The sequence below is a fragment of the Triturus cristatus genome, chromosome 2_2 (genome assembly GCF_964204655.1).
Source record: "Triturus cristatus chromosome 2_2, aTriCri1.1, whole genome shotgun sequence".
NCBI lineage: Eukaryota > Metazoa > Chordata > Amphibia > Caudata > Salamandridae > Triturus > Triturus cristatus.
Genome location: NC_140582.1, coordinates 829,546,483 through 829,618,571, shown reverse-complemented (window position 1 = coordinate 829,618,571; position 72,089 = coordinate 829,546,483).

Below are 72,089 nucleotides of genomic sequence, written 5' to 3'. Positions count from 1 at the left end.
TATTTGAAAGCGACTTGTCTGCATTATCTTATGCAGTAAATCACATTTTAAAAAGTGGAGTACATTTACAAAATGTGTCTGCTAAGGATTTTATGGAGAAAGTGCAGCACCGAGATGATCATTTGGAAACACAACTGATCAATCTGATGGCTTGTCAGCGTGGGACAAATGAATATTGGTACCGACGCCATGGTGAATTAAAATGCATGTTACGGAATTTAGGAACTCCTACATGGTTTCTAACCCTAAGCTGTGCCGAGTACGCTTGGGATAATTTACTGGATTTTCTACGAGAGGCAAATTCAAACATTAAAAACATTGAATACAAGAGAGCTGGAGAACTGTGCTGATTGGATCCAGTTAATGTTTGCAGATATTTCAATCATAGATTTGAGGCTATGATGTCCTTCATCTGCAGTAAAAAAAATCCACCTCTTGGAGAAGTAGTGGATTTCTTTCGGAGAAAAGAGTACCAGGCAAGAGGTGCTCCTCATATTCATATGCTGTTGTGGATCAAGGATGCCCCAAAGTTTGGAACGGATACTGATGAAGCAGTGTTATCTTTCTTTGAAGAATATGCAACATGTGCTATACCTAAAAGCACAGAAGAGAAAAAGTTAAAAGAACAAGTTTTACGTTTCCAAAGTCATCGGTGTGGAAAATACTGTCGACGGAAGTACAAGACCAAAGATAAATTCTACACAAAGTGTCGATTTGGATTTCCTAGACCTGTTCTTTCAAAAGGAAGAGTCAACAGTTTTATGTCAGCTGTGCGACATACTATAACCAGAAAATCTCCCAAAAATACCTATAACCTAAAAAGAAATGAAGAGTCAAAATTTATAAATGACTTCAACCAAGTCATTTTATCCATGTGGAATGCTAACATGGATATTCAGTATGTGGCAGACAATTCTATTGCTGTTGCTCGGTATGTGACATCTTACATCACTAAATCTGAGAAAACAGAATTGAAGGAAATGTGGGAAGAGATTTCTCACGAGAAGACTGTCAGTAAGAAACTGTACAGTTTCAGTTTAAAGATGTTATCGCATCGAGAAATTGGATCCTACGAATGCTCAGATAGGTTATCATCTGCAAGTCTTTACTCGAAATCCAGAAGAATAATTTGGGTAAGCTTAGGCCTTGCAGGAATGAGAAATCGGGTACTGAAATCTGTTGGAGAAATTGAATATTTGGCCGAGAATGACCCAGAAAGTACAGATATTTTGAAATCAAACATGTTGGACACATATTACCCAAAGAGAAGTCATCATCTTGAGAACATGTGTCTCTATGAAGTGCTGCAGAACTACATTTTTTCACGGAAAGCCACAGAAGACATCAACAATGGAAAATATAAAGTCATTGGTGAGGAAGGATGTTTGGTGAAGCAAACAAAAGGAAGTTTGATAAATCACAGGAAGCTCAGTTGCGAAACTTCTGACAAAAAGGAATTTTACTACTTGGCTCTTTTACAGCTGTTTAAACCATGGCGTTCAGAGGACGAACTACTGGGAGAATTTCAAAGCTATGAAGATTCTTTTAATGCTAGCAATGACAGTATAGAATGCAGTACTTTCACAACTTATGTCCAAATGTTAAATGAAGAAAATGAACAGGAAGCAAAAATTGCAGCTGAAGTAGCTAGAGACAGTTCTCAAGACAGCCAAAGTTCAGGAACACTTAGTCAAGATCCCCTAGGACAACCAATCATAGAAAATGAAGCTGCAGTAGCCATGACTGAAGTAGAAACGGCTATGAATCAAGCACAAGAAGATTCAATCGACTTACTAAATCTGGAAAAACAACTGAATGAAGAACAAAAAGAAATTCATGAAGAAGTCATCAAAAAAATTGATCATGGATTACTACATGAAAAGAAAGAGTGCTCATGCACATCATTTGAACCAATCAGGATGTATGTGAGTGGACAAGCTGGAACTGGTAAAAGTTTCTTAATAAAAGTCATCAGAAGCTACCTACAGCAAAAAACAGCTTCAAATTTGTCTTGTGTGGTAACTGCTCCAACTGGGCTAGCAGCCTATAACATAAAAGGAATTACCTTACATCGCTTGCTAATGTTACCAGTGGAGCATGAGAACAAAATAGAATACCACAAGCTAACTGGAGAAGCATGCCTCGAAGTTTCAAGAGTGTTGAAGAAGATGCAAGTTCTCATTATTGATGAGGTGAGCATGGTTTCAAATTTAATGCTTGCCTTTGTGCATTTAACCCCTTCGCTGCTAGGCCTTTTCCCCTCCTGTGCTAAGCCTTTTTTGGGCTATATGGGGTAGTGCGCGCTTAGGCCCCTGTAACTTTTTGACCACATTAGGTATCCATGCCAAATTTGCGTCCTTTTCTTCCAACATCTTGGGGATTCTAAAGGTACCCAGGGTTTGTGGATTCTCCTACAGGGTTCCCAGAAATTAGTAAAAATACAGCAAAATTTTGTTTTTTAGTGAAAAATTGGAAAAACGGGCTGCAAATGAAAGCTTCTGGGTTTTTCTCTGCAAATGGTATCAAAAAAGGGTTTGTGGGGCTGAAATCACCATTTCTCCAGCTTTTAGGGAATGACAGAATTTTGTTAGAAAACCAACATTTTTTACACAGTTTTGGCATTTTTCTGGGACATACCCTATTTTTGCTATTTTTTGTGCTTTCAACCTCCTTCCAGTTAACGGTAGAAATGGGTACAAAAACAATAATGGATCCTGGAAAGCTATACATTTTTGAAAAGTAGACAAAATTCGGAATTCAGCAAGGGGTCATTTGTGTAGATCCATCAAGGTTTCTTTATAGAAACTTACAGGTAAATATAGGAAAAATTTAAAATTTGTTGAAAAAAGCAGCATTTTGAGTCAACGTTTTCACCTGTAACTTCTTCGAATTATGACATCTCTTTGAAAGCAATGTACTGTTACATCCGGTGGACCTTCCTGGTTGTGGGGACATATAGGACTTGTAGGTTCACCAAGAGCCCTACGAACCCAGAGTAGAAAACTGAGCAGCATTTTGTAATGTTTTTTTTTTTTGTTCCGGGTATATAGCAATTATTGTGGGAAAATGTATACATGGAAAAATCGGCATGAAAGACACCTATGTATTTCTGAAATGGGAACAAATTACAGAGTTTAGAAACAGTGCATATTTGCACATTTTCGAAATTGGGAATACTCATATTTGCATGACAATTATTGGTCATTTTTCAAAATGACTTTTTTTTTACACAATGTCTTTTATTTGGAAGGGAAAAATGCATCAAAAATCAATAGGTAATAACAGTTGCTTTACAAATCTGAACTACCCTAAGTCTCCCGATAAAAATGGTACCTCACTTGTGTGGGTAGGCATAGTGCCCACGACAGGAAGTGGCTCAAAACCTAAGGTGAACGCACCACATTTTCACACTGAAAATTTACACTTTATTTGCGAAGAGTCTAGCTGTAGTTTTTGAACCCTAGCCCTACCGGCACCTAGGGAAACCTAGCAAACCTATACATTTTTGAAAACTAGACACCCAGGGGAATCTAGGATGGGGTGACTTGACTGCCTCCCACCATGGTCTGTTACCCAAAATCCCTTGCAAACATAAAAAATTGACAAAAAAAACACATTTTCCCCACATTTCTGTGATGGAAAGTTCTGGAATCTGCGTGGATCCACAAATTTCCACCCACCCCGTGTTCCCCAAAGACCTACGAGAAAAATGGTACCTCACTTGTGCGGGTCGGCCTAGTGCCCGCAACAGGAAACGGCGCAAAACGCAACGTGGTTTTGCAGTGAAAAATGACCCTTTTTTTGGCAAAGTGACTAGCTGTAGATTTTGAACCCTAGCCCTGCCGGCACCTAGGGAAACCTAGCAAACCTATACATTTTTGAAAACTAGACACCCAGGGAAATCCAGGATGGGGTGACTTGACTGCCTCCCACCATGGTCTGTTACCCAGAATCCCTTGCAAACGTAAAAAATTGACAAAAAAACACATTTTCCCCACATTTCTGTGATGGAAAGTTCTGGAATCTGCGTGGATCCACAAATTTCTACCCACCCCGCGTTCCCCAAAGTCCTACGAGAAAAATGGTACCTCACTTGTGCGGGTCGGCCTAGTGCCCGCGACAGGAATCGGCGCAAAACGCAACGTGGTTTTGCAGTGAAAAATGACCCTTTTTTTGGCAAAGTGACTAGCTGTAGATTTTGAACCCTAGCCCTGCCGGCACCTAGGGAAACCTAGCAAACCTATACATTTTTGAAAACTAGACACCCAGGGGAATCCAGGATGGGGTGACTTGACTGCCTCCCACCATGGTCTGGTACCCAGAATCCCTTGCAAACGTAAAAAATTGACAAAAAAAACACATTTTCCCCATATTTCTGTGATGGAAAGTTCTGGAATCTGCGTGGATCCACAAATTTCCACCCACCCCGCGTTCCCCAAAGTCCTACGAGAAAAATGGTACCTCACTTGTGCGGGTCGGCCTAGTGCCCGCGACAGGAAACGGCACAAAACGCAACGTGGTTTTGCAGTGAAAAATGACCCTTTTTTTGGCAAAGTGACTAGCTGTAGATTTTGAACCCTATCCCTGCTGGCACCTAGGGAAACCTAGCAAACCTATACATTTTTGAAAACTAGACACCCAGGGGAATCCAGGATGGGGTGACTTGACTGCCTCCCACCATGGTCTGTTACCCAGAATCCCTTGCAAACGTAAAAAATTGACAAAAAAAACACATTTTCCCCACATTTCTGTGATGGAAAGTTCTGGAATCTGCGTGGATCCACAAATTTCCACCCACCCCGCGTTCCCCAAAGTCCTACGAGAAAAATGGTACCTCACTTGTGCGGGTCGGCCTAGTGCCCGCGACAGGAAACGGCGCAAAACGCAACGTGGTTTTGCAGTGAAAAATGACCCTTTTTTTGGCAAAGTGACTAGCTGTAGATTTTGAACCCTAGCCCTGCCGGCACCTAGGGAAACCTAGCAAACCTATACATTTTTGAAAACTAGACACCCCGGGGAATCTAGGATGGGGTGACTTGACTGCCTCCCACCATGGTCTGTTACCCAGAATCCCTTGCAAACATAAAAAATTGACAAAAAAACACATTTTCCCCACTTTTCTGTGATGGAAAGTTCTGGAATCTGCGTGGATCCACAAATTTCCACCCACCCCGCGTTCCCCAAAGTCCTACGAGAAAAATGGTACCTCACTTGTGCGGGTCGGCCTAGTGCCCGCGACAGAAAACGGCGCAAAACGCAACGTGGTTTTGCAGTGAAAAATGACCCTTTTTTTGGCAAAGTGACTAGCTGTAGATTTTGAACCCTATCCCTGCTGGCACCTAGGGAAACCTAGCAAACCTATACATTTTTGAAAACTAGACACCCAGGGGAATCCAGGATGGGGTGACTTGACTGCCTCCCACCATGGTCTGTTACCCAGAATCCCTTGCAAACGTAAAAAATTGACAAAAAAAACACATTTTCCCCACATTTCTGTGATGGAAAGTTCTGGAATCTGCGTGGATCCACAAATTTCCACCCACCCCGCGTTCCCCAAAGTCCTATGAGAAAAATGGTACCTCACTTGTGCGGGTCGGCCTAGTGCCCGCGACAGGAAACGGCGCAAAACGCAACGTGGTTTTGCAGTGAAAAATGACCCTTTTTTTGGCAAAGTGACTAGCTGTAGATTTTGAACCCTAGCCCTGCCGGCACCTAGGGAAACCTAGCAAACCTATACATTTTTGAAAACTAGACACCCAGGGGAATCTAGGATGGGGTGACTTGACTGCCTTCCACCATGGTCTGTTACCCAGAATCCCTTGCAAACATAAAAAATTGACAAAAAAACACATTTTCCCCACTTTTCTGTGATGGAAAGTTCTGGAATCTGCGTGGATCCACAAATTTCCACCCACCCCGCGTTCCCCAAAGTCCTACGAGAAAAATGGTACCTCACTTGTGCGGGTCGGCCTAGTGCCCGCGACAGGAAACGGCGCAAAACGCAACGTGGTTTTGCAGTGAAAAATGACCCTTTTTTTGGCAAAGTGACTAGCTGTAGATTTTGAACCCTAGCCCTGCCGGCACCTAGGGAAACCTAGCAAACCTATACATTTTTGAAAACTAGACACCCAGAGGAATCCAGGATGGGGTGACATGACTGCCTCCCACCATGGTCTGTTACCCAGAATCCCTTGCAAACATAAAAAATTGACAAAAAAAACACATTTTCCCCATATTTCTGTGATGGAAAGTTCTGGAATCTGCGTGGATCCACAAATTTCCACCCGCCCCGCCTTCCCCAAAGTCCTACGAGAAAAATGGTACCTCACTTGTGCGGGTCGGCCTAGTGCCCGCGACAGGAAACGGCGCAAAACGCAACGTGGTTTTGCAGTGAAAAATGACCCTTTTTTGGCAAAATGACTAGCTGTAGATTTTGAACCTTAGCCCTGCCGGCACCTAGGGAAACCTAGCAAACCTATACATTTTTGAAAACTAGACACCCAGGGGAATCCAGGATGGGGTGACTTGACTGCCTCCCACCATGGTCTGTTACCCAGAATCCCCTGCAAACGTAAAAAATTGACAAAAAAAACACATTTTCCCCACATTTCTGTGATGGAAAGTTCTGGAATCTGCGTGGATCCACAAATTTCCACCCACCCCGCGTTCCCCGAAGTCCTACGAGAAAAATGGTACCTCACTTGTGCGGGTCGGCCTAGTGCCCGCGACAGGAAACGGCGCAAATTGCAACGTGGTTTTGCAGTGAAAAATGACCCTTTTTTTGGCAAAGTGACTAGCTGTAGATTTTGAACCCTAGCCCTGCCGGCACCTAGGGAAACCTAGCAAACCTATACATTTTTGAAAACTAGACACCCAGGGGAATCCAGGATGGGGTGACTTGACTGCCTCCCACCTTGGTCTGTTACCCAGAATCCCTTGCAAACGTAAAAAATTGACAAAAAAAACACATTTTCCCCATATTTCTGTGATGGAAAGTTCTGGAATCTGCGTGGATCCACAAATTTCCACCCGCCCCGCCTTCCCCAAAGTCCTACTGGAAAAATGGTACCTCACTTGTGCGGGTCGGCCTAGTGCCCGCGACAGGAAACGGCGCAAAACGCAACGTGGTTTTGCAGTGAAAAATGACCCTTTTTTTGGCAAAGTGACTAGCTGTAGATTTTGAACCTTAGCCCTGCCGGCACCTAGGGAAACCTAGCAAACCTATACATTTTTGAAAACTAGACACCCAGGGGAATCCAGGATGGGGTGACTTGACTGCCTCCCACCATGGTCTGTTACCCAGAATCCCCTGCAAACGTAAAAAATTGACAAAACAAAACACATTTTCCCCACATTTCTGTGATGGAAAGTTCTGGAATCTGCGTGGATCCACAAATTTCTACCCACCCCGCGTTCCCCAAAGTCCTACGAGAAAAATGGTACCTCACTTGTGCGGGTCGGCCTAGTGCCCGCGACAGGAATCGGCGCAAAACACAACGTGGTTTTGCAGTGAAAAATGACCCTTTTTTTGGCAAAGTGACTAGCTGTAGATTTTGAACCCTAGCCCTGCCGGCACCTAGGGAAACCTAACAAACCTATACATTTTTGAAAACTAGACACCCAGGGGAATCCAGGATGGGGTGACTTGACTGCCTCCCACCATGGTCTGTTACCCAGAATCCCTTGCAAACGTAAAAAATTGACAAAAAAAACACATTTTCCCCACATTTCTGTGATGGAAAGTTCTGGAATCTGCGTGGATCCACAAATTTCCACCCACCCCGCGTTCCCCAAAGTCCTACGAGAAAAATGGTACCTTACTTGTGCGGGTCGGCCTAGTGCCCGCGACAGGAATCGGCGCAAAACGCAACGTGGTTTTGCAGTGAAAAATGACCCTTTTTTTGGCAAAGTGACTAGCTGTAGATTTTGAACCCTAGCCCTGCCGGCACCTAGGGAAACCTAGCAAACCTATACATTTTTGAAAACTAGACACCCAGGGGAATCCAGGATGGGGTGACTTGACTGCCTCCCACCATGGTCTGTTACCCAGAATCCCTTGCAAACGTAAAAAATTGACAAAAAAAACACATTTTCCCCACATTTCTGTGATGGAAAGTTCCGGAATCTGCGTGGATCCACAAATTTCCACCCACCCCGTGTTCCCCAAAGTCCTACGAGAAAAATGGTACCTCACTTGTGCGGGTCGGCCTAGTGCCCGCGACAGGAAACGGCGCAAAACGCAACGTGGTTTTGCAGTGAAAAATGACCCTTTTTTTGGCAAAGTGACTAGCTGTAGATTTTGAACCCTATCCCTGCTGGCACCTAGGGAAACCTAGCAAACCTATACATTTTTGAAAACTAGACACCCAGGGGAATCCAGGATGGGGTGACTTGACTGCCTCCCACCATGGTCTGTTACCCAGAATCCCTTGCAAACGTAAAAAATTGACAAAAAAAACACATTTTCCCCACATTTCTGTGATGGAAAGTTCTGGAATCTGCGTGGATCCACAAATTTCCACCCACCCCGCGTTCCCCAAAGTCCTATGAGAAAATGGTACCTCACTTGTGCGGGTCGGCCTAGTGCCCGCGACAGGAAACGGCGCAAAACGCAACGTGGTTTTGCAGTGAAAAATGACCCTTTTTTTGGCAAAGTGACTAGCTGTAGATTTTGAACCCTAGCCCTGCCGGCACCTAGGGAAACCTAGCAAACCTATACATTTTTGAAAACTAGACACCCAGGGGAATCCAGGATGGGGTGACTTGACTGCCTCCCACCATGGTCTGTTACCCAGAATCCCTTGCAAACGTAAAAAATTGACAAAAAAAACACATTTTCCCCACATTTCTGTGATGGAAAGTTCTGGAATCTGCGTGGATCCACAAATTTCCACCCACCCCGCATTCCCCAAAGTCCTACGAGAAAAATGGTACCTTACTTGTGCGGGTCGGCCTAGTGCCCGCGACAGGAATCGGCGCAAAACGCAACGTGGTTTTGCAGTGAAAAATGACCCTTTTTTTGGCAAAGTGACTAGCTGTAGATTTTGAACCCTATCCCTGCTGGCACCTAGGGAAACCTAGCAAACCTATACATTTTTGAAAACTAGACACCCAGGGGAATCCAGGATGGGGTGACTTGACTGCCTCCCACCATGGTCTGTTGCCCAGAATCCCTTGCAAACGTAAAAAATTGACAAAAAAAACACATTTTCCCCACATTTCTGTGATGGAAAGTTCTGGAATCTGCGTGGATCCACAAATTTCCACCCACCCCGCGTTCCCCAAAGTCCTATGAGAAAAATGGTACCTCACTTGTGCGGGTCGGCATAGTGCCCGCGACAGGAAACGGCGCAAAACGCAACGTGGTTTTGCAGTGAAAAATGACCCTTTTTTTGGCAAAGTGACTAGCTGTAGATTTTGAACCCTAGCCCTGCCGGCACCTAGGGAAACCTAGCAAACCTATACATTTTTGAAAACTAGACACCCAGGGGAATCTAGGATGGGGTGACTTGACTGCCTTCCACCATGGTCTGTTACCCAGAATCCCTTGCAAACATAAAAAAGTGACAAAAAAACACATTTTCCCCACTTTTCTGTGATGGAAAGTTCTGGAATCTGCGTGGATCCACAAATTTCCACCCACCCCGCGTTCCCCAAAGTCCTACGAGAAAAATGGTACCTCACTTGTGCGGGTCGGCCTAGTGCCCGCGACAGGAAACGGCGCAAAACGCAACGTGGTTTTGCAGTGAAAAATGACCCTTTTTTTGGCAAAGTGACTAGCTGTAGATTTTGAACCCTAGCCCTGCCGGCACCTAGGGAAACCTAGCAAACCTATACATTTTTGAAAACTAGACACCCAGAGGAATCCAGGATGGGGTGACATGACTGCCTCCCACCATGGTCTGTTACCCAGAATCCCTTGCAAACATAAAAAATTGACAAAAAAAACACATTTTCCCCATATTTCTGTGATGGAAAGTTCTGGAATCTGCGTGGATCCACAAATTTCCACCTGCCCCGCCTTCCCCAAAGTCCTACGAGAAAAATGGTACCTCACTTGTGCGGGTCGGCCTAGTGCCCGCGACAGGAAACGGCGCAAAACGCAACGTGGTTTTGCAGTGAAAAATGACCCTTTTTTTGGCAAAGTGACTAGCTGTAGATTTTGAACCTTAGCCCTGCCGGCACCTAGGGAAACCTAGCAAACCTATACATTTTTGAAAACTAGACACCCAGGGGAATCCAGGATGGGGTGACTTGACTGCCTCCCACCATGGTCTGTTACCCAGAATCCCCTGCAAACGTAAAAAATTGACAAAAAAAACACATTTTCCCCACATTTCTGTGATGGAAAGTTCTGGAATCTGCGTGGATCCACAAATTTCCACCCACCCCGCGTTCCCCGAAGTCCTACGAGAAAAATGGTACCTCACTTGTGCGGGTCGGCCTAGTGCCCGCGACAGGAAACGGCGCAAATTGCAACGTGGTTTTGCAGTGAAAAATGACCCTTTTTTTGGCAAAGTGACTAGCTGTAGATTTTGAACCCTAGCCCTGCCGGCACCTAGGGAAACCTAGCAAACCTATACATTTTTGAAAACTAGACACCCAGGGGAATCCAGGATGGGGTGACTTGACTGCCTCCCACCTTGGTCTGTTACCCAGAATCCCTTGCAAACGTAAAAAATTGACAAAAAAAACACATTTTCCCCACATTTCTGTGATGGAAAGTCCTGGAATCTGCGTGGATCAACAAATTTCCACCCACCCCGCATTCCCCAAAGTCCTACGAGAAAAATGGTACCTCACTTGTGCGGGTCGGCCTAGTGCCCGCGACAGGAAACGGCGCAAAACGCAACGTGGTTTTGCAGTGAAAAATGACCCTTTTTTTGGCAAAGTGACTAGCTGTAGATTTTGAACCCTAGCCCTGCCGGCACCTAGGGAAACCTAGCAAACCCACACATTTTTGAAAACTAGACACCCAGGGGAATCAAGGATGGGGTGACTTGACTGCCTCCCACCATGGTCTGTTACCCAGAATCCCTTGCAAACGTAAAAAATTGACAAAAAAAACACATTTTCCCCACATTTCTGTGATGGAAAGTTCTGGAATCTGCGTGGATCCACAAATTTCTACCCACCCCGCGTTCCCCAAAGTCCTACGAGAAAAATGGTACCTCACTTGTGCGGGTCGGCCTAGTGCCCGCGACAGGAATCGGCGCAAAACGCAACGTGGTTTTGCAGTGAAAAATGACCCTTTTTTTGGCAAAGTGACTAGCTGTAGATTTTGAACCCTAGCCCTGCCGGCACCTAGGGAAACCTAGCAAACCTATACATTTTTGAAAACTAGACACCCAGGGGAATCTAGGATGGGGTGACTTGACTGCCTCCCACCATGGTCTGTTACCCAGAATCCCTTGCAAACATAAAAAATTGACAAAAAAACACATTTTCCCCATATTTCTGTGATGGAAAGTTCTGGAATCTGCGTGGATCCACAAATTTCCACCCGCCCCGCCTTCCCCAAAGTCCTACGAGAAAAATGGTACCTCACTTGTGCGGGTCGGCCTAGTGCCCGCGACAGGAAACGGCGCAAAACGCAACGTGCTTTTGCAGTGAAAAATGACCCTTTTTTTGGCAAAGTGACTAGCTGTAGATTTTGAACCTTAGCCCTGCCGGCACCTAGGGAAACCTAGCAAACCTATACATTTTTGAAATCTAGACACCCAGGGGAATCCAGGATGGGGTGACTTGACTGCCTCCCACCTTGGTCTGTTACCCAGAATCCCTTGCAAATGTAAAAAATTGACAAAAAAAACACATTTTCCCCACATTTCTGTGATGGAAAGTTCTGGAATCTGCGTGGATCCACAAATTTCCACCCACCCCGCATTCCCCAAAGTCCTACGAGAAAAATGGTACCTCACTTGTGCGGGTCGGCCTAGTGCCCGTGACAGGAAACGGCGCAAAACGCAACGTGGTTTTGCAGTGAAAAATGACCCTTTTTTTGGCAAAGTGACTAGCTGTAGATTTTGAACCCTAGCCCTGCCGGCACCTAGGGAAACCTAGCAAACCCACACATTTTTTAAAACTAGACACCCAGGGGAATCAAGGATGGGGTGACTTGACTGCCTCCCACCATGGTCTGTTACCCAGAATCCCTTGCAAACGTAAAAAATTGACATTCCCCACATTTCTGTGATGGAAAGTTCTGGAATCTGCGTGGATCCACAAATTTCCACCCACCCCGCGTTCCCCAAAGTCCTACGAGAAAAATGGTACCTCACTTGTGTGGGTCGGCCTAGTGCCCGCGACAGGAAACGGCGCAAAACGCAACGTGGTTTTGCAGTGAAAAATGACCCTTTTTTTGGCAAAGTGACTAGCTGTAGATTTTGAACCCTAGCCCTGCCGGCACCTAGGGAAACCTAGCAAACCTACACATTTTTGAAAACTAGACACCCAGGGGAATCAAGGATGGGGTGACTTGACTGCCTCCCACCATGGTCTGTTACCCAGAATCCCTTGCAAACGTAAAAAATTGACAAAAAAAACACATTTTCCCCACATTTCTGTGATGGAAAGTTCTGGAATCTGCGTGGATCCACAAATTTCCACCCACCCCGCGTTCCCCAAAGTCCTACGAGAAAAATGGTACCTCACTTGTGCGGGTCGGCCTAGTGCCCGCGACAGGAATCGGCGCAAAACGCAAGGTGTTTTTGCAGTGAAAAATGACCCTTTTTTTGGCAAAGTGACTAGCTGTAGATTTTGAACCCTAGCCCTGCCGGCACCTAGGGAAACCTAGCAAACCTTTACATTTTTGAAAACTAGACACCCAGAGGAATCCAGGATGGGGTGACTTGACTGCCTCCCACCATGGTCTGTTACCCAGAATCCCTTGCAAACGTAAAAAATTGAAAAAAAAAACACATTTTCCCCACATTTCTGTGATGGAAAGTTCTGGAATCTGCGTGGATCCACAAATTTCCACCCACCCCGCGTTCCCCAAAGTCCTACGAGAAAAATGGTACCTCACTTGTGCGGGTCGGCCTAGTGCCCGCGACAGGAAACGGCGCAAAACGCAACGTGGTTTTGCAGTGAAAAATGACCCTTTTTTTGGCAAAGTGACTAGCTGTAGATTTTGAACCCTAGCCCTGCCGGCACCTAGGGAAACCTAGCAAACCTATACATTTTTAAAAACTAGACACCCAGGGGAATCCAGAATGGGGTGACTTGACTGCCTCCCACCATGGTCTAGTACCCAGAATCCCTTGCAAACGTAAAAAATTGACAAAAAAACACATTTTCCCCACATTTCTGTGATGGAAAGTTCTGGAATCTGCGTGGATCCACAAATTTCCACCCACCCCGCGTTCCCCAAAGTCCTACGAGAAAAATGGTACCTCACTTGTGCGGGTCGGCCTAGTGCCCGCGACAGGAAACGGCGCAAAACGCAACGTGGTTTTGCAGTGAAAAATGACCCTTTTTTTGGCAAAGTGACTAGCTGTAGATTTTGAACCCTAGCCCTGCCGGCACCTAGGGAAACCTAGCAAACCTATACATTTTTGAAAACTAGACACCCAGGGGAATCCAGGATGGGGTGACATGACTGCCTCCCACCATGGTCTGTTACCCAGAATCCCTTGCAAACGTAAAAAGTTGACAAAAAAAACACATTTTCCCCACATTTCTGTGATGGAAAGTTCTGGAATCTGCGTGGATCCACAAATTTCCACCCACCCCGCGTTCCCCAAAGTCCTACGAGAAAAATGGTACCTCACTTGTGCGGGTCGGCCTAGTGCCCGCGACAGGAAACGGCGCAAAATGCAACGTGGTTTTGCAGTGAAAAATGACCCTTTTTTTGGCAAAGTGACTAGCTGTAGATTTTGAACCCTAGCCCTGCCGGCACCTAGGGAAACCTAGCAAACCTATACATTTTTGAAAACTAGACACCCAGGGGAATCCAGGATGGGGTGACTTGACTGCCTCCCACCATGGTCTGTTACCCAGAATCCCTTGCAAACGTAAAAAATTGACAAAAAAAACACATTTTCCCCACATTTCTGTGATGGAAAGTTCTGGAATCTGTGTGGATCCACAAATTTCCACCCACCCCGCGTTCCCCGAAGTCCTACGAGAAAAATGGTACCTCACTTGTGCAGGTCGGCCTAGTGCCCGCGACAGGAAACGGCGCAAAACGCAACGTGGTTTTGCAGTGAAAAATGACCCTTTTTTTGGCAAAGTGACTAGCTGTAGATTTTGAACCCTAGCCCTGCCGGCACCTAGGGAAACCTAGCAAACCTATACATTTTTGAAAACTAGACACCCAGGGGAATCCAGGATGGGGTGACTTGACTGCCTCCCACCTTGGTCTGTTACCCAGAATCCCTTGCAAATGTAAAAAATTGACAAAAAAAACACATTTTCCCCACATTTCTGTGATGGAAAGTTCTGGAATCTGCGTGGATCCACAAATTTCCACCCACCCCGCATTCCCCAAAGTCCTACGAGAAAAATGGTACCTCACTTGTGCGGGTCGGCCTAGTGCCCGCGACAGGAAACGGCGCAAAACGCAACGTGGTTTTGCAGTGAAAAATGACCCTTTTTTTGGCAAAGTGACTAGCTGTAGATTTTGAACCCTAGCCCTGCCGGCACCTAGGGAAACCTAGCAAACCCACACATTTTTTAAAACTAGACACCCAGGGGAATCAAGGATGGGGTGACTTGACTGCCTCCCACCATGGTCTGTTACCCAGAATCCCTTGCAAACATAAAAAATTGACAAAAAAAACACATTTTCCCCACATTTCTGTGATGGAAAGTTCTGGAATCTGCGTGGATCCACAAATTTCCACCCACCCCGCGTTCCCCAAAGTCCTACGAGAAAAATGGTACCTCACTTGTGTGGGTCGGCCTAGTGCCCGCGACAGGAAACGGCGCAAAACGCAACGTGGTTTTGCAGTGAAAAATGACCCTTTTTTTGGCAAAGTGACTAGCTGTAGATTTTGAACCCTAGCCCTGCCGGCACCTAGGGAAACCTAGCAAACCTACACATTTTTGAAAACTAGACACCCAGGGGAATCAAGGATGGGGTGACTTGACTGCCTCCCACCATGGTCTGTTACCCAGAATCCCTTGCAAACGTAAAAAATTGACAAAAAAAACACATTTTCCCCACATTTCTGTGATGGAAAGTTCTGGAATCTGCGTGGATCCACAAATTTCCACCCACCCCGCGTTCCCCAAAGTCCTACAAGAAAAATGGTACCTCACTTGTGCGGGTCGGCCTAGTGCCCGCGACAGGAATCGGCGCAAAACGCAAGGTGTTTTTGCAGTGAAAAATGACCCTTTTTTTGGCAAAGTGACTAGCTGTAGATTTTGAACCCTAGCCCTGCCGGCACCTAGGGAAACCTAGCAAACCTTTACATTTTTAAAAACTAGACACCCAGAGGAATCCAGGATGGGGTGACTTGACTGCCTCCCACCATGGTCTGTTACCCAGAATCCCTTGCAAACATAAAAAATTGACAAAAAAACACATTTTCCCCATATTTCTGTGATGGAAAGTTCTGGAATCTGCGTGGATCCACAAATTTCCACCCGCCCCGCCTTCCCCAAAGTCCTACGAGAAAAATGGTACCTCACTTGTGCGGGTCGGCCTAGTGCCCGCGACAGGAAACGGCGCAAAACGCAACGTGCTTTTGCAGTGAAAAATGACCCTTTTTTTGGCAAAGTGACTAGCTGTAGATTTTGAACCTTAGCCCTGCCGGCACCTAGGGAAACCTAGCAAACCTATACATTTTTGAAAACTAGACACCCAGGGGAATCCAGGATGGGGTGACTTGACTGCCTCCCACCTTGGTCTGTTACCCAGAATCCCTTGCAAATGTAAAAAATTGACAAAAAAAACACATTTTCCCCACATTTCTGTGATGGAAAGTTCTGGAATCTGCGTGGATCCACAAATTTCCACCCACCCCGCATTCCCCAAAGTCCTACGAGAAAAATGGTACCTCACTTGTGCGGGTCGGCCTAGTGCCCGTGACAGGAAACGGCGCAAAACGCAACGTGGTTTTGCAGTGAAAAATGACCCTTTTTTTGGCAAAGTGACTAGCTGTAGATTTTGAACCCTAGCCCTGCCGGCACCTAGGGAAACCTAGCAAACCCACACATTTTTTAAAACTAGACACCCAGGGGAATCAAGGATGGGGTGACTTGACTGCCTCCCACCATGGTCTGTTACCCAGAATCCCTTGCAAACGTAAAAAATTGACATTCCCCACATTTCTGTGATGGAAAGTTCTGGAATCTGCGTGGATCCACAAATTTCCACCCACCCCGCGTTCCCCAAAGTCCTACGAGAAAAATGGTACCTCACTTGTGTGGGTCGGCCTAGTGCCCGCGACAGGAAACGGCGCAAAACGCAACGTGGTTTTGCAGTGAAAAATGACCCTTTTTTTGGCAAAGTGACTAGCTGTAGATTTTGAACCCTAGCCCTGCCGGCACCTAGGGAAACCTAGCAAACCTACACATTTTTGAAAACTAGACACCCAGGGGAATCAAGGATGGGGTGACTTGACTGCCTCCCACCATGGTCTGTTACCCAGAATCCCTTGCAAACGTAAAAAATTGACAAAAAAAACACATTTTCCCCACATTTCTGTGATGGAAAGTTCTGGAATCTGCGTGGATCCACAAATTTCCACCCACCCCGCGTTCCCCAAAGTCCTACGAGAAAAATGGTACCTCACTTGTGCGGGTCGGCCTAGTGCCCGCGACAGGAATCGGCGCAAAACGCAAGGTGTTTTTGCAGTGAAAAATGACCCTTTTTTTGGCAAAGTGACTAGCTGTAGATTTTGAACCCTAGCCCTGCCGGCACCTAGGGAAACCTAGCAAACCTTTACATTTTTGAAAACTAGACACCCAGAGGAATCCAGGATGGGGTGACTTGACTGCCTCCCACCATGGTCTGTTACCCAGAATCCCTTGCAAACGTAAAAAATTGAAAAAAAAAACACATTTTCCCCACATTTCTGTGATGGAAAGTTCTGGAATCTGCGTGGATCCACAAATTTCCACCCACCCCGCGTTCCCCAAAGTCCTACGAGAAAAATGGTACCTCACTTGTGCGGGTCGGCCTAGTGCCCGCGACAGGAAACGGCGCAAAACGCAACGTGGTTTTGCAGTGAAAAATGACCCTTTTTTTGGCAAAGTGACTAGCTGTAGATTTTGAACCCTAGCCCTGCCGGCACCTAGGGAAACCTAGCAAACCTATACATTTTTAAAAACTAGACACCCAGGGGAATCCAGAATGGGGTGACTTGACTGCCTCCCACCATGGTCTAGTACCCAGAATCCCTTGCAAACGTAAAAAATTGACAAAAAAACACATTTTCCCCACATTTCTGTGATGGAAAGTTCTGGAATCTGCGTGGATCCACAAATTTCCACCCACCCCGCGTTCCCCAAAGTCCTACGAGAAAAATGGTACCTCACTTGTGCGGGTCGGCCTAGTGCCCGCGACAGGAAACGGCGCAAAACGCAACGTGGTTTTGCAGTGAAAAATGACCCTTTTTTTGGCAAAGTGACTAGCTGTAGATTTTGAACCCTAGCCCTGCCGGCACCTAGGGAAACCTAGCAAACCTATACATTTTTGAAAACTAGACACCCAGGGGAATCCAGGATGGGGTGACATGACTGCCTCCCACCATGGTCTGTTACCCAGAATCCCTTGCAAACGTAAAAAGTTGACAAAAAAAACACATTTTCCCCACATTTCTGTGATGGAAAGTTCTGGAATCTGCGTGGATCCACAAATTTCCACCCACCCCGCGTTCCCCAAAGTCCTACGAGAAAAATGGTACCTCACTTGTGCGGGTCGGCCTAGTGCCCGCGACAGGAAACGGCGCAAAATGCAACGTGGTTTTGCAGTGAAAAATGACCCTTTTTTTGGCAAAGTGACTAGCTGTAGATTTTGAACCCTAGCCCTGCCGGCACCTAGGGAAACCTAGCAAACCTATACATTTTTGAAAACTAGACACCCAGGGGAATCCAGGATGGGGTGACTTGACTGCCTCCCACCATGGTCTGTTACCCAGAATCCCTTGCAAACGTAAAAAATTGACAAAAAAAACACATTTTCCCCACATTTCTGTGATGGAAAGTTCTGGAATCTGTGTGGATCCACAAATTTCCACCCACCCCGCGTTCCCCGAAGTCCTACGAGAAAAATGGTACCTCACTTGTGCAGGTCGGCCTAGTGCCCGCGACAGGAAACGGCGCAAAACGCAACGTGGTTTTGCAGTGAAAAATGACCCTTTTTTTGGCAAAGTGACTAGCTGTAGATTTTGAACCCTAGCCCTGCCGGCACCTAGGGAAACCTAGCAAACCTATACATTTTTGAAAACTAGACACCCAGGGGAATCCAGGATGGGGTGACTTGACTGCCTCCCACCTTGGTCTGTTACCCAGAATCCCTTGCAAATGTAAAAAATTGACAAAAAAAACACATTTTCCCCACATTTCTGTGATGGAAAGTTCTGGAATCTGCGTGGATCCACAAATTTCCACCCACCCCGCATTCCCCAAAGTCCTACGAGAAAAATGGTACCTCACTTGTGCGGGTCGGCCTAGTGCCCGCGACAGGAAACGGCGCAAAACGCAACGTGGTTTTGCAGTGAAAAATGACCCTTTTTTTGGCAAAGTGACTAGCTGTAGATTTTGAACCCTAGCCCTGCCGGCACCTAGGGAAACCTAGCAAACCCACACATTTTTTAAAACTAGACACCCAGGGGAATCAAGGATGGGGTGACTTGACTGCCTCCCACCATGGTCTGTTACCCAGAATCCCTTGCAAACATAAAAAATTGACAAAAAAAACACATTTTCCCCACATTTCTGTGATGGAAAGTTCTGGAATCTGCGTGGATCCACAAATTTCCACCCACCCCGCGTTCCCCAAAGTCCTACGAGAAAAATGGTACCTCACTTGTGTGGGTCGGCCTAGTGCCCGCGACAGGAAACGGCGCAAAACGCAACGTGGTTTTGCAGTGAAAAATGACCCTTTTTTTGGCAAAGTGACTAGCTGTAGATTTTGAACCCTAGCCCTGCCGGCACCTAGGGAAACCTAGCAAACCTACACATTTTTGAAAACTAGACACCCAGGGGAATCAAGGATGGGGTGACTTGACTGCCTCCCACCATGGTCTGTTACCCAGAATCCCTTGCAAACGTAAAAAATTGACAAAAAAAACACATTTTCCCCACATTTCTGTGATGGAAAGTTCTGGAATCTGCGTGGATCCACAAATTTCCACCCACCCCGCGTTCCCCAAAGTCCTACAAGAAAAATGGTACCTCACTTGTGCGGGTCGGCCTAGTGCCCGCGACAGGAATCGGCGCAAAACGCAAGGTGTTTTTGCAGTGAAAAATGACCCTTTTTTTGGCAAAGTGACTAGCTGTAGATTTTGAACCCTAGCCCTGCCGGCACCTAGGGAAACCTAGCAAACCTTTACATTTTTAAAAACTAGACACCCAGAGGAATCCAGGATGGGGTGACTTGACTGCCTCCCACCATGGTCTGTTACCCAGAATCCCTTGCAAACGTAAAAAATTGAAAAAAAAAACACATTTTCCCCACATTTCTGTGATGGAAAGTTCTGGAATCTGCGTGGATCCACAAATTTCCACCCACCCCGCGTTCCCCAAAGTCCTACGAGAAAAATGGTACCTCACTTGTGCGGGTCGGCCTAGTGCCCGCGACAGGAAACGGCGCAAAATGCAACGTGGTTTTGCAGTGAAAAATGACCCTTTTTTTGGCAAAGTGACTAGCTGTAGATTTTGAACCCTAGCCCTGCCGGCACCTAGGGAAACCTAGCAAACCTATACATTTTTGAAAACTAGACACCCAGGGGAATCCAGAATGGGGTGACTTGACTGCCTCCCACCATGGTCTAGTACCCAGAATCCCTTGCAAACGTAAAAAATTGACAAAAAAACACATTTTCCCCACATTTCTGTGATGGAAAGTTCTGGAATCTGCGTGGATCCACAAATTTCCACCCACCCCGCGTTCCCCAAAGTCCTACGAGAAAAATGGTACCTCACTTGTGCGGGTCGGCCTAGTGCCCGCGACAGGAAACGGCGCAAAACGCAACGTGGTTTTGCAGTGAAAAATGACCCTTTTTTTGGCAAAGTGACTAGCTGTAGATTTTGAACCCTAGCCCTGCCGGCACCTAGGGAAACCTAGCAAACCTATACATTTTTGAAAACTAGACACTCAGGGGAATCCAGGATGGGGTGACATGACTGCCTCCCACCATGGTCTGTTACCCAGAATCCCTTGCAAACGTAAAAAGTTGACAAAAAAAACACATTTTCCCCACATTTCTGTGATGGAAAGTTCTGGAATCTGCGTGGATCCACAAATTTCCACCCACCCCGCGTTCCCCAAAGTCCTACGAGAAAAATGGTACCTCACTTGTGCGGGTCGGCCTAGTGCCCGCGACAGGAAACGGCGCAACATGCAACGTGGTTTTGCAGTGAAAAATGACCCTTTTTTTGGCAAAGTGACTAGCTGTAGATTTTGAACCCTAGCCCTGCCGGCACCTAGGGAAACCTAGCAAACCTATACATTTTTGAAAACTAGACACCCAGGGGAATCCAGGATGGGGTGACTTGACTGCCTCCCACCATGGTCTGTTACCCAGAATCCCTTGCAAACGTAAAAAATTGACAAAAAAAACACATTTTCCCCACATTTCTGTGATGGAAAGTTCTGGAATCTGTGTGGATCCACAAATTTCCACCCACCCCGCGTTCCCCGAAGTCCTACGAGAAAAATGGTACCTCACTTGTGCGGGTCGGCCTAGTGCCCGCGACAGGAAACGGCGCAAAACGCAACGTGGTTTTGCAGTGAAAAATGACCCTTTTTTTGGCAAAGTGACTAGCTGTAGATTTTGAACCCTAGCCCTGCCGGCACCTAGGGAAACCTAGCAAACCTATACATTTTTTAAAACTAGACACCCAGGGGAATCCAGGATGGGGTGACTTGACTGCCTCCCACCATGGTCTGTTACCCAGAATCCCTTGCAAACGTAAAAAATTGACAAACAAAACACATTTTCCCCACATTTCTGTGATGGAAAGTTCTGGAATCTGCGTGGATCCACAAATTTCCACCCACCCCGCGTTCCCCAAAAGTCCTACGAGAAAAATAGGACCTCACTTGTGCGGGTCGGCCTAGTGCCCGCGACAGGAAACGGCGCAAAACACAACGTGGTTTTGCAGTGAAAAATGACCCTTTTTTTGGCAAAGTGACTAGCTGTAGATTTTGAACCCTAGCCCTGCCGGCACCTAGGGAAACCTAGCAAACCTACACATTTTTGAAAACTAGACACCCAGGGGAATCAAGGATGGGGTGACTTGACTGCCTCCCACCATGGTCTGTTACCCAGAATCCCTTGCAAACGTAAAAAATTGACAAAAAAAACACATTTTCCCCACATTTCTGTGATGGAAAGTTCTGGAATCTGCGTGGATCCACAAATTTCCACCCACCCCGCGTTCCCCAAAGTCCTACGAGAAAAATGGTACCTCACTTGTGCGGGTCGGCCTAGTGCCCGCGACAGGAAACGGCGCAAAACGCAACGTGGTTTTGTAGTGAAAAATGACCCTTTTTTTGGCAAAGTGACTAGCTGTAGAATTTGAACCCTAGCCCTGCCGGCACCTAGGAAAACCTAGCAAACCTATACATTTTTGAAAACTAGACACTCAGAGGAATCCAGGATGGGGTGACATGACTGCCTCCCACCATGGTCTGTTACCCAGAATCCCTTGCAAACGTAAAAAGTTGACAAAAAAAACACATTTTCCCCACATTTCTGTGATGGAAAGTTCTGGAATCTGCGTGGATCCACAAATTTCCACCCACCCTGCGTTCCCCAAAGTCCTACGAGAAAAATGGTACCTCACTTGTGCGGGTCAGCCTAGTGCCCGCGACAGGAAACGGCGCAAAACGCAACGTGGTTTTGCAGTGAAAAATGACCCTTTTTTTGGCAAAGTGACTAGCTGTAGATTTTGAACCCTAGCCCTGCCGGCACCTAGGGAAACCTAGCAAACCTATACATTTTTGAAAGCTAGACACCCAGGGGAATCCAGGATGGGGTGACTTGACTGCCTCCCACCATGGTCTGTTACCCAGAATCCCTTGCAAACGTAAAAAATTGACAAAAAAAACACATTTTCCCCACATTTCTGTGATGGAAAGTTCTGGAATCTGTGTGGATCCACAAATTTCCACCCACCCCGCGTTCCCCGAAGTCCTACGAGAAAAATGGTACCTCACTTGTGCGGGTCGGCCTAGTGCCCGCGACAGGAAACGGCGCAAACGCAACGTGGTTTTGCAGTGAAAAATGACCCTTTTTTTGGCAAAGTGACTAGCTGTAGATTTTGAACCCTAGCCCTGCCGGCACCTAGGGAAACCTAGCAAACCTATACATTTTTGAAAACTAGACACCCAGGGGAATCCAGGATGGGGTGACATGACTGCCTCCCACCATGGTCTGTTACCCAGAATCCCTTGCAAACGTAAAAAGTTGACAAAAAAAACACATTTTCCCCACATTTCTGTGATGGAAAGTTCTGGAATCTGCGTGGATCCACAAATTTCCACCCACCCCGCGTTCCCCAAAGTCCTACGAGAAAAATGGTACCTCACTTGTGCGGGTCGGCCTAGTGCCCGCGACAGGAAACGGCGCAAAATGCAACGTGGTTTTGCAGTGAAAAATGACCCTTTTTTTGGCAAAGTGACTAGCTGTAGATTTTGAACCCTAGCCCTGCCGGCACCTAGGGAAACCTAGCAAACCTATACATTTTTGAAAACTAGACACCCAGGGGAATCCAGGATGGGGTGACTTGACTGCCTCCCACCATGGTCTGTTACCCAGAATCCCTTGCAAACGTAAAAAATTGACAAAAAAAACACATTTTCCCCACATTTCTGTGATGGAAAGTTCTGGAATCTGTGTGGATCCACAAATTTCCACCCACCCCGCGTTCCCCGAAGTCCTACGAGAAAAATGGTACCTCACTTGTGCGGGTCGGCCTAGTGCCCGCGACAGGAAACGGCGCAAAACGCAACGTGGTTTTGCAGTGAAAAATGACCCTTTTTTTGGCAAAGTGACTAGCTGTAGATTTTGAACCCTAGCCCTGCCGGCACCTAGGGAAACCTAGCAAACCTATACATTTTTTAAAACTAGACACCCAGGGGAATCCAGGATGGGGTGACTTGACTGCCTCCCACCATGGTCTGTTACCCAGAATCCCTTGCAAACGTAAAAAATTGACAAAAAAAACACATTTTCCCCACATTTCTGTGATGGAAAGTTCTGGAATCTGCGTGGATCCACAAATTTCCACCCACCCCGCGTTCCCCAAAAGTCCTACGAGAAAAATAGGACCTCACTTGTGCGGGTCGGCCTATTGCCCGCGACAGGAAACGGCGCAAAACACAACGTGGTTTTGCAGTGAAAAATGACCCTTTTTTTGGCAAAGTGACTAGCTGTAGATTTTGAACCCTAGCCCTGCCGGCACCTAGGGAAACCTAGCAAACCTACACATTTTTGAAAACTAGACACCCAGGGGAATCAAGGATGGGGTGACTTGACTGCCTCCCACCATGGTCTGTTACCCAGAATCCCTTGCAAACGTAAAAAATTGACAAAAAAACACATTTTCCCCACATTTCTGTGATGGAAAGTTCTGGAATCTGCGTGGATCCACAAATTTCCACCCACCCCGCGTTCCCCAAAGTCCTACGAGAAAAATGGTACCTCACTTGTGCGGGTCGGCCTAGTGCCCGCGACAGGAAACGGCGCAAAACGCAACGTGGTTTTGCAGTGAAAAATGACCCTTTTTTTGGCAAAGTGACTAGCTGTAGATTTTGAACCCTAGCCCTGCCGGCACCTAGGAAAACCTAGCAAACCTATACATTTTTGAAAACTAGACACTCAGAGGAATCCAGGATGGGGTGACATGACTGCCTCCCACCATGGTCTGTTACCCAGAATCCCTTGCAAACGTAAAAAGTTGACAAAAAAAACACATTTTCCCCACATTTCTGTGATGGAAAGTTCTGGAATCTGCGTGGATCCACAAATTTCCACCCACCCCGCGTTCCCCAAAGTCCTACGAGAAAAATGGTACCTCACTTGTGCGGGTCGGCCTAGTGCCCGCGACAGGAAACGGCGCAAAACGCAACGTGGTTTTGCAGTGAAAAATGACCCTTTTTTTGGCAAAGTGACTAGCTGTAGATTTTGAACCCTAGCCCTGCCGGCACCTAGGGAAACCTAGCAAACCTATACATTTTTGAAAACTAGACACCCAGGGGAATCCAGGATGGGGTGAATTGACTGCCTCCCACCATGGTCTGTTACCCAGAATCCCTTGCAAACGTAAAAAATTGACAAAAAAAACACATTTTCCCCACATTTCTGTGATGAAAAGTTCTGGAATCTGCGTGGATCCACAAATTTCCACCCACCCCGCGTTCCCAAAAGTCCTACGAGAAAAATGGTACCTCACTTGTGCGGGTCGGCCTAGTGCCCGCAACAGGAAACGGCGCAAAACGCAACGTGGTTTTGCAGTGAAAAATGACCCTTTTTTTGGCAAAGTGACTAGCTGTAGATTTTGAACCCTAGCCCTGCCGGCACCTAGGGAAACCTAGCAAACCTACACATTTTTGAAAACTAGACACCCAGGGGAATCAAGGATGGGGTGACTTGACTGCCTCCCACCATGGTCTGTTACCCAGAATCCCTTGCAAACGTAAAAAATTGACAAAAAAAACACATTTTCCCCACATTTCTGTGATGGAAAGTTCTGGAATCTGTGTGGATCTCCACAAATTTCCACCCACCCCGCGTTCCCCGAAGTCCTACGAGAAAAATGGTACCTCACTTGTGTGGGTCGGCCTAGTGCCCGCGGCAGGAAACGGCGCAAAACGCAACGTGGTTTTGCAGTGAAAAATGACCATTTTTTTGGCAAAGGGACTAGCTGTAGATTTTGAACCCTAGCCCTGCCGGCACCTAAGGAAACCTAGCAAACCTATACATTTTTGAAAACTAGACACCCAGGGGAATCCAGGATGAGGTGACTTGACTGCCTCCCACCATGGTCTGTTACCCAGAATCCCTTGCAAACGTAAAAAATTGACAAAAAAACACATTTTCCCCACATTTCTGTGATGGAAAGTTCTGGAATCTGCGTGGATCCACAAATTTCCACCCACCCCGCGTTCCCCAAAGTCCTACGAGAAAAATGGTACCTCACTTGTGCGGGTCGGCCTAGTGCCCGCGACAGGAAACGGCGCAAAATGCAACGTGGTTTTGCAGTGAAAAATGACCCTTTTTTTGGCAAAGTGACTAGCTGTAGATTTTGAACCCTAGCCCTGCCGGCACCTAGGGAAACCTAGCAAACCTATACATTTTTGAAAACTAGACACCCAGGGGAATCCAGGATGGGGTGAATTGACTGCCTCCCACCATGGTCTGTTACCCAGAATCCCTTGCAAACGTAAAAAATTGACAAAAAAAACACATTTTCCCCACATTTCTGTGATGGAAAGTTCTGGAATCTGTGTGGATCCACAAATTTCCACCCACCCCGCGTTCCCCGAAGTCCTACGAGAAAAATGGTACCTCACTTGTGCGGGTCGGCCTAGTGCCCGCGACAGGAAACGGCGCAAAACGCAACGTGGTTTTGCAGTGAAAAATGACCCTTTTTTTGGCAAAGTGACTAGCTGTAGATTTTGAACCCTAGCCCTGCCGGCACCTAGGGAAACCTAGCAAACCTATACATTTTTTAAAACTAGACACCCAGGGGAATCCAGGATGGGGTGACTTGACTGCCTCCCACCTTGGTCTGTTACCCAGAATCCCTTGCAAATGTAAAAAATTGACAAAAAAAACACATTTTCCCCACATTTCTGTGATGGAAAGTTCTGGAATCTGCGTGGATCCACACATTTCCACCCACCCCGCATTCCCCAAAGTCCTACGAGAAAAATGGTACCTCACTTGTGCGGGTCGGCCTAGTGCCCGCGACAGGAAACGGCGCAAAACGCAACGTGGTTTTGCAGTGAAAAATGACCCTTTTTTTGGCAAAGTGACTAGCTGTAGATTTTGAACCCTAGCCCTGCCGGCACCTAGGGAAACCTAGCAAACCCACACATTTTTTAAAACTAGACACCCAGGGGAATCAAGGATGGGGTGACTTGACTGCCTCCCACCATGGTCTGTTACCCAGAATCCCTTGCAAACGTAAAAAATTGACAAAAAAAACACATTTTCCCCACATTTCTGTGATGGAAAGTTCTGGAATCTGCGTGGATCCACAAATTTCCACCCACCCCGCGTTCCCCAAAGTCCTACGAGAAAAATGGTACCTCACTTGTGTGGGTCGGCCTAGTGCCCGCGACAGGAAACGGCGCAAAACGCAACGTGGTTTTGCAGTGAAAAATGACCCTTTTTTTGGCAAAGTGACTAGCTGTAGATTTTGAACCCTAGCCCTGCCGGCACCTAGGGAAACCTAGCAAACCTACACATTTTTGAAAACTAGACACCCAGGGGAATCAAGGATGGGGTGACTTGACTGCCTCCCACCATGGTCTGTTACCCAGAATCCCTTGCAAACGTAAAAAATTGACAAAAAAAACACATTTTCCCCACATTTCTGTGATGGAAAGTTCTGGAATCTGCGTGGATCCACAAATTTCCACCCACCCCGCGTTCCCCAAAGTCCTACGAGAAAAATGGTACCTCACTTGTGCGGGTCGGCCTAGTGCCCGCGACAGGAATCGGCGCAAAACGCAAGGTGTTTTTGCAGTGAAAAATGACCCTTTTTTTGGCAAAGTGACTAGCTGTAGATTTTGAACCCTAGCCCTGCCGGCACCTAGGGAAACCTAGCAAACCTTTACATTTTTGAAAACTAGACACCCAGAGGAATCCAGGATGGGGTGACTTGACTGCCTCCCACCATGGTCTGTTACCCAGAATCCCTTGCAAACGTAAAAAATTGAAAAAAAAAACACATTTTCCCCACATTTCTGTGATGGAAAGTTCTGGAATCTGCGTGGATCCACAAATTTCCACCCACCCCGCGTTCCCCAAAGTCCTACGAGAAAAATGGTACCTCACTTGTGCGGGTCGGCCTAGTGCCCGCGACAGGAAACGGCGCAAAACGCAACGTGGTTTTGCAGTGAAAAATGACCCTTTTTTTGGCAAAGTGACTAGCTGTAGATTTTGAACCCTAGCCCTGCCGGCACCTAGGGAAACCTAGCAAACCTATACATTTTTGAAAACTAGACACCCAGGGGAATCCAGAATGGGGTGACTTGACTGCCTCCCACCATGGTCTAGTACCCAGAATCCCTTGCAAACGTAAAAAATTGACAAAAAAACACATTTTCCCCACATTTCTGTGATGGAAAGTTCTGGAATCTGCGTGGATCCACAAATTTCCACCCACCCCGCGTTCCCCAAAGTCCTACGAGAAAAATGGTACCTCACTTGTGCGGGTCGGCCTAGTGCCCGCGACAGGAAACGGCGCAAAACGCAACGTGGTTTTGCAGTGAAAAATGACCCTTTTTTTGGCAAAGTGACTAGCTGTAGATTTTGAACCCTAGCCCTGCCGGCACCTAGGGAAACCTAGCAAACCTATACATTTTTGAAAACTAGACACCCAGGGGAATCCAGGATGGGGTGACATGACTGCCTCCCACCATGGTCTGTTACCCAGAATCCCTTGCAAACGTAAAAAGTAGACAAAAAAAACACATTTTCCCCACATTTCTGTGATGGAAAGTTCTGGAATCTGCGTGGATCCACAAATTTCCACCCACCCCGCGTTCCCCAAAGTCCTACGAGAAAAATGGTACCTCACTTGTGCGGGTCGGCCTAGTGCCCGCGACAGGAAACGGCGCAAAATGCAACGTGGTTTTGCAGTGAAAAATGACCCTTTTTTTGGCAAAGTGACTAGCTGTAGATTTTGAACCCTAGCCCTGCCGGCACCTAGGGAAACCTAGCAAACCTATACATTTTTGAAAACTAGACACCCAGGGGAATCCAGGATGGGGTGACTTGACTGCCTCCCACCATGGTCTGTTACCCAGAATCCCTTGCAAACGTAAAAAATTGACAAAAAAAACACATTTTCCCCACATTTCTGTGATGGAAAGTTCTGGAATCTGTGTGGATCCACAAATTTCCACCCACCCCGCGTTCCCCGAAGTCCTACGAGAAAAATGGTACCTCACTTGTGCGGGTCGGCCTAGTGCCCGCGACAGGAAACGGCGCAAAACGCAACGTGGTTTTGCAGTGAAAAATGACCCTTTTTTTGGCAAAGTGACTAGCTGTAGATTTTGAACCCTAGCCCTGCCGGCACCTAGGGAAACCTAGCAAACCTATACATTTTTTAAAACTAGACACCCAGGGGAATCCAGGATGGGGTGACTTGACTGCCTCCCACCATGGTCTGTTACCCAGAATCCCTTGCAAACGTAAAAAATTGACAAAAAAAACACATTTTCCCCACATTTCTGTGATGGAAAGTTCTGGAATCTGCGTGGATCCACAAATTTCCACCCACCCCGCGTTCCCCAAAGTCCTACGAGAAAAATGGTACCTCACTTGTGCGGGTCGGCCTAGTGCCCGCGACAGGAAACGGCGCAAAACGCAACGTGGTTTTGCAGTGAAAAATGACCCTTTTTTTGGCAAAGTGACTAGCTGTAGATTTTGAACCCTAGCCCTGCCGGCACCTAGGAAAACCTAGCAAACCTATACATTTTTGAAAACTAGACACTCAGAGGAATCCAGGATGGGGTGACATGACTGCCTCCCACCATGGTCTGTTACCCAGAATCCCTTGCAAACGTAAAAAGTTGACAAAAAAAACACATTTTCCCCACATTTCTGTGATGGAAAGTTCTGGAATCTGCGTGGATCCACAAATTTCCACCCACCCTGCGTTCCCCAAAGTCCTACGAGAAAAATGGTACCTCACTTGTGCGGGTCAGCCTAGTGCCCGCGACAGGAAACGGCGCAAAACGCAACGTGGTTTTGCAGTGAAAAATGACCCTTTTTTTGGCAAAGTGACTAGCTGTAGATTTTGAACCCTAGCCCTGCCGGCACCTAGGGAAACCTAGCAAACCTATACATTTTTGAAAACTAGACACCCAGGGGAATCCAGGATGGGGTGAATTGACTGCCTCCCACCATGGTCTGTTACCCAGAATCCCTTGCAAACGTAAAAAATTGACAAAAAAAACACATTTTCCCCACATTTCTGTGATGAAAAGTTCTGGAATCTGCGTGGATCCACAAATTTCCACCCACCCCGCGTTCCCAAAAGTCCTACGAGAAAAATGGTACCTCACTTGTGCGGGTCGGCCTAGTGCCCGCAACAGGAAACGGCGCAAAACGCAACGTGGTTTTGCAGTGAAAAATGACCCTTTTTTTGGCAAAGTGACTAGCTGTAGATTTTGAACCCTAGCCCTGCCGGCACCTAGGGAAACCTAGCAAACCTACACATTTTTGAAAACTAGACACCCAGGGGAATCAAGGATGGGGTGACTTGACTGCCTCCCACCATGGTCTGTTACCCAGAATCCCTTGCAAACGTAAAAAATTGACAAAAAAAACACATTTTCCCCACATTTCTGTGATGGAAAGTTCTGGAATCTGTGTGGATCTCCACAAATTTCCACCCACCCCGCGTTCCCCGAAGTCCTACGAGAAAAATGGTACCTCACTTGTGTGGGTCGGCCTAGTGCCCGCGGCAGGAAACGGCGCAAAACTCACGTGGTTTTGCAGTGAAAAATGACCATTTTTTTGGCAAAGGGACTAGCTGTAGATTTTGAACCCTAGCCCTGCCGGCACCTAAGGAAACCTAGCAAACCTATACATTTTTGAAAACTAGACACCCAGGGGAATCCAGGATGAGGTGACTTGACTGCCTCCCACCATGGTCTGTTACCCAGAATCCCTTGCAAACGTAAAAAATTGACAAAAAAACACATTTTCCCCACATTTCTGTGATGGAAAGTTCTGGAATCTGCGTGGATCCACAAATTTCTACCCACCCCGCGTTCCCCAAAGTCCTACGAGAAAAATGGTACCTCACTTGTGCGGGTCGGCCTAGTGCCCGCGACAGGAATCGGCGCAAAACGCAACGTGGTTTTGCAGTGAAAAATGACCCTTTTTTTGGCAAAGTGACTAGCTGTAGATTTTAAACCCTAGCCCTGCCGGCACCTAGGGAAACCTAGCAAACCTATACATTTTTGAAAACTAGACACCCAGGGGAATCTAGGATGGGGTGACTTGACTGCCTCCCACCATGGTCTGTTACCCAGAATCCCTTGCAAACATAAAAAATTGACAAAAAACACACATTTTCCCCACATTTCTGTGATGGAAAGTTCTGGAATCTGCGTGGATCCACAAATTTCCACCCACCCCGCATTCCCCAAAGTCCTACGAGAAAAATGGTACCTCACTTGTGCGGGTCGGCCTAGTGCCCGCGACAGGAAACGGCGCAAAACGCAACGTGGTTTTGCAGTGAAAAATGACCCTTTTTTTGGCAAAGTGACTAGCTGTAGATTTTGAACCCTAGCCCTGCCGGCACCTAGGGAAACCTATTAAACCCACACATTTTTGAAAACTAGACACCCAGGGGAATCAAGGATGGGGTGACTTGACTGCCTCCCACCATGGTCTGTTACCCAGAATCCCTTGCAAACATAAAAAATTGACAAAAAAAACACATTTTCCCCACATTTCTGTGATGGAAAGTTCTGGAATCTGCGTGGATCCACAAATTTCCACCCACCCCGCGTTCCCCAAAGTCCTACGAGAAAAATGGTACCTCACTTGTGTGGGTCGGCCTAGTGCCCGCGACAGGAAACGGCGCAAAACGCAACGTGGTTTTGCAGTGAAAAATGACCCTTTTTTTGGCAAAGTGACTAGCTGTAGATTTTGAACCCTAGCCCTGCCGGCACCTAGGGAAACCTAGCAAACCTACACATTTTTGAAAACTAGACACCCAGGGGAATCAAGGATGGGGTGACTTGACTGCCTCCCACCATGGTCTGTTACCCAGAATCCCTTGCAAACATAAAAAATTGACAAAAAAACACATTTTCCCCATATTTCTGTGATGGAAAGTTCTGGAATCTGCGTGGATCCACAAATTTCCACCCGCCCCGCCTTCCCCAAAGTCCTACGAGAAAAATGGTACCTCACTTGTGCGGGTCGGCCTAGTGCCCGCGACAGGAAACGGCGCAAAACGCAACGTGGTTTTGCAGTGAAAAATGACCCTTTTTTTGGCAAAGTGACTAGCTGTAGATTTTGAACCTTAGCCCTGCCGGCACCTAGGGAAACCTAGCAAACCTATACATTTTTAAAAACTAGACACCCAGGGGAATCCAGGATGGGGTGACTTGACTGCCTCCCACCATGGTCTGTTACCCAGAATCCCCTGCAAACGTAAAAAAGTGACAAAAAAAACACATTTTCCCCACATTTCTGTGATGGAAAGTTCTGGAATCTGCGTGGATCCACAAATTTCCACCCACCCCGCGTTCCCCGAAGTCCTACGAGAAAAATGGTACCTCACTTGTGCGGGTCGGCCTAGTGCCCGCGACAGGAAACGGCGCAAATTGCAACGTGGTTTTGCTGTGAAAAATGACCCTTTTCTTGGCAAAGTGACTAGCTGTAGATTTTGAACCCTAGCCCTGCCGGCACCTAGGGAAACCTAGCAAACCTATACATTTTTGAAAACTAGACACCCAGGGGAATCCAGGATGGGGTGACTTGACTGCCTCCCACCTTGGTCTGTTACCCAGAATCCCTTGCAAACGCAAAAAATTGACAAAAAAAACACATTTTCCCCACATTTCTGTGATGGAAAGTTCTGGAATCTGCGTGGATCCACAAATTTCCACCCACCCCGCATTCCCCAAAGTCCTACGAGAAAAATGGTACCTCACTTGTGCGGGTCGGCCTAGTGCCCGCGACAGGAAACGGCGCAAAACGCAACGTGGTTTTGCAGTGAAAAATGACCCTTTTTTTGGCAAAGTGACTAGCTGTAGATTTTGAACCCTAGCCCTGCCGGCACCTAGGGAAACCTAGCAAACCCACACATTTTTTAAAACTAGACACCCAGGGGAATCAAGGATGGGGTGACTTGACTGCCTCCCACCATGGTCTGTTACCCAGAATCCCTTGCAAACGTAAACAATTGACAAAAAAAACACATTTTCCCCACATTTCTGTGATGGAAAGTTCTGGAATCTGCGTGGATCCACAAATTTCCACCCACCCCGCGTTCCCCAAAGTCCTACGAGAAAAATGGTACCTCACTTGTGTGGGTCGGCCTAGTGCCCGCGACAGGAAACGGCGCAAAACGCAACGTGGTTTTGCAGTGAAAAATGACCCTTTTTTTGGCAAAGTGACTAGCTGTAGATTTTGAACCCTAGCCCTGCCGGCACCTAGGGAAACCTAGCAAACCTACACATTTTTGAAAACTAGACACCCAGGGGAATCAAGGATGGGGTGACTTGACTGCCTCCCACCATGGTCTGTTACCCAGAATCCCTTGCAAACGTAAAAAATTGACAAAAAAACCACATTTTCCCCACATTTCTGTGATGGAAAGTTCTGGAATCTGCGTGGATCCACAAATTTCCACCCACCCCGTGTTCCCCAAAGTCCTACGAGAAAAATGGTACCTCACTTGTGCGGGTCGGCCTAGTGCCCGCGACAGGAATCGGCGCAAAACGCAACGTGGTTTTGCAGTGAAAAATGACCCTTTTTTTGGCAAAGTGACTAGCTGTAGATTTTGAACCCTAGCCCTGCCGGCACCTAGGGAAACCTAGCAAACCTTTACATTTTTGAAAACTAGACACCCAGGGGTATCCAGGATGGGGTGACTTGACTGCCTCCCACCATGGTCTGTTACCCAGAATCCCTTGCAAACATAAAAAATTGACAAAAAAAACACATTTTCCCCACATTTCTGTGATGGAAAGTTCTGGAATCTGCGTGGATCCACAAATTTCCACCCACCCCGCGTTCCCCAAAGTCCTACGAGAAAAATGGTACCTCACTTGTGCGGGTCGGCCTAGTGCCCGCGACAGGAAAAGGCGCAAAACGCAACGTGGTTTTGCAGTGAAAAATGACCCTTTTTTTGGCAAAGTGACTAGCTGTAGATTTTGAACCCTAGCCCTGCCGGCACCTAGGAAAACCTAGCAAACCTATACATTTTTGAAAACTAGACACCCAGAGGAATCCAGGATGGGGTGACATGACTGCCTCCCACCATGGTCTGTTACCCAGAATCCCTTGCAAACGTAAAAAGTTGACAAAAAAAACACATTTTCCCCACATTTCTGTGATGGAAAGTTCTGGAATCTGCGTGGATCCACAAATTTCCACCCACCCCGCGTTCCCCAAAGTCCTACGAGAAAAATGGTACCTCACTTGTGCGGGTCGGCCTAGGGCCCGCGACAGGAAACGGCGCAAAACGCAACGTGGTTTTGCAGTGAAAAATGACCCTTTTTTTGGCAAAGTGACTAGCTGTAGATTTTGAACCCTAGCCCTGCCGGCACCTAGGGAAACCTAGCAAACCTATACATTTTTGAAAACTAGACACCCAGGGGAATCCAGAATGGGGTGACTTGACTGCCTCCCACCATGGTCTGTTACCCAGAATCCCTTGCAAACGTAAAAAATTGACAAAAAAACACATTTTCCCCACATTTCTGTGATGGAAAGTTCTGGAATCTGCGTGGATCCACAAATTTCCACCCACCCCGCGTTCCCCAAAGTCCTACGAGAAAAATGGTACCTCACTTGTTCGGGTCGGCCTAGTGCCCGCGACAGGAAACGGCGCAAAACGCAACGTGGTTTTGCAGTGAAAAATGACCCTTTTTTTGGCAAAGTGACTAGCTGTAGATTTTGAACCCTAGCCCTGCCGGCACCTAGGGAAACCTAGCAAACCTATACATTTTTGAAAACTAGACACCCAGAGGAATCCAGGATGGGGTGAATTGACTGCCTCCCACCATGGTCTGTTACCCAGAATCCCTTGCAAACGTAAAAAATTGACAAAAAAAACACATTTTCCCCACATTTCTGTGATGAAAAGTTCTGGAATCTGCGTGGATCCACAAATTTCCACCCACCCCGCGTTCCCAAAAGTCCTACGAGAAAAATGGTACCTCACTTGTGCGGGTCGGCCTAGTGCCCGCAACAGGAAACGGCGCAAAACGCAACGTGGTTTTGCAGTGAAAAATGACCCTTTTTTTGGCAAAGTGACTAGCTGTAGATTTTGAACCCTAGCCCTGCCGGCACCTAGGGAAACCTAGCAAACCTACACATTTTTGAAAACTAGACACCCAGGGGAATCAAGGATGGGGTGACTTGACTGCCTCCCACCATGGTCTGTTACCCAGAATCCCTTGCAAACGTAAAAAATTGACAAAAAAAACACATTTTCCCCACATTTCTGTGATGGAAAGTTCTGGAATCTGTGTGGATCTCCACAAATTTCCACCCACCCCGCGTTCCCCGAAGTCCTACGAGAAAAATGGTACCTCACTTGTGTGGGTCGGCCTAGTGCCCGCGGCAGGAAACGGCGCAAAACTCACGTGGTTTTGCAGTGAAAAATGACCATTTTTTTGGCAAAGGGACTAGCTGTAGATTTTGAACCCTAGCCCTGCCGGCACCTAAGGAAACCTAGCAAACCTATACATTTTTGAAAACTAGACACCCAGGGGAATCCAGGATGAGGTGACTTGACTGCCTCCCACCATGGTCTGTTACCCAGAATCCCTTGCAAACGTAAAAAATTGACAAAAAAACACATTTTCCCCACATTTCTGTGATGGAAAGTTCTGGAATCTGCGTGGATCCACAAATTTCTACCCACCCCGCGTTCCCCAAAGTCCTACGAGAAAAATGGTACCTCACTTGTGCGGGTCGGCCTAGTGCCCGCGACAGGAATCGGCGCAAAACGCAACGTGGTTTTGCAGTGAAAAATGACCCTTTTTTTGGCAAAGTGACTAGCTGTAGATTTTAAACCCTAGCCCTGCCGGCACCTAGGGAAACCTAGCAAACCTATACATTTTTGAAAACTAGACACCCAGGGGAATCTAGGATGGGGTGACTTGACTGCCTCCCACCATGGTCTGTTACCCAGAATCCCTTGCAAACATAAAAAATTGACAAAAAACACACATTTTCCCCACATTTCTGTGATGGAAAGTTCTGGAATCTGCGTGGATCCACAAATTTCCACCCACCCCGCATTCCCCAAAGTCCTACGAGAAAAATGGTACCTCACTTGTGCGGGTCGGCCTAGTGCCCGCGACAGGAAACGGCGCAAAACGCAACGTGGTTTTGCAGTGAAAAATGACCCTTTTTTTGGCAAAGTGACAGGCTGTAGATTTTGAACCCTAGCCCTGCCGGCACCTAGGGAAACCTATTAAACCCACACATTTTTGAAAACTAGACACCCAGGGGAATCAAGGATGGGGTGACTTGACTGCCTCCCACCATGGTCTGTTACCCAGAATCCCTTGCAAACATAAAAAATTGACAAAAAAAACACATTTTCCCCACATTTCTGTGATGGAAAGTTCTGGAATCTGCGTGGATCCACAAATTTCCACCCACCCCGCGTTCCCCAAAGTCCTACGAGAAAAATGGTACCTCACTTGTGTGGGTCGGCCTAGTGCCCGCGACAGGAAACGGCGCAAAACGCAACGTGGTTTTGCAGTGAAAAATGACCCTTTTTTTGGCAAAGTGACTAGCTGTAGATTTTGAACCCTAGCCCTGCCGGCACCTAGGGAAACCTAGCAAACCTACACATTTTTGAAAACTAGACACCCAGGGGAATCAAGGATGGGGTGACTTGACTGCCTCCCACCATGGTCTGTTACCCAGAATCCCTTGCAAACATAAAAAATTGACAAAAAAACACATTTTCCCCATATTTCTGTGATGGAAAGTTCTGGAATCTGCGTGGATCCACAAATTTCCACCCGCCCCGCCTTCCCCAAAGTCCTACGAGAAAAATGGTACCTCACTTGTGCGGGTCGGCCTAGTGCCCGCGACAGGAAACGGCGCAAAACGCAACGTGGTTTTGCAGTGAAAAATGACCCTTTTTTTGGCAAAGTGACTAGCTGTAGATTTTGAACCTTAGCCCTGCCGGCACCTAGGGAAACCTAGCAAACCTATACATTTTTAAAAACTAGACACCCAGGGGAATCCAGGATGGGGTGACTTGACTGCCTCCCACCATGGTCTGTTACCCAGAATCCCCTGCAAACGTAAAAAAGTGACAAAAAAAACACATTTTCCCCACATTTCTGTGATGGAAAGTTCTGGAATCTGCGTGGATCCACAAATTTCCACCCACCCCGCGTTCCCCGAAGTCCTACGAGAAAAATGGTACCTCACTTGTGCGGGTCGGCCTAGTGCCCGCGACAGGAAACGGCGCAAATTGCAACGTGGTTTTGCTGTGAAAAATGACCCTTTTCTTGGCAAAGTGACTAGCTGTAGATTTTGAACCCTAGCCCTGCCGGCACCTAGGGAAACCTAGCAAACCCACACATTTTTTAAAACTAGACACCCAGGGGAATCAAGGATGGGGTGACTTGACTGCCTCCCACCATGGTCTGTTACCCAGAATCCCTTGCAAACGTAAAAAATTGCCAAAAAAAACACATTTTCCCCACATTTCTGTGATGGAAAGTTCTGGAATCTGCGTGGATCCACAAATTTCCACCCACCCCGCGTTCCCCAAAGTCCTACGAGAAAAATGGTACCTCACTTGTGTGGGTCGGCCTAGTGCCCGCGACAGGAAACGGCGCAAAACGCAACGTGGTTTTGCAGTGAAAAATGACCCTTTTTTTGGCAAAGTGACTAGCTGTAGATTTTGAACCCTAGCCCTGCCGGCACCTAGGGAAACCTAGCAAACCTACACATTTTTGAAAACTAGACACCCAGGGGAATCAAGGATGGGGTGACTTGACTGCCTCCCACCATGGTCTGTTACCCAGAATCCCTTGCAAACGTAAAAAATTGACAAAAAAACCACATTTTCCCCACATTTCTGTGATGGAAAGTTCTGGAATCTGCGTGGATCCACAAATTTCCACCCACCCCGTGTTCCCCAAAGTCCTACGAGAAAAATGGTACCTCACTTGTGCGGGTCGGCCTAGTGCCCGCGACAGGAATCGGCGCAAAACGCAACGTGGTTTTGCAGTGAAAAATGACCCTTTTTTTGGCAAAGTGACTAGCTGTAGATTTTGAACCCTAGCCCTGCCGGCACCTAGGGAAACCTAGCAAACCTTTACATTTTTGAAAACTAGACACCCAGGGGTATCCAGGATGGGGTGACTTGACTGCCTCCCACCATGGTCTGTTACCCAGAATCCCTTGCAAACATAAAAAATTGACAAAAAAAACACATTTTCCCCACATTTCTGTGATGGAAAGTTCTGGAATCTGCGTGGATCCACAAATTTCCACCCACCCCGCGTTCCCCAAAGTCCTACGAGAAAAATGGTACCTCACTTGTGCGGGTCGGCCTAGTGCCCGCGACAGGAAACGGCGCAAAACGCAACGTGGTTTTGCAGTGAAAAATGACCCTTTTTTTGGCAAAGTGACTAGCTGTAGATTTTGAACCCTAGCCCTGCCGGCACCTAGGAAAACCTAGCAAACCTATACATTTTTGAAAACTAGACACCCAGAGGAATCCAGGATGGGGTGACATGACTGCCTCCCACCATGGTCTGTTACCCAGAATCCCTTGCAAACGTAAAAAGTTGACAAAAAAAACACATTTTCCCCACATTTCTGTGATGGAAAGTTCTGGAATCTGCGTGGATCCACAAATTTCCACCCACCCCGCGTTCCCCAAAGTCCTACGAGAAAAATGGTACCTCACTTGTGCGGGTCGGCCTAGGGCCCGCGACAGGAAACGGCGCAAAACGCAACGTGGTTTTGCAGTGAAAAATGACCCTTTTTTTGGCAAAGTGACTAGCTGTAGATTTTGAACCCTAGCCCTGCCGGCACCTAGGGAAACCTAGCAAACCTATACATTTTTGAAAACTAGACACCCAGGGGAATCCAGAATGGGGTGACTTGACTGCCTCCCACCATGGTCTGTTACCCAGAATCCCTTGCAAACGTAAAAAATTGACAAAAAAACACATTTTCCCCACATTTCTGTGATGGAAAGTTCTGGAATCTGCGTGGATCCACAAATTTCCACCCACCCCGCGTTCCCCAAAGTCCTACGAGAAAAATGGTACCTCACTTGTTCGGGTCGGCCTAGTGCCCGCGACAGGAAACGGCGCAAAACGCAACGTGGTTTTGCAGTGAAAAATGACCCTTTTTTTGGCAAAGTGACTAGCTGTAGATTTTGAACCCTAGCCCTGCCGGCACCTAGGGAAACCTAGCAAACCTATACATTTTTGAAAACTAGACACCCAGAGGAATCCAGGATGGGGTGACATGACTGCCTCCCACCATGGTCTGTTACCCAGAATCCCTTGCAAACGTAAAAAGTTGACAAAAAAAACACATTTTCCCCACATTTCTGTGATGGAAAGTTCTGGAATCTGCGTGGATCCACAAATTTCCACCCACCCCGCGTTCCCCAAAGTCCTACGAGAAAAATGGTACCTCACTTGTGCGGGTCGGCCTAGTGCCCGCGACAGGAAACGGCGCAAAACGCAACGTGGTTTTGCAGTGAAAAATGACCCTTTTTTTGGCAAAGTGACTAGCTGTAGATTTTGAACCCTAGCCCTGCCGGCACCTAGGGAAACCTAGCAAACCTATACATTTTTGAAAACTAGACACCCAGGGGAATCCAGGATGGGGTGACTTGACTGCCTCCCACCATGGTCTGTTACCCAGAATCCCTTGCAAACGTAAAAAATTGACAAAAAAAACACATTTTCCCCACATTTCTGTGATGGAAAGTTCTGGAATCTGTGTGGATCCACAAATTTCCACCAACCCCGCGTTCCCCGAAGTCCTACGAGAAAAATGGTACCTCACTTGTGCGGGTCGGCCTAGTGCCCGCGACAGGAAACGGCGCAAAACGCAACGTGGTTTTGCAGTGAAAAATGACCCTTTTTTTGGCAAAGTGACTAGCTGTAGATTTTGAACCCTAGCCCTGCCGGCACCTAGGGAAACCTAGCAAACCTATACATTTTTGAAAACTAGACACCCAGGGGAATCCAGGATGGGGTGAATTGACTGCCTCCCACCATGGTCTGTTACCCAGAATCCCTTGCAAACGTAAAAAATTGACAAAAAAAACACATTTTCCCCACATTTCTGTGATGGAAAGTTCTGGAATCTGCGTGGATCCACAAATTTCCACCCACCCCGCGTTCCCCAAAGTCCTACGAGAAAAATAGGACCTCACTTGTGCGGGTCGGCCTAGTGCCCGCGACAGGAAACGGCGCAAAACACAACGTGGTTTTGCAGTGAAAAATGACCCTTTTTTTGGCAAAGTGACTAGCTGTAGATTTTGAACCCTAGCCCTGCCGGCACCTAGGGAAACCTAGCAAACCTACACATTTTTGAAAACTAGACACCCAGGGGAATCAAGGATGGGGTGACTTGACTGCCTCCCACCATGGTCTGTTACCCAGAATCCCTTGCAAACGTAAAAAATTGACAAAAAAACACATTTTCCCCACATTTCTGTGATGGAAAGTTCTGGAATCTGCGTGGATCCACAAATTTCCACCCACCCCGCGTTCCCCAAAGTCCTACGAGAAAAATGGTACCTCACTTGTTCGGGTCGGCCTAGTGCCCGCGACAGGAAACGGCGCAAAACGCAACGTGGTTTTGCAGTGAAAAATGACCCTTTTTTTGGCAAAGTGACTAGCTGTAGATTTTGAACCCTAGCCCTGCCGGCACCTAGGGAAACCTAGCAAACCTATACATTTTTGAAAACTAGACACCCAGAGGAATCCAGGATGGGGTGACATGACTGCCTCCCACCATGGTCTGTTACCCAGAATCCCTTGCAAACGTAAAAAGTTGACAAAAAAAACACATTTTCCCCACATTTCTGTGATGGAAAGTTCTGGAATCTGCGTGGATCCACAAATTTCCACCCACCCCGCGTTCCCCAAAGTCCTACGAGAAAAATGGTACCTCACTTGTGCGGGTCGGCCTAGTGCCCGCGACAGGAAACGGCGCAAAACGCAACGTGGTTTTGCAGTGAAAAATGACCCTTTTTTTGGCAAAGTGACTAGCTGTAGATTTTGAACCCTAGCCCTGCCGGCACCTAGGGAAACCTAGCAAACCTATACATTTTTGAAAACTAGACACCCAGGGGAATCCAGGATGGGGTGACTTGACTGCCTCCCACCATGGTCTGTTACCCAGAATCCCTTGCAAACGTAAAAAATTGACAAAAAAAACACATTTTCCCCACATTTCTGTGATGGAAAGTTCTGGAATCTGTGTGGATCCACAAATTTCCACCAACCCCGCGTTCCCCGAAGTCCTACGAGAAAAATGGTACCTCACTTGTGCGGGTCGGCCTAGTGCCCGCGACAGGAAACGGCGCAAAACGCAACGTGGTTTTGCAGTGAAAAATGACCCTTTTTTTGGCAAAGTGACTAGCTGTAGATTTTGAACCCTAGCCCTGCCGGCACCTAGGGAAACCTAGCAAACCTATACATTTTTGAAAACTAGACACCCAGGGGAATCCAGGATGGGGTGAATTGACTGCCTCCCACCATGGTCTGTTACCCAGAATCCCTTGCAAACGTAAAAAATTGACAAAAAAAACACATTTTCCCCACATTTCTGTGATGGAAAGTTCTGGAATCTGCGTGGATCCACAAATTTCCACCCACCCCGCGTTCCCCAAAGTCCTACGAGAAAAATAGGACCTCACTTGTGCGGGTCGGCCTAGTGCCCGCGACAGGAAACGGCGCAAAACACAACGTGGTTTTGCAGTGAAAAATGACCCTTTTTTTGGCAAAGTGACTAGCTGTAGATTTTGAACCCTAGCCCTGCCGGCACCTAGGGAAACCTAGCAAACCTACACATTTTCGAAAACTAGACACCCAGGGGAATCAAGGATGGGGTGACTTGACTGCCTCCCACCATGGTCTGTTACCCAGAATCCCTTGCAAACGTAAAAAATTGACAAAAAAAACACATTTTCCCCATATTTCTGTGATGGAAAGTTCTGGAATCTGCGTGGATCCACAAATTTCCACCCACCCCGCGTTCCCCAAAGTCCTACGAGAAAAATGGTACCTCACTTGTGCGGGTCGGCCTAGTGCCCGCGACAGGAAACGGCGCAAAACGCAACGTGGTTTTGCAGTGAAAAATGACCCTTTTTTTGGCAAAGTGACTAGCTGTAGATTTTGAACCCTAGCCCTGCCGGCACCTAGGAAAACCTAGCAAACCTATACATTTTTGAAAACTAGACACCCAGAGGAATCCAGGATGGGGTGACATGACTGCCTCCCACCATGGTCTGTTACCCAGAATCCCTTGCAAACGTAAAAAGTTGACAAAAAAAACACATTTTCCCCACATTTCTGTGATGGAAAGTTCTGGAATCTGCGTGGATCCACAAATTTCCACCCACCCCGCGTTCCCCAAAGTCCTACGAGAAAAATGGTACCTCACTTGTGCGGGTCGGCCTAGTGCCCGCGACAGGAATCGGCGCAAAACGCAACGTGGTTTTGCAGTGAAAAATGACCCTTTTTTTGGCAAAGTGACTAGCTGTAGATTTTGAACCCTAGCCCTGCCGGCACCTAGGGAAACCTAGCAAACCCACACATTTTTGAAAACTAGACACCCAGGGGAATCAAGGATGGGGTGACTTGACTGCCTCCCACCATGGTCTGTTACCCAGAATCCCTTGCAAACGTAAAAAATTGACAAAAAAAACACATTTTCCCCACATTTCTGTGATGGAAAGTTCTGGAATCTGCGTGGATCCCCAAATTTCCACCCACCCCGCGTTCCCCAAAGTCCTACGAGAAAAATGGTACCTCACTTGTGTGGGTCGGCCTAGTGCAGGCGACAGGAAACGGCGCAAAACGCAACGTGGTTTTGCAGTGAAAAATGACCCTTTTTTTGGCAAAGTGACTAGCTGTAGATTTTGAACCCTAGCCCTGCCGGCACCTAGGGAAACCTAGCAAACCTATACATTTTTTAAAACTAGACACCCAGGGGAATCCAGGATGGGGTGACTTGACTGCCTCCCACCATGGTCTGTTACCCAGAATCCCTTGCAAACTTAAAAAATTGACAAAAAAAACACATTTTCCCCATATTTCTGTGATGGAAAGTTCTGGAATCTGCGTGGATCCACAAATTTCCATGCACCCCGCGTTCCCCAAAGTCCTACGAGAAAAATGGTACCTCACTTGTGCGGGTCGGCCTAGTGCCCGCGACAGGAATCGGCGCAAAACGCAACGTGGTTTTGCAGTGAAAAATGACCCTTTTTTTGGCAAAGTGACTAGCTGTAGATTTTGAACCCTAGCCCTGCCGGCACCTAGGGAAACCTAGCAAACCCACACATTTTTGAAAACTAGACACCCAGGGGAATCAAGGATGGGGTGACTTGACTGCCTCCCACCATGGTCTGTTACCCAGAATCCCTTGCAAACGTAAAAAATTGACAAAAAAAACACATTTTCCCCACATTTCTGTGATGGAAAGTTCTGGAATCTGCGTGGATCCACAAATTTCCACCCACCCCGCGTTCCCCAAAGTCCTACGAGAAAAATGGTACCTCACTTGTGTGGGTCGGCCTAGTGCAGGCGACAGGAAACGGCGCAAAACGCAACGTGGTTTTGCAGTGAAAAATGACCCTTTTTTTGGCAAAGTGACTAGCTGTAGATTTTGAACCCTAGCCCTGCCGGCACCTAGGGAAACCTAGCAAACCGATACATTTTTTAAAACTAGACACCCAGGGGAATCCAGGATGGGGTGACTTGACTGCCTCCCACCATGGTCTGTTACCCAGAATCCCTTGCAAACTTAAAAAATTGACAAAAAAAACACATTTTCCCCATATTTCTGTGATGGAAAGTTCTGGAATCTGCGTGGATCCACAAATTTCCATGCACCCCGCGTTCCCCAAAGTCCTACGAGAAAAATGGTACCTCACTTGTGCGGGTCGGCCTAGTGCCCGCGACAGGAAACGGCGCAAAACGCAACGTGGTTTTGCAGTGAAAAATGACCCTTTTTTTGGCAAAGTGACTAGCTGTAGATTTTGAACCCTATCCCTGCTGGCACCTAGGGAAACCTAGCAAACCTATACATTTTTGAAAACTAGACACCCAGGGGAATCCAGGATGGGGTGACTTGACTGCCTCCCACCATGGTCTGTTACCCAGAATCCCTTGCAAACGTAAAAAATTGACAAAAAAAACACATTTTCCCCACATTTCTGTGATGGAAAGTTCTGGAATCTGCGTGGATCCACAAATTTCCACCCACCCCGCGTTCCCCAAAGTCCTACGAGAAAAATGGTACCTCACTTGTGCGGGTCGGCCTAGGGCCCGCGACAGGAAACGGCGCAAAACGCAACGTGGTTTTGCAGTGAAAAATGACCCTTTTTTTGGCAAAGTGACTAGCTGTAGATTTTGAACCCTAGCCCTGCCGGCACCTAGGGAAACCTAGCAAACCTATACATTTTTGAAAACTAGACACCCAGGGGAATCCAGGATGGGGTGACTTGACTGCCTCCCACCATGGTCCGTTACCCAGAATCCCTTGCAAACGTAAAAAATTGACAAAAAAACACATTTTCCCCACATTTCTGTGATGGAAAGTTCTGGAATCTGCGTGGATCCACAAATTTCCACCCACCCCGCGTTCCCCAAAGTCCTACGAGAAAAATGGTACCTCACTTGTGCGGGTCGGCCTAGTGCCCGCGACAGGAAACGGCGCAAAACGCAACGTGGTTTTGCAGTGAAAAATGACCCTTTTTTTGGCAAAGTGACTAGCTGTAGATTTTGAACCCTAGCCCTGCCGGCACCTAGGGAAACCTAGCAAACCTATACATTTTTGAAAACTAGACACCCAGAGGAATCCAGGTTGGGGTGACATGACTGCCTCCCACCATGGTCTGTTACCCAGAATCCCTTGCAAACGTAAAAAGTTGACAAAAAAAACACATTTTCCCCACATTTCTGTGATGGAAAGTTCTGGAATCTGCGTGGATCCACAAATTTCCACCCACCCCGCGTTCCCCAAAGTCCTACGAGAAAAATGGTACCTCACTTGTGCGGGTCGGCCTAGTGCCCGCGACAGGAAACGGCACAAAACGCAACGTGGTTTTGCAGTGAAAAATGACCCTTTTTTTGGCAAAGTGACTAGCTGTAGATTTTGAGCCCTAGCCCTGCCGGCACCTAGGGAAACCTAGCAAACCTACACATTTTTGAAAACTAGACACCCAGGGGAATCAAGGATGGGGTGACTTGACTGCCTCCCACCATGGTCTGTTACCCAGAATCCCTTGCAAACGTAAAAAATTGACAAAAAAAACCACATTTTCCCCACATTTCTGTGATGGAAAGTTCTGGAATCTGTGTGGATCAACAAATTTCCACCCACCCCGCGTTCCCCGAAGTCCTACGAGAAAAATGGTACCTCACTTGTGCGGGTCGGCCTAGTGCCCGCGACAGGAAACGGCGCAAAACGCAACGTGGTTTTGCAGTGAAAAATGACCCTTTTTTTGGCAAAGTGACTAGCTGTAGATTTTGAACCCTAGCCCTGCCGGCACCTAGGGAAACCTAGCAAACCTATACATTTTTTAAAACTAGACACCCAGGGGAATCCAGGATGGGGTGACTTGACTGCCTCCCACCATGGTCTGTTACCCAGAATCCCTTGCAAACGTAAAAAATTGACAAAAAAAACACATTTTCCCCACATTTCTGTGATGGAAAGTTCTGGAATCTGCGTGGATCCACAAATTTCCACCCACCCCGCGTTCCCCAAAGTCCTACGAGAAAAATGGTACCTCACTTGTGTGGGTCGGCCTAGTGCCCGCGACAGGAAACGGCGCAAAACGCAACGTGGTTTTGCAGTGAAAAATGACCCTTTTTTTGGCAAAGGGACTAGCTGTAGATTTTGAACCCTAGCCCTGCCGGCACCTAAGGAAACCTAGCAAACCTATACATTTTTGAAAACTAGACACCCAGGGGAATCCAGGATGAGGTGACTTGACTGCCTCCCACCATGGTCTGTTACCCAGAATCCCTTGCAAACGTAAAAAATTGACAAAAAAACACATTTTCCCCACATTTCTGTGATGGAAAGTTCTGGAATCTGCGTGGATCCACAAATTTCTACCCACCCCGCGTTCCCCAAAGTCCTACGAGAAAAATGGTACCTCACTTGTGCGGGTCGGCCTAGTGCCCGCGACAGGAATCGGCGCAAAACGCAACGTGGTTTTGCAGTGAAAAATGACCCTTTTTTTGGCAAAGCGACTAGCTGTAGATTTTGAACCCTAGCCCTGCCGGCACCTAGGGAAACCTAGCAAACCTATACATTTTTGAAAACTAGACACCCAGGGGAATCTAGGATGGGGTGACTTGACTGCCTCCCACCATGGTCTGTTACCCAGAATCCCTTGCAAACATAAAAAATTGACAAAAAACACACATTTTCCCCACATTTCTGTGATGGAAAGTTCTGGAATCTGCGTGGATCCACAAATTTCCACCCACCCCGCATTCCCCAAAGTCCTACGAGAAAAATGGTACCTCACTTGTGCGGGTCGGCCTAGTGCCCGCGACAGGAAACGGCGCAAAACGCAACGTGGTTTTGCAGTGAAAAATGACCCTTTTTTTGGCAAAGTGACTAGCTGTAGATTTTGAACCCTAGCCCTGCCGGCACCTAGGGAAACCTAGCAAACCCACACATTTTTGAAAACTAGACACCCAGGGGAATCAAGGATGGGGTGACTTGACTGCCTCCCACCATGGTCTGTTACCCAGAATCCCTTGCAAACGTAAAAAATTGACAAAAAAAACACATTTTCCCCACATTTCTGTGATGGAAAGTTCTGGAATCTGCGTGGATCCACAAATTTCCACCCACCCCGCGTTCCCCAAAGTCCTACGAGAAAAATGGTACCTCACTTGTGTGGGTCGGCCTAGTGCCCGCGACAGGAAACGGCGCAAAACGCAACGTGGTTTTGCAGTGAAAAATGACCCTTTTTTTGGCAAAGTGACTAGCTGTAGATTTTGAACCCTAGCCCTGCCGGCACCTAGGGAAACCTAGCAAACCTACACATTTTTGAAAACTAGACACCCAGGGGAATCAAGGATGGGGTGACTTGACTGCCTCCCACCATGGTCTGTTACCCAGAATCCCTTGCAAACATAAAAAATTGACAAAAAAACACATTTTCCCCATATTTCTGTGATGGAAAGTTCTGGAATCTGCGTGGATCCACAAATTTCCACCCGCCCCGCCTTCCCCAAAGTCCTACGAGAAAAATGGTACCTCACTTGTGCGGGTCGGCCTAGTGCCCGCGACAGGAAACGGCGCAAAAGGCAACGTGGTTTTGCAGTGAAAAATGACCCTTTTTTTGGCAAAGTGACTAGCTGTAGATTTTGAACCTTAGCCCTGCCGGCACCTAGGGAAACCTAGCAAACCTATACATTTTTGAAAACTAGACACCCAGGGGAATCCAGGATGGGGTGACTTGACTGCCTCCCACCATGGTCTGTTACCCAGAATCCCCTGCAAACGTAAAAAATTGACAAAAAAAACACATTTTCCCCACATTTCTGTGATGGAAAGTTCTGGAATCTGCGTGGATCCACAAATTTCCGCCCACCCCGCGTTCCCCGAAGTCCTACGAGAAAAATGGTACCTCACTTGTGCGGGTCGGCCTAGTGCCCGCGACAGGAAACGGCGCAAATTGCAACGTGGTTTTGCAGTGAAAAATGACCCTTTTTTTGGCAAAGTGACTAGCTGTAGATTTTGAACCCTAGCCCTGCCGGCACCTAGGGAAACCTAGCAAACCTATACATTTTTGAAAACTAGACACCCAGGGGAATCCAGGATGGGGTGACTTGACTGCCTCCCACCTTGGTCTGTTACCCAGAATCCCTTGCAAACGTAAAAAATTGACAAAAAAAACACATTTTCCCCACATTTCTGTGATGGAAAGTTCTGGAATCTGCGTGGATCCACAAATTTCCACCCACCCCGCATTCCCCAAAGTCCTACGAGAAAAATGGTACCTCACTTGTGCGGGTCGGCCTAGTGCCCGCGACAGGAAACGGCGCAAAACGTAACGTGGTTTTGCAGTGAAAAATGACCCTTTTTTTGGCAAAGTGACTAGCTGTAGATTTTGAACCCTAGCCCTGCCGGCACCTAGGGAAACCTAGCAAACCCACACATTTTTTAAAACTAGACACCCAGGGGAATCAAGGATGGGGTGACTTGACTGCCTCCCACCATGGTCTGTTACCCAGAATCCCTTGCAAACGTAAAAAATTGACAAAAAAAACACATTTTCCCCACATTTCTGTGATGGAAAGTTCTGGAATCTGCGTGGATCCACAAATTTCCACCCACCCCGCGTTCCCCAAAGTCCTACGAGAAAAATGGTACCTCACTTGTGTGGGTCGGCCTAGTGCCCGCGACAGGAAACGGCGCAAAACGCAACGTGGTTTTGCAGTGAAAAATGACCCTTTTTTTGGCAAAGTGACTAGCTGTAGATTTTGAACCCTAGCCCTGCCGGCACCTAGGGAAACCTAGCAAACCTACACATTTTTGAAAACTAGACACCCAGGGGAATCAAGGATGGGGTGACTTGACTGCCTCCCACCATGGTCTGTTACCCAGAATCCCTTGCAAACGTAAAAAATTGACAAAAAAAACACATTTTCCCCACATTTCTGTGATGGAAAGTTCTGGAATCTGCGTGGATCCACAAATTTCCACCCACCCCGCGTTCCCCAAAGTCCTACGAGAAAAATGGTACCTCACTTGTGCGGGTCGGCCTAGTGCCCGCGACAGGAATCGGCGCAAAACGCAACGTGGTTTTGCAGTGAAAAATGACCCTTTTTTTGGCAAAGTGACTAGCTGTAGATTTTGAACCCTAGCCCTGCCGGCACCTAGGGAAACCTAGCAAACCTTTACATTTTTGAAAACTAGACACCCAGGGGAATCCAGGATGGGGTGACTTGACTGCCTCCCACCATGGTCTGTTACCCAGAATCCCTTGCAAACGTAAAAAATTGACAAAAAAAACACATTTTCCCCACATTTCTGTGATGGAAAGTTCTGGAATCTGCGTGGATCCACAAATTTCCACCCACCCTGCGTTCCCCAAAGTCCTACGAGAAAAATGGTACCTCACTTGTGCGGGTCGGCCTAGTGCCCGCGACAGGAAACGGCGCAAAACGCAACGTGGTTTTGCAGTGAAAAATGACCCTTTTTTTGGCAAAGTGACTAGCTGTAGATTTTTAACCCTATCCCTGCTGGCACCTAGGGAAACCTAGCAAACCTATACATTTTTGAAAACTAGACACCCAGGGGAATCCAGGATGGGGTGACTTGACTGCCTCCCACCATGGTCTGTTACCCAGAATCCCTTGCAAACGTAAAAAATTGACAAAAAAAACACATTTTCCCCACATTTCTGTGATGGAAAGTTCTGGAATCTGCGTGGATCCACAAATTTCCACCCACCCCGCGTTCCCCAAAGTCCTACGAGAAAAATGGTACCTCACTTGTGCGGGTCGGCCTAGGGCCCGCGACAGGAAACGGCGCAAAACGCAACGTGGTTTTGCAGTGAAAAATGACCCTTTTTTTGGCAAAGTGACTAGCTGTAGATTTTGAACCCTAGCCCTGCCGGCACCTAGGGAAACCTAGCAAACCTATACATTTTTGAAAACTAGACACCCAGGGGAATCCAGAATGGGGTGACTTGACTGCCTCCCACCATGGTCTGTTACCCAGAATCCCTTGCAAACGTAAAAAATTGACAAAAAAACACATTTTCCCCACATTTCTGTGATGGAAAGTTCTGGAATCTGCGTGGATCCACAAATTTCCACCCACCCCGCGTTCCCCAAAGTCCTACGAGAAAAATGGTACCTCACTTGTGCGGGTCGGCCTAGTGCCCGCGACAGGAAACGGCGCAAAACGCAACGTGGTTTTGCAGTGAAAAATGACCCTTTTTTTGGCAAAGTGACTAGCTGTAGATTTTGAACCCTAGCCCTGCCGGCACCTAGGGAAACCTAGCAAACCTATACATTTTTGAAAACTAGACACCCAGAGGAATCCAGGATGGGGTGACATGACTGCCTCCCACCATGGTCTGTTACCCAGAATCCCTTGCAAACGTAAAAAGTTGACAAAAAAAACACATTTTCCCCACATTTCTGTGATGGAAAGTTCTGGAATCTGCGTGGATCCACAAATTTCCACCCACCCCGCGTTCCCCAAAGTCCTACGAGAAAAATGGTACCTCACTTGTGCGGGTCGGCCTAGTGCCCGCGACAGGAAACGGCGCAAAACGCAACGTGGTTTTGCAGTGAAAAATGACCCTTTTTTTGGCAAAGTGACTAGCTGTAGATTTTGAACCCTAGCCCTGCCGGCACCTAGGGAAACCTAGCAAACCTATACATTTTTGAAAACTAGACACCCAGGGGAATCCAGGATGGGGTGACTTGACTGCCTCCCACCATGGTCTGTTACCCAGAATCCCTTGCAAACGTAAAAAATTGACAAAAAAAACACATTTTCCCCACATTTCTGTGATGGAAAGTTCTGGAATCTGTGTGGATCCACAAATTTCCACCCACCCCGCGTTCCCCGAAGTCCTACGAGAAAAATGGTACCTCACTTGTGCGGGTCGGCCTAGTGCCCGCGACAGGAAACGGCGCAAAACGCAACGTGGTTTTGCAGTGAAAAATGACCCTTTTTTTGGCAAAGTGACTAGCTGTAGATTTTGAACCCTAGCCCTGCCGGCACCTAGGGAAACCTAGCAAACCTATACATTTTTTAAAACTAGACACCCAGGGGAATCCAGGATGGGGTGACTTGACTGCCTCCCACCATGGTCTGTTACCCAGAATCCCTTGCAAACGTAAAAAATTGACAAAAAAAACACATTTTCCCCACATTTCTGTGATGGAAAGTTCTGGAATCTGCGTGGATCCACAAATTTCCACCCACCCCGCGTTCCCCAAAGTCCTACGAGAAAAATAGGACCTCACTTGTGCGGGTCGGCCTAGTGCCCGCGACAGGAAACGGCGCAAAACACAACGTGGTTTTGCAGTGAAAAATGACCCTTTTTTTGGCAAAGTGACTAGCTGTAGATTTTGAACCCTAGCCCTGCCGGCACCTAGGGAAACCTAGCAAACCTACACATTTTTGAAAACTAGACACCCAGGGGAATCAAGGATGGGGTGACTTGACTGCCTCCCACCATGGTCTGTTACCCAGAATCCCTTGCAAACGTAAAAAATTGACAAAAAAAACACATTTTCCCCACATTTCTGTGATGGAAAGTTCTGGAATCTGCGTGGATCCACAAATTTCCACCCACCCCGCGTTCCCCAAAGTCCTACGAGAAAAATGGTACCTCACTTGTGCGGGTCGGCCTAGTGCCCGCGACAGGAAACGGCGCAAAACGCAACGTGGTTTTGCAGTGAAAAATGACCCTTTTTTTGGCAAAGTGACTAGCTGTAGATTTTGAACCCTAGCCCTGCCGGCACCTAGGAAAACCTAGCAAACCTATACATTTTTGAAAACTAGACACCCAGAGGAATCCAGGATGGGGTGACATGACTGCCTCCCACCATGGTCTGTTACCCAGAATCCCTTGCAAACGTAAAAAGTTGACAAAAAAAACACATTTTTCCCACATTTCTGTGATGGAAAGTTCTGGAATCTGCGTGGATCCACAAATTTCCACCCACCCCGCGTTCCCCAAAGTCCTACGAGAAAAATGGTACCTCACTTGTGCGGGTCGGCCTAGTGCCCGCGACAGGAATCGGCGCAAAACGCAACGTGGTTTTGCAGTGAAAAATGACCCTTTTTTTGGCAAAGTGACTAGCTGTAGATTTTGAACCCTAGCCCTGCCGGCACCTAGGGAAACCTAGCAAACCTATACATTTTTGAAAACTAGACACCCAGGGGAATCTAGGATGGGGTGACTTGACTGCCTCCCACCATGGTCTGTTACCCAGAATCCCTTGCAAACATAAAAAATTGACAAAAAACACACATTTTCCCCACATTTCTGTGATGGAAAGTTCTGGAATCTGCGTGGATCCACAAATTTCCACCCACCCCGCATTCCCCAAAGTCCTACGAGTAAAATGGTACCTCACTTGTGCGGGTCGGCCTAGTGCCCGCGACAGGAAACGGCGCAAAACGCAACGTGGTTTTGCAGTGAAAAATGACCCTTTTTTTGGCAAAGTGACTAGCTGTAGATTTTGAACCCTAGCCCTGCCGGCACCTAGGGAAACCTAGCAAACCCACACATTTTTGAAAACTAGACACCCAGGGGAATCAAGGATGGGGTGACTTGACTGCCTCCCACCATGGTCTGTTACCCAGAATCCCTTGCAAACGTAAAAAATTGACAAAAAAAACACATTTTCCCCACATTTCTGTGATGGAAAGTTCTGGAATCTGCGTGGATCCACAAATTTCCACCCACCCCGCGTTCCCCAAAGTCCTACGAGAAAAATGGTACCTCACTTGTGTGGGTCGGCCTAGTGCCCGCGACAGGAAACGGCGCAAAACGCAACGTGGTTTTGCAGTGAAAAATGACCCTTTTTTTGGCAAAGTGACTAGCTGTAGATTTTGAACCCTAGCCCTGCCGGCACCTAGGGAAACCTAGCAAACCTATACATTTTTTAAAACTAGACACCCAGGGGAATCCAGGATGGGGTGACTTGACTGCCTCCCACCATGGTCTGTTACCCAGAATCCCTTGCAAACTTAAAAAATTGACAAAAAAAACACATTTTCCCCACATTTCTGTGATGGAAAGTTCTGGAATCTGCGTGGATCCACAAATTTCCACGCACCCCGCGTTCCCCAAAGTCCTACGAGAAAAATGGTACCTCACTTGTGCGGGTCGGCCTAGTGCCCGCGACAGGAAACGGCGCAAAACGCAACGTGGTTTTGCAGTGAAAAATGACCCTTTTTTTGGCAAAGTGACTAGCTGTAGATTTTGAACCCTATCCCTGCTGGCACCTAGGGAAACCTAGCAAACCTATACATTTTTGAAAACTAGACACCCAGAGGAATCCAGGATGGGGTGACTTGACTGCCTCCCACCAGGGTCTGTTACCCAGAATCCCTTGCAAACGTAAAAAATTGACAAAAAAAACACATTTTCCCCACATTTCTGTGATGGAAAGTTCTGGAATCTGTGTGGATCCACAAATTTCCACCCACCCCGCGTTCCCCGAAGTCCTACGAGAAAAATGGTACCTCACTTGTGCGGGTCGGCCTAGTGCCCGCGACAGGAAACGGCGCAAAACGCAACGTGGTTTTGCAGTGAAAAATGACCCTTTTTTTGGCAAAGTGACTAGCTGTAGATTTTGAACCCTAGCCCTGCCGGCACCTAGGGAAACCTAGCAAACCTATACATTTTTTAAAACTAGACACCCAGGGGAATCCAGGATGGGGTGACTTGACTGCCTCCCACCATGGTCTGTTACCCAGAATCCCTTGCAAACGTAAAAAATTGACAAAAAAAACACATTTTCCCCACATTTCTGTGATGGAAAGTTCTGGAATCTGCGTGGATCCACAAATTTCCACCCACCCCGCGTTCCCCAAAGTCCTACGAGAAAAATAGGACCTCACTTGTGCGGGTCGGCCTAGTGCCCGCGACAGGAAACGGCGCAAAACACAACGTGGTTTTGCAGTGAAAAATGACCCTTTTTTTGGCAAAGTGACTAGCTGTAGATTTTGAACCCTAGCCCTGCCGGCACCTAGGGAAACCTAGCAAACCTACACATTTTTGAAAACTAGACACCCAGGGGAATCAAGGATGGGGTGACTTGACTGCCTCCCACCATGGTCTGTTACCCAGAATCCCTTGCAAACGTAAAAAATTGACAAAAAAAACACATTTTCCCCACATTTCTGTGATGGAAAGTTCTGGAATCTGCGTGGATCCACAAATTTCCACCCACCCCGCGTTCCCCAAAGTCCTACGAGAAAAATGGTACCTCACTTGTGCGGGTCGGCCTAGTGCCCGCGACAGGAAACGGCGCAAAACGCAACGTGGTTTTGCAGTGAAAAATGACCCTTTTTTTGGCAAAGTGACTAGCTGTAGATTTTGAACCCTAGCCCTGCCGGCACCTAGGAAAACCTAGCAAACCTATACATTTTTGAAAACTAGACACCCAGAGGAATCCAGGATGGGGTGACATGACTGCCTCCCACCATGGTCTGTTACCCAGAATCCCTTGCAAACGTAAAAAGTTGACAAAAAAAACACATTTTTCCCACATTTCTGTGATGGAAAGTTCTGGAATCTGCGTGGATCCACAAATTTCCACCCACCCCGCGTTCCCCAAAGTCCTACGAGAAAAATGGTACCTCACTTGTGCGGGTCGGCCTAGTGCCCGCGACAGGAATCGGCGCAAAACGCAACGTGGTTTTGCAGTGAAAAATGACCCTTTTTTTGGCAAAGTGACTAGCTGTAGATTTTGAACCCTAGCCCTGCCGGCACCTAGGGAAACCTAGCAAACCTATACATTTTTGAAAACTAGACACCCAGGGGAATCTAGGATGGGGTGACTTGACTGCCTCCCACCATGGTCTGTTACCCAGAATCCCTTGCAAACATAAAAAATTGACAAAAAACACACATTTTCCCCACATTTCTGTGATGGAAAGTTCTGGAATCTGCATGGATCCACAAATTTCCACCCACCCCCCATTCCCCAAAGTCCTACGAGTAAAATGGTACCTCACTTGTGCGGGTCGGCCTAGTGCCCGCGACAGGAAACGGCGCAAAACGCAACGTGGTTTTGCAGTGAAAAATGACCCTTTTTTTGGCAAAGTGACTAGCTGTAGATTTTGAACCCTAGCCCTGCCGGCACCTAGGGAAACCTAGCAAACCCACACATTTTTGAAAACTAGACACCCAGGGGAATCAAGGATGGGGTGACTTGACTGCCTCCCACCATGGTCTGTTACCCAGAATCCCTTGCAAACGTAAAAAATTGACAAAAAAAACACATTTTCCCCACATTTCTGTGATGGAAAGTTCTGGAATCTGCGTGGATCCACAAATTTCCACCCACCCCGCGTTCCCCAAAGTCCTACGAGAAAAATGGTACCTCACTTGTGTGGGTCGGCCTAGTGCCCGCGACAGGAAACGGCGCAAAACGCAACGTGGTTTTGCAGTGAAAAATGACCCTTTTTTTGGCAAAGTGACTAGCTGTAGATTTTGAACCCTAGCCCTGCCGGCACCTAGGGAAACCTAGCAAACCTATACATTTTTTAAAACTAGACACCCAGGGGAATCCAGGATGGGGTGACTTGACTGCCTCCCACCATGGTCTGTTACCCAGAATCCCTTGCAAACGTAAAAAATTGACAAAAAAAACACATTTTCCCCACATTTCTGTGATGGAAAGTTCTGGAATCTGCGTGGATCCACAAATTTCCACGCACCCTGCGTTCCCCAAAGTCCTACGAGAAAAATGGTACCTCACTTGTGCGGGTCGGCCTAGTGCCCGCGACAGGAAACGGCGCAAAACGCAACGTGGTTTTGCAGTGAAAAATGACCCTTTTTTTGGCAAAGTGACTAGCTGTAGATTTTGAACCCTATCCCTGCTGGCACCTAGGGAAACCTAGCAAACCTATACATTTTTGAAAACTAGACACCCAGGGGAATCCAGGATGGGGTGACTTGACTGCCTCCCACCATGGTCTGTTACCCAGAATCCCTTGCAAACGTAAAAAATTGACAAAAAAAACAAATTTTCCCCACATTTCTGTGATGGAAAGTTCTGGAATCTGCGTGGATCCACAAATTTCCACCCACCCCGCGTTCCCCAAAGTCCTACGAGAAAAATGGTACCTCACTTGTGCGGGTCGGCCTAGGGCCCGCGACAGGAAACGGCGCAAAACGCAACGTGGTTTTGCAGTGAAAAATGACCCTTTTTTTGGCAAAGTGACTAGCTGTAGATTTTGAACCCTAGCCCTGCCGGCACCTAGGGAAACCTAGCAAACCTATACATTTTTGAAAACTAGACACCCAGGGGAATCCAGGATGGGGTGACTTGACTGCCTCCCACCATGGTCCGTTACCCAGAATCCCTTGCAAACGTAAAAAATTGACAAAAAAACACATTTTCCCCACATTTCTGTGATGGAAAGTTCTGGAATCTGCGTGGATCCACAAATTTCCACCCACCCCGCGTTCCCCAAAGTTCTACGAGAAAAATGGTACCTCACTTTTGCGGGTCGGCCTAGTGCCCGCGACAGGAAACGGCGCAAAACGCAACGTGGTTTTGCAGTGAAAAATGACCCTTTTTTTGGCAAAGTGACTAGCTGTAGATTTTGAACCCTAGCCCTGCCGGCACCTAGGGAAACCTAGCAAACCTATACATTTTTGAAAACTAGACACCCAGAGGAATCCAGGTTGGGGTGACATGACTGCCTCCCACCATGGTCTGTTACCCAGAATCCCTTGCAAACGTAAAAAGTTGACAAAAAAAACACATTTTCCCCACATTTCTGTGATGGAAAGTTCTGGAATCTGCGTGGATCCACAAATTTCCACCCACCCCGCGTTCCCCAAAGTCCTACGAGAAAAATGGTACCTCACTTGTGCGGGTCGGCCTAGTGCCCGCGACAGGAAACGGCGCAAAACGCAACGTGGTTTTGCAGTGAAAAATGACCCTTTTTTTGGCAAAGTGACTAGCTGTAGATTTTGAACCCTAGCCCTGCCGGCACCTAGGAAAACCTAGCAAACCTATACATTTTTGAAAACTAGACACCCAGAGGAATCCAGGATGGGGTGACATGACTGCCTCCCACCATGGTCTGTTACCCAGAATCCCTTGCAAACGTAAAAAGTTGACAAAAAAAACACATTTTTCCCACATTTCTGTGATGGAAAGTTCTGGAATCTGCGTGGATCCACAAATTTCCACCCACCCCGCGTTCCCCAAAGTCCTACGAGAAAAATGGTACCTCACTTGTGCGGGTCGGCCTAGTGCCCGCGACAGGAATCGGCGCAAAACGCAACGTGGTTTTGCAGTGAAAAATGACCCTTTTTTTGGCAAAGTGACTAGCTGTAGATTTTGAACCCTAGCCCTGCCGGCACCTAGGGAAACCTAGCAAACCTATACATTTTTGAAAACTAGACACCCAGGGGAATCTAGGATGGGGTGACTTGACTGCCTCCCACCATGGTCTGTTACCCAGAATCCCTTGCAAACATAAAAAATTGACAAAAAACACACATTTTCCCCACATTTCTGTGATGGAAAGTTCTGGAATCTGCGTGGATCCACAAATTTCCACCCACCCCCCATTCCCCAAAGTCCTACGAGTAAAATGGTACCTCACTTGTGCGGGTCGGCCTAGTGCCCGCGACAGGAAACGGCGCAAAACGCAACGTGGTTTTGCAGTGAAAAATGACCCTTTTTTTGGCAAAGTGACTAGCTGTAGATTTTGAACCCTAGCCCTGCCGGCACCTAGGGAAACCTAGCAAACCCACACATTTTTGAAAACTAGACACCCAGGGGAATCAAGGATGGGGTGACTTGACTGCCTCCCACCATGGTCTGTTACCCAGAATCCCTTGCAAACGTAAAAAATTGACAAAAAAAACACATTTTCCCCACATTTCTGTGATGGAAAGTTCTGGAATCTGCGTGGATCCACAAATTTCCACCCACCCCGCGTTCCCCAAAGTCCTACGAGAAAAATGGTACCTCACTTGTGTGGGTCGGCCTAGTGCCCGCGACAGGAAACGGCGCAAAACGCAACGTGGTTTTGCAGTGAAAAATGACCCTTTTTTTGGCAAAGTGACTAGCTGTAGATTTTGAACCCTAGCCCTGCCGGCACCTAGGGAAACCTAGCAAACCTATACATTTTTTAAAACTAGACACCCAGGGGAATCCAGGATGGGGTGACTTGACTGCCTCCCACCATGGTCTGTTACCCAGAATCCCTTGCAAACGTAAAAAATTGACAAAAAAAACACATTTTCCCCACATTTCTGTGATGGAAAGTTCTGGAATCTGCGTGGATCCACAAATTTCCACGCACCCCGCGTTCCCCAAAGTCCTACGAGAAAAATGGTACCTCACTTGTGCGGGTCGGCCTAGTGCCCACGACAGGAAACGGCGCAAAACGCAACGTGGTTTTGCAGTGAAAAATGACCCTTTTTTTGGCAAAGTGACTAGCTGTAGATTTTGAACCCTATCCCTGCTGGCACCTAGGGAAACCTAGCAAACCTATACATTTTTGAAAACTAGACACCCAGGGGAATCCAGGATGGGGTGACTTGACTGCCTCCCACCATGGTCTGTTACCCAGAATCCCTTGCAAACGTAAAAAATTGACAAAAAAAACACATTTTCCCCACATTTCTGTGATGGAAAGTTCTGGAATCTGCGTGGATCCACAAATTTCCACCCACCCCGCGTTCCCCAAAGTCCTACGAGAAAAATGGTACCTCACTTGTGCGGGTCGGCCTAGGGCCCGCGACAGGAAACGGCGCAAAACGCAACGTGGTTTTGCAGTGAAAAATGACCCTTTTTTTGGCAAAGTGACTAGCTGTAGATTTTGAACCCTAGCCCTGCCGGCACCTAGGGAAACCTAGCAAACCTATACATTTTTGAAAACTAGACACCCAGGGGAATCCAGGATGGGGTGACTTGACTGCCTCCCACCATGGTCCGTTACCCAGAATCCCTTGCAAACGTAAAAAATTGACAAAAAAACACATTTTCCCCACATTTCTGTGATGGAAAGTTCTGGAATCTGCGTGGATCCACAAATTTCCACCCACCCCGCGTTCCCCAAAGTCCTACGAGAAAAATGGTACCTCACTTTTGCGGGTCGGCCTAGTGCCCGCGACAGGAAACGGCGCAAAACGCAACGTGGTTTTGCAGTGAAAAATGACCCTTTTTTTGGCAAAGTGACTAGCTGTAGATTTTGAACCCTAGCCCTGCCGGCACCTAGGGAAACCTAGCAAACCTATACATTTTTGAAAACTAGACACCCAGAGGAATCCAGGTTGGGGTGACATGACTGCCTCCCACCATGGTCTGTTACCCAGAATCCCTTGCAAACGTAAAAAGTTGACAAAAAAAACACATTTTCCCCACATTTCTGTGATGGAAAGTTCTGGAATCTGCGTGGATCCACAAATTTCCACCCACCCCGCGTTCCCCAAAGTCCTACGAGAAAAATGGTACCTCACTTTTGCGGGTCGGCCTAGTGCCCGCGACAGGAAACGGCGCAAAACGCAACGTGGTTTTGCAGTGAAAAATGACCCTTTTTTTGGCAAAGTGACTAGCTGTAGATTTTGAACCCTAGCCCTGCCGGCACCTAGGGAAACCTAGCAAACCTATACATTTTTGAAAACTAGACACCCAGAGGAATCCAGGTTGGGGTGACATGACTGCCTCCCACCATGGTCTGTTACCCAGAATCCCTTGCAAACGTAAAAAGTTGACAAAAAAAACACATTTTCCCCACATTTCTGTGATGGAAAGTTCTGGAATCTGCGTGGATCCACAAATTTCCACCCACCCCGCGTTCCCCAAAGTCCTACGAGAAAAATGGTACCTCACTTGTGCGGGTCGGCCTAGTGCCCGCGACAGGAAACGGCGCAAAACGCAACGTGGTTTTGCAGTGAAAAATGACCCTTTTTTTGGCAAAGTGACTAGCTGTAGATTTTGAACCCTAGCCCTGCCGGCACCTAGGGAAACCGAGCAAACCTATACATTTTTTAAAACTAGACACCCAGGGGAATCCAGGATGGGGTGACTTGACTGCCTCCCACCATGGTCTGTTACCCAGAATCCCTTGCAAACGTAAAAAATTGACAAAAAAAACACATTTTCCCCACATTTCTGTGATGGAAAGTTCTGGAATCTGTGTGGATCCACAAATTTCCACCCACCCCGCGTTCCCCGAAGTCCTACGAGAAAAATGGTACCTCACTTGTGCGGGTCGGCCTAGTGCCCGCGACAGGAAACGGCGCAAAACGCAACGTGGTTTTGCAGTGAAAAATGACCCTTTTTTTGGCAAAGTGACTAGCTGTAGATTTTGAACCCTAGCCCTGCCGGCACCTAGGGAAACCTAGCAAACCTATACATTTTTTAAAACTAGACACCCAGGGGAATCCAGGATGGGGTGACTTGACTGCCTCCCACCATGGTCTGTTACCCAGAATCCCTTGCAAACGTAAAAAATTGACAAAAAAAACACATTTTCCCCACATTTCTGTGATGGAAAGTTCTGGAATCTGCGTGGATCCACAAATTTCCACCCACCCCGCGTTCCCCAAAGTCCTACGAGAAAAATGGTACCTCACTTGTGCGGGTCGGCCTAGTGCCCGCGACAGGAAACGGCGCAAAACGCAACGTGGTTTTGCAGTGAAAAATGACCCTTTTTTTGGCAAAGTGACTAGCTGTAGATTTTGAACCCTAGCCTTGCCGGCACCTAGGGAAACCTAGCAAACCTACACATTTTTGAAAACTAGACACCCAGGGGAATCAAGGATGGGGTGACTTGACTGCCTCCCACCATGGTCTGTTACCCAGAATCCCTTGCAAACGTAAAAAATTGACAAAAAAAACACATTTTCCCCACATTTCTGTGATGGAAAGTTCTGGAATCTGCGTGGATCCACAAATTTCCACCCACCCCGCGTTCCCCAAAGTCCTACGAGAAAAATGGTACCTCACTTGTGCGGGTCGGCCTAGTGCCCGCGACAGGAAACGGCGCAAAACGCAACGTGGTTTTGCAGTGAAAAATGACCCTTTTTTTGGCAAAGTGACTAGCTGTAGATTTTGAACCCTAGCCCTGCCGGCACCTAGGGAAACCTAGCAAACCTATACATTTTTGAAAACTAGACACCCAGAGGAATCCAGGATGGGGTGACATGACTGCCTTCCACCATGGTCTGTTACCCAGAATCCCTTGCAAACGTAAAAAGTTGACAAAAAAAACACATTTTCCCCACATTTCTGTGATGGAAAGTTCTGGAATCTGCGTGGATCCACAAATTTCCACCCACCCCGCGTTCCCCAAAGTCCTACGAGAAAAATGGTACCTCACTTGTGCGGGTCGGCCTAGTGCCCGCGACAGGAAACGGCGCAAAACGCAACGTGGTTTTGCAGTGAAAAATGACCCTTTTTTTGGCAAAGTGACTAGCTGTAGATTTTGAACACTAGCCCTGCCGGCACCTAGGGAAACCTAGCAAACCTATACATTTTTGAAAGCTAGACACCCAGGGGAATCCAGGATGGGGTGACTTGACTGCCTCCCACCATGGTCTGTTACCCAGAATCCCTTGCAAACGTAAAAAATTGACAAAAAAACCACATTTTCCCCACATTTCTGTGATGGAAAGTTCTGGAATCTGTGTGGATCCACAAATTTCCACACACCCCGCGTTCCCCGAAGTCCTACGAGAAAAATGGTACCTCACTTGTGCGGGTCGGCCTAGTGCCCGCGACAGGAAACGGCGCAAAACGCAACGTGGTTTTGCAGTGAAAAATGACCCTTTTTTTGGCAAAGTGACTAGCTGTAGATTTTGAACCCTAGCCCTGCCGGCACCTAGGGAAACCTAGCAAACCTACACATTTTTTAAAACTAGACACCCAGGGAAATCCAGGATGGGGTGACTTGACTGCCTCCCACCATGGTCTGTTACCCAGAATCCCTTGCAAACGTAAAAAATTGACAAAAAAAACACATTTTCCCCACATTTCTGTGATGGAAAGTTCTGGAATCTGCGTGGATCCACAAATTTCCACCCACCCCGCGTTCCCCAAAGTCCTACGAGAAAAATGGTACCTCACTTGTGCGGGTCGGCCTAGTGCCCGCGACAGGAAACGGCGCAAAACGCAACGTGGTTTTGCAGTGAAAAATGACCCTTTTTTTGGCAAAGTGACTAGCTGTAGATTTTGAACCCTAGCCCTGCCGGCACCTAGGGAAACCTAGCAAACCTACACATTTTTGAAAACTAGACACCCAGGGGAATCAAGGATGGGGTGACTTGACTGCCTCCCACCATAATCTGTTACCCAGAATCCCTTGCAAACATAAAAAATTGACAAAAAAAACACATTTTCCCCACATTTCTGTGATGGAAAGTTCTGGAATCTGTGTGAATCCACAAATTTCCACCCACCCCGCGTTCCCCGAAGTCCTACAAGAAAAATGGTACCTCACTTGTGCGGGTCGGCCTAGTGCCCGCGACAGGAAACGGCGCAAAACGCAACGTGGTTTTGCAGTGAAAAATGACCCTTTTTTTGGCAAAGTGACTAGCTGTAGATTTTGAACCCTAGCCCTGCCGGCACCTAGGGAAACCTAGCAAACCTATACATTTTTGAAAACTAGACACCCAGGGGAATCCAGGATGGGGTGACTTGACTGCCTCCCACCATGGTCTGTTACCCAGAATCCCTTGCAAACGTAAAAAATTGACAAAAAAAACACATTTTCCCCACATTTCTGTGATGGAAAGTTCTGGAATCTGCGTGGATCCACAAATTTCCACCCACCCCGTGTTCCCCAAAGTCCTACGAGAAAAATGGTACCTCACTTGTGCGTGTCGGCCTAGTGCCCGCGACAGGAAACGGCGCAAAACGCAACGTGGTTTTGCAGTGAAAAATGACCCTTTTTTTGGCAAAGTGACTAGCTGTAGATTTTGAACCCTAGCCCTGCCGGCACCTAGGGAAACCTAGCAAACCTACACATTTTTGAAAACTAGACACCCAGGGGAATTAAGGATGGGGTGACTTGACTGCCTCCCACCATGGTCTGTTACCCAGAATCCCTTGCAAACGTAAAAAATTGACAAAAAAAACACATTTTCCCCACATTTCTGTGATGGAAAGTTCTGGAATCTGCGTGGATCCACAAATTTCCACCCACCCCGCGTTCCCCAAAGTCCTACGAGAAAAATGGTACCTCACTTGTGCGGGTCGGCCTAGTGCCCGCGACAGGAAACGGCGCAAAACGCAACGTGGTTTTGCAGTGAAAAATGACCCTTTTTTTGGCAAAGTGACTAGCTGTAGATTTTGAACCCTATCCCTGCTGGCACCTAGGGAAACCTAGCAAACCTATACATTTTTGAAAACTAGACACCCAGGGGAATCCAGGATGGGGTGACTTGACTGCCTCCCACTATGGTCTGTTACCCAGAATCCCTTGCAAACGTAAAAAATTGACAAAAAAAACACATTTTCACCACATTTCTGTGATGGAAAGTTCTTGAATCTGCGTGGATCCACAAATTTCCCCCCACCCCGCCTTCCCCAAAGTCCTACGAGAAAAATGGTACCTCTCTTGTGCGGGTCGGCCTAGTGCCCGCGACAGGAAACGGCGCAAAACGCAACGTGGTTTTGCAGTGAAAAATGACCCTTTTTTTGGCAAAGTGACTAGCTGTAGATTTTGAACCCTAGCCCTGCCGGCACCTAGGGAAACCTATCAAACCCACGCATTTCTGAAAACTAGACACCCGGCCGCTTCCAGGGAGGTATGGCTTGTGTGGATCCCCCAACGTTTCCTTACCCAGAATTCCCTGCAAACCTCAATTTTTGCTTAAAAAATCCCTTTTTTCACACATTTTGGGGTGGGAAAGTAGTGGCATCACCGGGCTCACACAAATTTACCACCACCCAGCGTTCCCCCAGGTCTCCCGGTAAAAATGGTGCCTCACTTGTGTGGGAGGCCCAAGTACCCGCGGCAGGCAAGGGCCCAAAACGTAGTGAGGCGACATCAAAATGGCCTATCGCAAAACCACTTGGTTTTGCAAGGGGGGTCACTTTGGTTTTTGGCCCGGTGCGCGGCGGCCATCTAGGGAAACCTACCAAACCCACGCATTTCTGAAAACTAGACACCCGGCGGCTTCCAGGGAGGTATGGCTTGCGTGGATCCCCCAACGTTTCCTTACCCAGAATCCCCTGCAAACCTTAATTTTTGCTCAAAAAATCACTTTCTTCACACATTTTGGGGTGGGAAAGTTGTGGCATCACCGGGCTCACACAAATTTACCACCACCCAGCATTCCCCCAGGTCTCCCGGTAAAAATGGTGCCTCACTTGTGTGGGAGGCCCAAGTACCAGCGGCAGGCAAGGGCCCAAAACGTAGTGAGGCGACATCAAAATGGCCTATCGCAAAACCACCTGGTTTTGCAAGGGGGTCGCTTTGGTTTTTGGCCCGGTGCTCGGCGGCCATCTAGGGAAACCTACCAAACCCATGCATTTCTGAAAACTAGATACCCGGCGGCTTCCAGGGAGGTATGGCTTGCGTGGATCCCCCAACGTTTCCTTACCCAGAATCCCCTGCAAACCTCAATTTTTGCTCAAAAAATCACTTTTTTCACACATTTTGGGGTGGGAAAGTAGTGGCATCACCGGGCTCACACAAATTTACCACCACCCAGCGTTCCCCCAGGTCTCCCGGTAAAAATGGTGCCTCACTTGTGTGGGAGGCCCAAGTACCCGCGGCAGGCAAGGGCCCAAAACGTAGTGAGGCGACATCAAAATGGCCTATCGCAAAACCACCTGGTTTTGCAAGGGGGGTCACTTTGGTTTTTGGCCCGGTGCTCGGCGGCCATCTAGGGAAACTTACCAAACCCATGCATTTCTGAAAACTAGACACCCGGCGGCTTCCAGGGAGGTATGGCTTGCGTGGATCCCCCAACGTTTCCTTACCCAGAATCCCCTGCAAACCTCAATTTGTGCTGAAAAAATCACTTTTTTCACACATTTTGGGGTGGAAAAGTAGTGGCATCACCGGGCTCACACAAATTTACCACCACCCAGCGTTCCCCCAGGTCTCCCGGTAAAAATGGTGCCTCACTTGTGTGGGAGGCCCAAGTACCTGCGGCAGGCAAGGGCCCAAAACGTAGTGAGGCGACATCAAAATGGCCTATCGCAAAACCACCTGGTTTTGCAAGGGGGGTCACTTTGGTTTTTGGCCCGGTGCTCGGCGGCCATCTAGGGAAACCTACCAAACCCACGCATTTCTGAAAACTAGACACCCGGCGGCTTTCAGGGAGGTATGGCTCACGTGGATCCCCCAACGTTTCCTTACCCAGAATCCCCTGCAAACCTTAATTTTTGCTCAAAAAATCACTTTCTTCACACATTTTGGGGTGGGAAAGTTGTGGCATCACCGGGCTCACACAAATTTACCACCACCCAGCATTCCCCCAGGTCTCCTGGTAAAAATGGTGCCTCACTTGTGTGGGAGGCCCAAGTACCCGCGGCAGGCAAGGGCCCAAAACGTAGTGAGGCGACATCAAAATGGCCTATCGCAAAACCACCTGGTTTTGCAAGGGGGGTCACTTTGGTTTTTGGCCCGGTGCTCGGCGGCCATCTAGGGAAACCTACCAAACCCATGCATTTCTGAAAACTAGATACCCGGCGGCTTCCAGGGAGGTATGGCTTGCGTGGATCCCCCAACGTTTCCTTACCCAGAATCCCCTGCAAACCTCAATTTTTGCTCAAAAAATCTCTTTTTTCACACATTTTGGGGTGGGAAAGTAGTGGCATCACCGGGCTCACACAAATTTACCACCACCCAGCGTTCCCCCAGGTCTCCCGGTAAAAATGGTGCCTCACTTGTGTGGGAGGCCCAAGTACCCGCGGCAGGCAAGGGCCCAAAACGTAGTGAGGCGACATCAAAATGGCCTATCGCAAAACCAGCTGGTTTTGCAAGGGGGGTCACTTTGGTTTTTGGCCCGGTGCTCGGCGGCCATCTAGGGAAACCTACCAAACCCATGCATTTCTGAAAACTAGACACCCGGCGGCTTCCAGGGAGGTATGGCTTGCGTGGATCCCCCAACGTTTCCTTACCCAGAATCCCCTGCAAACCTAAATTTTTGCTCAAAAAATCACTTTTTTCACACATTTTGGGGTGGGAAAGTAGTGGCATCACCGGGCTCACACAAATTTACCACCACCCAGCGTTCCCCCAGGTCTCCGGGTAAAAATGGTGCCTCACTTGTGTGGGAGGCCCAAGTACCCGCGACAGGCAAGGGCCCAAAACGTAGTGAGGCGACATCAAAATGGCCTATCGCTAAACCACCTGGTTTTGCAAGGGGGGTCACTTTGGTTTTTGGCCCGGTGCTCGGCGGCCATCTAGGGAAACCTATCAAACCCATGCATTTCTGAAAACTAGACACCCGGCAGCTTCCAGGGAGGTATGGCTTGCGTGGATCCCCCAACGTTTCCTTACCCAGAATCCCCTGCAAACCTCAATTTTTGCTCAAAAAATCACTTTTTTCACACATTTTGGGGTGGGAAAGTTGTGGCATCACCGGGCTCACACAAATTTACCACCACCCAGCGTTCCCCCAGGTATCCCGGTAAAAATGGTGCCACACTTGTGTGGGAGGCCCAAGTACCCACGGCAGGCAAGGGCCCAAAACGTAGTGAGGCGACATCAACATGGCCCATCCCAAATGTCGCATCACTACGTTTTGGGCCCTTGCCTGCCGCGGGTACTTGGGCCTCCCACACAAGTGAGGCACCATTTTTACCGGGAGACCTGGGGGAACGCTGGGTGGTGGTAAATTTGTGTGAGCCCGGTGATGCCACAACTTTCCTACCCCAAAATGTGTGAAAAAAGTGATTTTTTGAGCAAAAATTGAGGTTTGCAGGGGATTCTGGGTAAGGAAACGTTGGGGGATCCACGCAAGCCATACCTCCCTGGAAGCCGCCGGGTGTCTAGTTGTCAGAAATGCGTGGGTTTGGTAGGTTTCCCTAGATGGCCGCCGAGCACCGGGCCAAAAACCAAAGTGACCCCCCTTGCAAAACCAGGTGGTTTTGCGATAGGCCATTTTGATGTCGCCTCACTACGTTTTGGGCCCTTGCCTGCCGCGGGTACTTGGGCCTCCCACACAAGTGAGGCACCATTTTTACCGGGAGACCTGTGGGAACGCTGGGTGGTGGTAAATTTGTGTGAGCCCGGTGATGCCACAACTTTCCCACCCCAAAATGTGTGAAAAAAGTGATTTTTGGAGCAAAAATTGAGGTTTGCAGGGGATTCTGGGTAAGGAAACTTTGGGGTATCCACGCAAGCCATACCTCCCTGGAAGCCGCCGGGTGTCTAGTTTTCAGAAATGCATGGTTTTGGTAGGTTTCCCTAGATGGCCGCTGAGCACCGGGCCAAAAACCAAAGTGACCCCCCTTGCAAAACCAGGTGGTTTTGCGATAGGCCATTTTGATGTCGCCTCACTACGTTTTGGGCCCTTGCCTGCCGCGGGTACTTGGGCCTCCCACACAAGTGAGGCACCATTTTTACCGGGAGACCTGGGGGAACGCTGGGTGGTGGTAAATTTGTGTGAGCCCGGTGATGCCACTACTTTCCCACCCCAAAATGTGTGAAAAAAGTGATTTTTTGAGCAAAAATTGAGGTTTGCAGGGGATTCTGGGTAAGGAAACGTTGGGGGATCCACGCAAGCCATACCTCCCTGGAAGCCGCCAGGTGTCTAGTTTTCAGAAATGTGTGGGTTTGGTAGGTTTCCCTAGATGGCCGCCGAGCACCGGGCCAAAAACCAAAGTGACCCCCCTTGCAAAACCAGGTGGTTTTGCGATAGGCCATTTTGATGTCGCCTCACTACGTTTTGGGCCCTTGCCTGTCGCGGGTACTTGGGCCTCCCACACAAGTGAGGCACCATTTTTACCGGGAGACCTGGGGGAACGCTGGGTGGTGGTAAATTTGTGTGAGCCCGGTGATGCCACTACTTTCCCACCCCAAAATGTGTGAAAAAAGGTGATTTTTTGAGCAAAAATTGAGGTTTGCAGGGGATTCTGGGTAAGGAAACGTTGGGGGATCCACGCAAGCCATACCTCCCTGGAAGCCGCCGGGTGTCTAGTCTTCAGAAATGCATGGGTTTGGTAGGTTTCCCTAGATGACCGCCGAGCACCGGGCCAAAAACCAAAGTGACCCCCCTTGCAAAACCAGGTGGTTTTGCGATAGGCCATTTTGATGTTGCCTCACTACGTTTTGGGCCCTTGCCTGCCACGGGTACTTGGGCCTCCCACACAAGTGAGGCACCATTTTTACCGGGAGACCTGGGGGAATGCTGGGTGGTGGTAAATTTGTGTGAGCCCGGTGATGCCACTACTTTCCCACCCCAAAATGTGTGAAAAAAGTGATTTTTTGAGCAAAAATTGAGGTTTGCAGGGGATTCTGGGTAAGGAAACGTTGGGGGATCCACGCAAGCCATACCTCCCTGGAAGCCGCCGGGTGTCTAGTTTTCAGAAATGCATGGGTTTGGTAGGTTTCCCTAGATGGCCGCCGAGCACCGGGCCAAAAACCAAAGTGACCCCCTTGCAAAACCAGGTGGTTTTGCGATAGGCCATTTTGATGTCGCCTCACTACGTTTTGGGCCCTTGCCTGCCGCGGGTACTTGGGCCTCCCACACAAGTGAGGCACCATTTTTACCCGGAGACCTGGGGGAACGCTGGGTGGTGGTAAATTTGTGTGAGCCCGGTGATGCCACTACTTTCCCACCCCAAAATGTGTGAAAAAAGTGATTTTTTGAGCAAAAATTTAGGTTTGCAGGGGATTCTGGGTAAGGAAACGTTGGGGGATCCATGCAAGCCATACCTCCCTGGAAGCCGCCAGGTGTCTAGTTTTCAGAAATGTGTGGGTTTGGTAGGTTTCCCTAGATGGCCGCCGAGCACCGGGCCAAAAACCAAAGTGACCCCCCTTGCAAAACCAGGTGGTTTTGCGATAGGCCATTTTGATGTCGCCTCACTACGTTTTGGGCCCTTGCCTGCCGCAGATACTTGGGCCTCCCACACAAGTGAGGCACCATTTTTACCGGGAGACCTGGGGGAATGCTGGGTGGTGGTAAATTTGTGTGAGCCCGGTGATGCCACAACTTTCCCACCCCAAAATGTGTGAAGAATGAGATTTTTTCAGCAAAAACTGAGGTTTGCAGGGGATTCTAGGTAAGGAAACGTTGGGGGATCCACGCAAGCCATACCTCCCTGGAAGCCGCCGGGTGTCTAGTTTTCAGAAATGCGTGGGTTTGGTAGGTTTCCCTAGATGGCCGCCGAGCACCGGGTCAAAAACCAAAGTGACCCCCCTTGCAAAACCCGGTGGTTTGGCGATAGGCCATTTTGATGTCGCCTCACTACGTTTTGGGCCCTTGCCTGCCGCGGGTACTTGGGCCTCCCACACAAGTGAGGCACCATTTTTACCGGGAGACCTGGGGGAACGCTGGGTGGTGGTAAATTTGTGTGAGCCCGGTGATGCCACAACTTTCCCACCCCAAAATGTGTGAAAAAAGTGATTTTTTCAGCAAAAATTGAGATTTGCAGGGGATTCTGGGTAAGGAAACGTTGGGGGATCCACGCAAGCCATACCTCCCTGGAAGCCGCCGGGTGTCTAGTTTTCAGAAATGTGTGGGTTTGGTAGGTTTCCCTAGATGGCCGCCGAGCACCGGGCAAAAAACCAAAGTAACCCCCCTTGCAAAACCAGATTAACTATTGTTACTACAGCGTGAGAATTTTGGAACAATATTGCAAAGAAAATGTGGCAGACAGTTTGAGGTTTACAGGACAATGGGGATAAAAAATATTTTTCAATTCACTAGAGAGACATCACCATGAACTCCCAAGGGTTTTCGACAATATCTACAGTTGGTGGGTTATTCTTGCATGGAAAGTGTACCTGCACAACCATCTATTCCTCAAACACACACACATACTGGTTGGATTTGGCACGAGGGCGAGTCATGGTTCAGTGTATTAAATTTTATTAACAAGAGATTTCACAAAAATGAAATGCACTGTCAATAATTAAATTCACAAAAAACCAAACCAATGACTCGCAGCTCGTGAGCTGTAAAGCCACGTCAAGGCACCAACCACTTTACAGGCCATTCACACACCTTTCATACATGATACAAACAAGACCATTCGCACCACCAGGTACAAAATCAACACAGTACAAAATTCACCAAAAGGGACAAGGTACACCCTGCTTCAGAAAGACAAATATTACTGCACAGCCATCTAATCCGCAAGCACACACACATACTGGTTGGATTTGGCACGAGGGTGAGTGATGGTTCAGTAGATAAAATTGTATTAGCAAGTGATTTCACAAAACATGAAATGCACTGGTAATAATTGAAAGGGCAAGAAACTGAACCATTGACTCACAGCTGTAAAGCCACGACAAGGCACCGACCTCTTTACAGGCCATTCATACACCTTTCATACGTGTGAGACATACAAAACCATTCACACCGCCAGCCGCGGGCCCATCACATAACAAAACTCACACCAGCACACAGCGCCATTCAAGGGCCCATCACTTTCACACGCCCACAATCCAGACACAGCAACTACACAGGCTGATGGATTGCGTGGAGTGGCACTCAGCTAGCAGTGTGTGTAGTGACCAGCAGAAAGTCACTAATCACACACAGCCAGCCGAGCACCAGTCCACACACACCGCTAGCCAAACGCCAGTCCACGCACACCGCTAGCCAAGCGCCAGTCCAGGCACACCGCCAGCCAATCGCCAGTCCAGGCACACCGGCAGCCAATCGCCAATCCACCTACACCGCCAGCCAAGCTCCAGTCCACGGACACCACCAGCCAAGCACCAGTCCGCACACACCACCAGTCCACGCACACCGCCAGCCAAGTACCAGTCCACGCACACCGCCAGCCAAGCACCATTCCACGCACACCGCCAGCCAAGCTCCAGTCCACGCACACCACCAGCCAAGCTCCAGTCCACGGACACCACCAGCCAAACACCAGTCTGCACACACCACCAGTCCACGCACACCGCCAGCCAAGTACCAGTCCACGCACACCGCCAGCCAAGCCCCATTCCACGCACACCGCCAGCCAAGCACCATTCCACGCACACCACCAGCCACGCACCAGTCCACGCACACCGCCAGTCCATGCACACCGCCAGTCCACGCACACCGCCAGCCAAGCACCATTCCACGCACACCACCAACCAAGTGCCAGTCCACAAACACCAACAGCCAAGCGCAAGCTTACACACACCGCCATCACATTTAGGATTTTTTTAGAAAAAAATAAAAACACAAACAAATTGCAAATAGATACAAATCTTCTAACAGAAAATCAGCAACTAAATACATTGCACTAACACCAACCTTGAAACAGAATCATATTTTCCAAAGAATACAGACCAGGCAGTTCACTTTACCACTCATGAATGTTCCCCAAAAATTTTTCGCGTGTGGTACGCTCTGAAACAAGCAGGGAGACACAGTGCAGGATGAGAGGGACAGTCGGGGCAGTACATACGACTCTCCATCCGCAAACCTCTTCGCCAACAGACTCTACATCTCCTACTGGGAAAATCTTTTGTGGGTGTGGGAGGAATGTGATCTGGAAAGTGGCGTTCTTTCAATCTAGCAACATCCTCCACCACTCCAACTCTAGGAACACTTGTCTGTTCCACTACAACAAGGCTGCCTATTACAGACTCCTGAAACTTAGCAAAAGTCATCTTTGACTCAGGGCAAGAATCCTGGAACACAACAAAAGCATTAAACATTGCCAAGTGGAAAAGATGGATAGCCAACTTCTTGTACCAAATGTAAGCCTTACGAAGAGCAGTGTAAGGTTCCAACCTCTGATCTACTCTGTCAACACCACCCATGTGCCTATTATAGTCTAAAATGCACACAGGTTTGCGCGCTTCAGCGACCTGACCCCAAACAGTCACAGGTGCAGTGCTTTCATCATGGATGGTAGTCAGCATGTAGACATCTCTCCTGTCTGTAAACTTCACAGCAAGAAGCTCCTGGCAACGCAACGCACTGCACTGTCCCCGCACAAGCTTTTGACAAACAAGTTCTTTCGGGAAACCTTTACGGTTAGAGCGGATTGTGCCACAAGCAAAAGTGTCCACTTTGGCCAATTCCCTGAACAACCGCACACCAGTGTAGAAGTTATCTACATATAAGTGGTGGCCTTTGTTAAAAAATCCTCTACCAAGTTCCCAAACAATTTTCTCAGTCACTCCAAAAGTGGACGGACAACCAGGGAGGTTAAACCTAGATTCCTTACCGGTGTACACCCTGAAATTAGAGACATATCCAGTCCTACTGTCACACAGCATATACAGCTTTATTCCATAGTGTGCCCTCTTACTAGGAATGTATTGCCTAAAAACCAAGCGGCCCTTGAACAACACCAAAGACTCATCCACTGCAATTTCTCTACCAGGGGCATAAATCTCAGAAAATCGATCAACAAAGTGATCAAGGACAGGACTAATCTTAAAAAGACGGTCACAATCAGGGTGATCTCGTGGCAACGCTAAACCATTATCAACAAAGTGCATCATCCGAAGCAGAAGCAAATACCTGTCACGACTCATGACTGCCGGAAAAATAGACGTTGCCATCAAGGGACTGCTAGACCAATATGAAGACATTGAGGGCTTCCTTAGCAAGCCCATCAAAAAAGTTAAACCCAAGAACTTCTTCATCTCTTCAACATTTGTGGGAGTCCACCGGGTAGCTCTAGAGTGTGGCTTAAGACTGGCACTGTTGTCCCTCAAAAACTGTTCGGCATACAAATTAGTCTGCTCAACAATCTCTGCCAAAAACACATCGTCCATAAACAACTGAAAAAAATTTACCGGGAAAAAGTTTTCAGTATTCACTATAGACCCTGGAACACCAGCAAACTCTGGCAATGCCGGCTGCACCATGCCAGGGGCAACCCAGAGGTCATCACTTTCAACGGGAAGCCTTGCAGCCCCAGCCTGCAGCCCAGATGCCTCTTGCCGCACTACACC